The following is a 72089-nucleotide window of genomic DNA, read 5'->3' on the forward strand; positions in this document are numbered from 1 at the left end:
GCAAATTTTATATGTACAAAAAGCGTAAACATTTTTTTTTTGCAATTCTGAATGACAGCGCATGCGCATTAACGTTCCGGCTGGTTTGTCTCTGAGCATATACTTTCGCTGTGAGCGTCTTTCCTTTCTTCGTCTCCTTCTTCCGCAACGCTTCTGCGCTCCCCTTTGCAAAGATCGTCTCTAATGGACTTGAGCCGCAGTATATGATGAGACCTGCGTTGAATGTAGCTTCGCCTTCATTTACACACCTATGCGTCTCTTTAGCGAGAGAGAAAGTATGGTTCGCAGCTAAACTAGAGGGGCTGACGTGCTTTGCTGCTCGAGATGCACACGCTTGCGAGATCTCCTTTTCACCGTCTCGGCAGCCATTTCAACCTCCCGTCGCGCCACTTATAGTCGCTGGAATAGCACCGCAGCGTCGACACCCAAACGGAAAGGGCGCAACAACTGGTTTGCCACAGGGAACGACGCTCCATTGCCACACATGCAAAGAAGAGACGCCGCGAAGTTGCACAGCGAGCACCGCGGTGCCTAAGCAAAACAATGTGCACGAAGGCGAGATTTCTGGTCGAAATGCGCAGCCTCTTGCGTAGGCCGATCTTTTGTTATTGTTTCGCACTTTTAATATTTGAGCTTGAGAAAATTTGACATAAATGACATGCGCTGTCGATGTTTTGTTACGCGACATTAGTTCGCGGGCTGTCATTCTCACAATTCCGAAAAATAACTTTATAAAGGAAGCACGACAAAGCTTGAGCGATGGCGGTGCCGTATAGAATACTTCATAGCCTCAAACAAACGCTACGGATTCGAAGAACTGGCCATTAAAGGTTACGTAGCATGCTGTCATCAGCTGGGGTATAGAAACAAACACTAGTGTTACACATTTGCAACTTACCACTCAATGTTGTGAAGCGATTTGAAAAGCTATTACGTCCCCGAGCTGTCGCTGGGTTAGATAGATGTGGCAATATTGACAAACTCGTTTTACTGTTTTCTTACTGTCTTGTTAATGTTGTGAATGTGCTCTTCTCTCATTTTCTAGTGTCATAGGAACTTATGTAATTTCTAGAATGAGCAAAGCGCATAGAAAATTATTGTGCTATGATATTTAATTAATTAGAGTAATCAACACTTCATAAATATGCGCAGTCCGTCAGTTCACTGTGCAAGACGACGAGTGATAGGCTCGCTTCCAAACGCCCGTCTGTAATTTTAAGTCTTTTTTAGCAAGTGTACAGCTCATTTTTACTCTTTGTGCCTCTCTTTCACCGAACGCCGGTGTGGGGGTCACCGTCCTGCGAGAGAAGCACAGCAAGCGGCTCCCGAAGCGCACCGGACCGAAGCAGCGAGGCGAGCCTCCGCCGTCGGCCGCCCTTCGTGATGCTCTGATGGCTTCCGTCGCAAGCAATCAGCAATCAGGTCAGCACGTTGCTTCTGTAGACCACGGAGAAGATGAGCAAGCAAGGAAAAGGCTACGTGAAGATGACATCGACACAAGAGAATCTGCAGGAGACAACGAAGAGATGGATCAGACAGCCTTCACTGTTGTCTCTTACAAAAAGAAAAGAGCCGCAGGTGTTCCTGTTATATTCAAGCCAACTCAGCCTGACAGCAGCTTATGGAAAGTAAACCCGAATCTTCTGGCTTCTGCGGTGGTGACAACAGCCCAAGAAAAGATACTCAGCCACCGTCTCAACAAGGATGGAAGCCTCATGGTGACAGTGTCTACACTTCCCGCAGCCAAACGTCTCCTCACAGTGACAGATCTATCGGGCATTCCTGTAGAAGCTCGAGTTCCATACTCCTACTCTACCACGTACGGGAGGATACATGACGTTCCTGTTGAGTACTCAGATGACAACCTCAAGGAGTATTTGTGCGAACAAGGAGTCATATCTGCTAAAAGGCAAGTTTTCTACGTCCCTAACGAAGATGGCGTAGTAACGGAAACCCGAAGACGCTCGGTCATCCTGGAATTCTCTAAGGACGCCCCTTTACCAAACCGAGTGTCGCTTGGATTCTGCAGTTATCCCGTGACGGAATACATGGGGTCTGCTACTCAATGTTTCAGATGTCAAAGACATGGACATATAGCGAAATATTGTAAAGGCCCCATCCGCTGCAAGATATGCGCTGGTTCACATGCGCATAAGGAGTGTACGTCACGTTCCCAGCCTCGGTGTGCAAACTGTGGAGCTGAGCATGCTGCGTCATACGGAGGGTGTCCTAAAAAGAAATCAGCCACTCTTGCACGGACTATGGAGCAAATCCAAGGAAAAATACGGAAACGACGAGAACCACCACGGAATCCGGATGTGATGTATGCATCTACAAACCAAAAGCAACACGACAGGGTGCAGCGCAGCGACACGGCTTTGAAAAAGTCCTACGCCTCAGTCGTGAAAGAAAACCAGCAAAGGCCTTCAACTGCAACGAATCCATCAAAGCCCTCAAGTGATATAACTTCAACCCCACGACAGCAACAAGTGTCCTCAAGGTCGCAGCAGAAGAACAGGAATAACCAAGAAAGGTTGTTAGATGGTAGCACTGCAAATGAGATATCAAGTATGCTGATTCCCATGATGTTCGCCGCAATCAAGGCTATTCTCCGTGCCAGCCCATCGTTTAAGAGCATCCCTGAAATATAGGCCGTCCTGGCTTTGGAATCGCTAGTGTCGTCTTCTTTCACGGCGCAAAGCCGTGATTCTTCGCAGTAGCAATGATGGCTTCGCCAACAATTGTCTCACAAGCGGTGTCCACCAACGAACACTTCCGCACATGTACTATATTCCAGTGGAACGCTCGCGGATTGCGCTCGAAGTTAGCAGACTTTAAGCATCTTACGCGAGTGTACCGATTCCCTTTTTTAGTCATTTCCGAGTCTCGCGTCGACGAGCACTTTAGGATAAAGGGGTATTATTTTCATCATTCAAGGCGACAAAATGGAATTAGCCGACTGCTCGTTGGATTTCGCAACGACATACCTGCCTCTGCGATTGACGTAACACCACATGACAAGAACGAATATATTTGCGCAACCACAGTGATTGCATCCAAAGCGTTTACCCTGATCGGCGTCTACTTGGAACCAGGATCACCTTTCGACGTGACCAGATTAGAAAACGTCTTGGCAAACACTCAGTCGCCACATATTATTTCTGGCGATTTCAACGCACATAACGAGATCTGGGGCAGTTCACATACATGTGGTCGGGGTACCAAGCTGGCGAAGCTTTTCGCAAAATACAATATAGAGCCCTTAAACGATGGCAGCATAACATACCTGGAAAATCCGACGACTGTTAGCTGCATTGACATCACATTCGTATCAAGTCAAGTGGCCCCTATGTTCGGATGGTGTACAGATTTCGAGACTCGAGGTAGTGATCACTACCCGATCCTAATCTCTGCCCTTCATTTTCGGACGTCGCCCAGAAAAGTGAAACTGAAGTCGGTAGACTGGGAAGCTTACACAGCAGCCGTAGACAAAGGAATCACAGCCTCGACTACAAATACAGAAATTATACCGACAATAGCTCATTGCCTCAAACAAAGTACCCGCTCTGCCACTAAGTATTGTAATGTACCAACAAACGACGAGGAATTTGAAAGGTAATGTGCCATTCGAAGGCGTGCCGAAAGGAAGGCTCTACGTACTAAGAATATCGAAGACCTCAGAACTTGTCAACGGGCACAAAGACATATACGACGTTACCTCACCAAACTGGGCCGAAAAAGGTGGAGGGACTTTTGTGGGACACTGGACATACGACAACCGCTGAGCAAAATCTGGCGAGTCGTCAGAGGCATTCGCAAAGAGCCGCAACAGCTTTATCCTTTTATCGCCCTCTCATTACATGAGCGCGCATCCCTGAAAGAGGTGGCAGAGCAGTAGTGCAGGCTCCTTTCCAACGGGGCACAACCTTTGCGGCAAATTGCAAGTCGTCAGCCTAGTCCACCTCGAGCTACCCTTCCTGACTTAGAATTACCATTCACCATCGAAGAGCTCACGGCAGCAATCAGCGACGTAAACAAGCGATCATCACCTGGCCATGACGGCGTGAGTTATGAAGCGCTCGCAAATCTATGCCACACATCTCGCCTACGCCTTCTGGAGTACTACAACGCCTCATGGATAACTGGGGAGGTTCCTACGGAATGGAAGCTTGCGAAAGTCATTCCTATATTGAAACCATAAAAGCAGCCAACAAATTACGCCTCCTTCAGACCCATATTTCTGCTTAGCTGCGTAGGGAAGCTATTCGAAAAAATGATCTACAAACGACTAAATTGGTTCCTGGAAACTGCAAAAGTTTACCCGGAGGAAATTAATGGCTTCCGGCAAAATAGATCCGCAATTGATAATGTCATTGCCTTGGTTTCATCAATTGAAGAGGAATTGGTCTCTGGAAACATACCTACTGCATTATTTTAGACATTAAGGCAGCATATGATTTGGTCTATCATACAGCAATACTTGACGCTTTGGAAACCCTTGGTCTTGGAGGACGGCTCTACGCATGGATTGCAGACTATCTTCAAGGACGCCAACTTTTCATGTGTACCCCGGATTGCCCCACAGCGCTTTATGCCGACGAGAAGGGAGTGCCACAAGGAGCTGTGTTAAGCCCGGTATTATTTAATTTAGTCCTCATCCATCTGAAAAGAAACCTGCCCCCTGGCGTCAAATCACACTGTATGCGGACGACATCTGCATTTGGAGTGCGGCGCGTTCCCGCAGTACCACCCAACAACGCCTCCAGAGAGCGCTAGCAAATATATCGGCCTACCTAAATCCAAGGAGTCTGAAATTGTCCCCCGACAAAAGCGTTGCCATGGCTTTCACGCGGAGGTGTATGGAAAAATACCCACTAGTGTTGGGTGGTCGCGCCCTTCCATACGTCAAGACGCAAAGGTTTCTTGGAGTGACGATCGATAGGAACCTCACATGGTCGCCCCAAGTGAAAAAATTGAGTGAGAAGATTTCCTCGGCGTCGCACGTATTCCGATTTTTAGCCGGATCACAGTGGGGCAGCAACTGTCGATCAATGGTGCTCCTCCATAAGGCCTACGTCGACGGAACACTACGATATTACCTCCAGATCCTGCACAAAGCGTCTCCCACAAGCAAGAGAAAACTCGAGGCAGCACGAAACAACTGTCTTCGCGTATGTCTTGGCCTTCCGAAGGGGTCGTCCCGCTCAGGGACTGTAGCAGAAGCCGGATACCTGCCTCTGGAAGTGCTATGTTCGCAGGAGACACTTCAGATACACCTCCGCCACGTCATTCATACGAAGACTCACTTTTTAAAGGATATTTCCAGAACCTGTGCTACATCTAGCTTTGGGCAGGCCGTCGGAAGCATATCTATTTCGATTCCTGCTCAGGCGTCACAAATTATGCCGCGAAACACTTCACCATGGACACTGTCCCCACTGGAAATCGTGCCATACATACCTGGAATCAGTGCGAAAAAGAAAATGCCTCAAGCAGCGACTTATCAGATAGCTTTAGAATATATGCACAAAGAATACGCAGCCGCAACGCACATTTTCACAGATGGCTCTACAACCCCACATCGTTCATCATGCGGACTTTTTGTTCCCTCTACAGGGCAACAATTCTCGTTTCGTCTTGAGCGAGCGACATCATCTACTTCAGCGGAGCTATATGGCATTAAGGAGGCCCTTGTGTATGTACTTCGACAGCAGCCGCCAAAGACATGGGTGATTTTCACAGACTCAAAAGCAGCCATACAAAGTATGTGGAACAGGCACAAGCGTTGCAATAATCAACCAGCAGCATTTGACATTGCATATCTTCACCACAGGGCTAAGATTGCTGGGCATTGCATAAAGTTTCAGTGGATACCTGGCCATGCCGGCATTTCGGGAAATGAAAGAGCGGACGAAGCTGCCAGAAATGGACTCCAATACCGCAAATTCAGAAGAACATATTTTACAAAAGCCGACGCTTCAACCATGGCAAAAAATATGCCTATCAAGAAAAAGACCGCATCTTGAATCTGCCGCTTCACCAAGACAACTTCCTACGTTACATTGACCCAGAAATGAGACCGAAAATTCCACGACCACTTCCTCGACACTTAGAGACATTGTACCATCGTCTTCGATTGAACGTGGCATACACGAACAATTATCTGTACCGCATAGGACTTACCACTAACCCATACTGTGATAACTGTCGCAACTTAGAGACAATTGAGCACATATTACTAGAATGCCCCGCGTACCGCGACGAGAGACAATTTTTTGAGCACCAAATGGACATGATTTGTCCCGAACCGTTAACGTTACCGAGCATCTTAGGTCCAATGCCCGGCCCTTCAAAACAGCGACGGGTTTTGGATTTATTGTACAAATACCTGACAGAAATTGGTCAAACAGGAGAGCTTTAAAAATTGCATCCTTCCTATACAAAAGCCTAAATTTACCCGCCATGTCACCTGTAAAAATTAGTATCAGGTCCACTCGGACATTTAATATTTATTTTTATCCTTTTTTTTTCTCCCACTCTTTTCTGGAATCTTTTAATCCCAATCCCCATCCCTATACAGAGTAGCATGCCAGCGGTTATATACGCGCCGGCCAAATTCTCTGTTTTTCTAATCAAGAGCTCTCTCTCTCTCTCTCTCTCTCTGTATATTGACCAAGCAGACCACGTGGTCAATCAGAATATTGTGAATACTTTACACCGAAGCTGTATATGACTGACCGATTCGTCCATGCGTCCGTCTGTCGCCTGTGCGCCGAGAAATCTGGCGCAAACCCATGCGCATGCGCGAAAAAGAAATAGAGACAGAGGCACGCGATTCGCTGCGCCAGTAGTGACGTCATTGCTCTATGTCGCAGCAGAGGGCACGCGTAGCTAGCTGCTTTTCTTCGGCTCTGAAATGAACAGGCCACGTGTCATACGCATTCCCGAGGAGCAGGTAGCTTTCGATCAACAACGCCGCGAGCAGAACCGGGAACGAGCTCGTCTACGCTGTGCCGATGCTGCAGCCCGGGCACAAGAACAGGCTCTTGCAGCGTAAGCAGCAACTGCGTACCAAGAATCCGGCAGCCAACCAAGCCGTCGTTTATGGAACCGTCGGGATTAACTCATTGATAAACATCGGGGCTGCACGTTTCAGCTTCGCTGGTTAGTCCTAAGCCAATGCAATGTATCGTGTCATAATCCCGAGACAAATATGATCTCTTCAGAAAAATATCACAGCCGTCTATAGCATACGCAGCGGTGGGAATTTTTTAGGGCGAAAGCCTTATATGGCTTTTTACGCGGCGTCTAGTCCAGCGAGATAGAAGATATCAGGAATGGCTCATACCCCGGTGAGCAAGCAAAGATGCAAAGGCTGTATTTATTTATTTATTTATTTATTTATTTATTTATTTATTTATTTAAAATACTGCTGCTCTAGATCGAGAGCATAACAGGTGGGAATATTGAGCGTACATTGTACAAAACTAAATATAAATATGAGTGAGGAAACTAAACAAAGAAAGAACGAAGGAAAAAACTCAGTGCTCTTTCACTCTGTGAAGAAGGATGACCAGCGAAGCTGTGTATGTGGGCCCTTTAATGGCGAATTGCACCTCCACCGAGGGTCGGCCCCGTATTGCACTGTCTTCGGGATCGGCACACTTTTGGGGAGTGCTTACCACCTGCTTCGGGTCGGCCCGGCACGGGTCGGCCCACGGGTCGGCCCGGCATTGCACAATCTTCAGCATTGGCCCACGTCTGGGGAGTGCTTAACGTCTGCTTCATCACTGCCGCGGGTCGGCCTGATTTTGCACAATCTTCGGGATCGGCCCACGTATGAGAAGGTCTTGTTCTACGCGTGGAAGTGATCTGCCAGATCCTAACAATCCCCACCTTCGCCGTAAAATGGAAGAAAGCCTCGAGTGGCTCCTTGCAATGGCTCATGCCCCAAGAAAGCGGTGTCTAGTCCAGTGAGGAGGAGGAGGAATAAACTTTATTAGTAGAAATGAGCCGACGGTAAAATCGTCCGAGGTGGGCGGCTTCCCTAGTCCAGGATGCCGTGGGCCTGAGCTGATAACTTGGCCCTGCTCACCAGGAGATGCTGGTCTTCAGGGCTCGAGCTTGTCAGCTGGGCCTCCCACTGCTCGACGATTGGTCCGGTGATGGGCGGTGTTGATGGATTTTGTTGACATTCCCATACCATGTGGTAGAGGGTATTAGGCGTAGAGCAGAAAGCGCATTTGTGGGTATAGCTCGTAGGATACATGGCGTGTAGCAGGGTGCCGTGCGGGAATGTGCCGGTCTGTAGTTTTCGGAAGATGACCGCCTCTTCTCTCGTCAGCTGCGGATGCGGGGGTGGATAGATCCTCCTACCCAGCCTGTAGTGGCTCAGGATATCGGCGTATCTTTTCGGGACGCTATCTTGTTGGTCTACCGGTGCTCGCGAACCTGGTGGGATAGCCCGGAGAATGTGATCTCGGGCAGCGGCATTAGCCGCTACATTACCCGCCAGGGACTCGTGTCCCGTGGCCCAGACAATGTACAGTTCTGGAAAATTGTCTCGTTTTTTGAGGATGCTCAAGGCTTGTTTGGAAATGCGGCCCTTTTGGTAATTTCTACATACTGTTTGTGAGCCGGTGATGATTGTGATTAGATCTTCCTCTCGCTGGCCCGTAGTGGCCGCCAGGGCTATCGCCGTTTCTTCCGCGCAGTCGATGTCTGGAGTGTTTACCGAGGCCGCAGCTACCTCTTGTCCTTGGCCGTTGATCACGCTGATAGCGTTGGTCGCTCTGTTCTTGTACTTTGCCGCGTCGGTGTATTGGACTTCTCCTTGTTTTGGTCCTTCGTAGGCCTTACGTAGAGCTTTCACTCTCGCTCGCCTCCTTTCTCTGTGGTATTCAGGGTGCATGTTTCTCGGGATGCTGGCCACCGTGATCTTCTCCCTCAGGGGTAGAGGAACCCGCTGTTTTGTAGACTCATATTCGACTGGGTAGCCCAGTCTTATTAGCGTGTCCCTACCCGTGCTGGTGAGCTTGAGTCGCTCTATCTGGCTGGTCTTGTGGGCCTCTACCAGTTCCTCCCAAGTATTGTGGATGCCCAGGCTGAGTAGCTTCTCCGTCGACGTCGTCGGTGGAAGCCCCAGTGCCAGCTTGTAGGTTTTTCGTATTAGGGTGTTCAATTTGTCTCTCTTGCTGTTCTTGAGACCCAGGTACGGGGTGCCGTAAGTGACTCTGCTGATTATCAGGGCTTGTATTAATCTGATTGTATCCTGCTCTTTCGGGCCGTGCGTTTTGTTTGTCACTCTTCGCACCAAGTGCGCGACTTGGGTAACTGTCGCTTGTAGTTTTTTAATGGCCGTGAGACCGGCACCGTCCTTCTGGAAAGTAAGGTCCAGAATACGGAGTGTGTCCACCTTGGGTATGTTGACTCCATTTAGTGTCAACGTTGGGTCAGGTGTGTCCGGCGAAGGCCGCCCTCTTGTCCTCTTTTTGAGGATCAGGAGCTCCGACTTTTCCGGCGCGCATGAAAGACCGCAGCGGTGTAGATAATGCTCGGTCCTGTCGATGACTTCCTGCAGGGCGTCTTGTTGTTCACCCGCCGATCCCGTGCACGTCCACATGGTCAGGTCGTCTGCATACATTGCGTGACGAATACCACTGATGTTCTCCAAGAGGTTCGGCAATCCCCTCATCTCTATATTGAACAGCAACGGGGAGATCACCGACCCCTGCGGGGTTCCTTTCTGCGGTATTGGGAACTTCTCGGTCCTGAGATTCCCCAGGCCTATGGTCGCCGTTCTACCCGTCAGGAAGTCCCGTACGTAGTCCCATCCAGTGAGGCAAAAATATAATCTGACCCCGGCATCCAAAACCGACTCGTCCAGCTGACCGAGGACGCCACCAGGACCAACGGGCTCCTGGCTGATTCCTCGGGAGGAAGAAGGAGCGACTCTATCTCGCGCCGTAATTCTAAGCAGACACAATAAAAGTTTTCTCTTTCTTTCTCTCTCTATCTCTGTCAGGAATGGCTCATACCCCTTAAGCAAGGAAAAATGTTATGGCTGAATATGAATGAAGAAACGAAAGAAAGAATCCAAGAAGGAACGAAAGAAACAAAGAATGAAAGAGCGAATGGAAGAAAGAGCGAAAGAACGTTTAGTTAGTGCATTAGGTGCTCGCATGAGTCGTTAAGGACGTCGACATACCAGGTTATACGTTTACCTCACACTGCGGCTCGTTATGGCTTGCAATACATCTGACCCCTCCGATCGTATAACTTCATGAATTACCACGTGTGCAGCAGGCTTTCGCCTTCCGTTGTTACAGGAGTGTAACATGCTGCCGAATTTCTTTTATGTATTCGCTCACGGGGCCTACCATTTTCAGTCAACCTATGTAAAAAATACACCAAACCTATTTTACAGCAGAAGTTGATTTCTAGCGTGCTATGTGTATAGTAATTCTAATTGCAGGGAGGTTACGAAAAAGTGATTGGCGATAAATCATCTCATTGGATTTCCTGCTGGTGGCTAGCATACCATAAGTCCGCCAGCATTGGTGCATGTTAAAATAACAAAAAGAGGCACGAAAATACGACACATCACAAAACGCATAGCACTCTAACGACAATATTCTCGTAAATCAATCCTGTTTTCTTTTTTACCCCGTCTTTTACCATTTGCCCTGAAACCTGTTAAAACAACGAAAAGACATAAGAGGTTTATGTAAAACATAAACGAAATGCCATAAGAGGTCCTTTACTTCACTACGAAAACATGTATATTTGCAGTAATAATACGTCGTTTTACAGTGAAATCGGAAATTATCGTCAAGGCGCAGGACGACGTGCACAACGCTTAACAATACCCACAACACTCAAGAGCGGCTGAGCCAACGGAGCAGCTGTCAGCCGTTTCTCCGTCTCGGACGAAACCGCTAGGCTTTCCAACAGACGTAAGGGAAAGGGAAAATCTTTCCTTTCCTAAGCGCGATAAAGGTTGCTTTATTTGTGCGTTAGCCCTCTTGGGGTACCTCACGCCCTTTGCGCGGGCCAACTATCCATCTATGTTTGCATCTTTCCGTCTCGGTATGGTTGTATCTACCCGTTTGCCCGCTTTCCTGAATCGCTGAGTAGTCCGTGATAGAATGAGAAGTGCGTCTGGCTGCTGTGGGGAGAAAACAGGATCCGAAACCAACCATCACACCACTTTGGATCACTGAGTACGTGGCAACTTGTACATACGGGCTGCTTTTCAATGAACATCTTTCACGCCCGCGTGGGTTATTGCAAACACGGGACTGGGTATATACCACTTCCTTAGAATAACTTTGAGGCCGACATGGAGCACTGGGAATGTGACCCTTGCTCTGTGCTTCAATGAGCCTCTCTGAGCCAACGTGAGTCGCTGGGTGCGCACCGCTCTTAAATGAACATCTTTGATACCAACTTGGCTAAGAAGGTATGTACCACTTATGTGTTACTCTAGAATTACGAAAAGGAATTCCGCCAGAACCCACCTCACAATGACTGTCAACGGTAATGTGTTTAGCATTGAATCAATATAATGACGCAATTTACTGCCGCCGTCTAACTGAGTTATGTATGAGGGCTGTAAACCAGTGGAATTCCTCTTTCGCCTTTAATTCCCTAAGAGTACATGGCGCCATCTGGTGACGCCGCTGGAGAGCCTGCGCGTGGCCTAAGAAATACATGGCGCGCAGGTGCGTGCGAACGCTGGGAAACGCGTGAACCGACAACCGAGCGCCTCGATGGCGCTTCTTTATGGACACTCTGTGCCATCTAGTGGCACTGCCGAAACGCCCCCAGGTGGCCTCCGAGATAAAGAAACGTGGCGCGCCGGTGCTTGCCAATGCTGAGAATGGGTCCCTGGTTTGTCGTACACCCAGTGGCAGATACTCAGCGACCATAGTTGGCAAGATATTCATAGAATAGTGTCACATACCCAGTGCATTCATGGCGTAGCTAGCTAAGGCGTAGGCGTGAAAGGCGTTTATTCAAAAACGGAACATGTCCAGTGCAATTGTGGCTCGGCGTACTAATGCATCAGGTTGCTGACCTTCAGGAGCCGTTGTGAAATGGGTTCGTTTACGAACGAATAATGAAGAAATTATCTTCGCATTGGTTCACGCTTCTTTTTTATTCTTGCAGCATCCATGTCACGATGAATGTCCACATTATTGCCATTAGCATTGAAGCGATGCAGCGGCACACTGTATTACCGATGGCGAAACGTGCATGCAGCCGACCTCCTCTTTCGCACTGCACGCGTTACGCCATCTAGCGCTACCAGAATAAAGTCCGCGTGTGGCGCAAGTCCAATCACGCCGAGGATACGGACAGACAGACAAGGAACTTTATTGGGCATGCGCAGTGGCACATAACTAGAGTTACCCAAGTTAACGTCGCAGAGGTTTATTGAAGAGTGGCGCACACCTACGGCACATAGCCATTGATCCAATTTCGTGTCAAAGAGCTTCACTGGAGAGCGACGCGGACCGAGTACCACGTGTCCAGTGCTGGAATCCCCAGTTACGCACGCCCACGTCAAGGAGATCCGTTATAGAGCGGCACATGGGCACACAGTGCCACCTACTCAGTAACCCAAGTTAGCCCAACGGTTGCTTTCGAACCATGTTCCCTCAGTGCGGCAGCCCGATGCGCTGCAGAGTCGACCAAGGTTGGTGGGAAAGCTGTTGGAGACATAAATAGTCAGTCACCAGATAGGGCGGGAACGATCAAAAGAGTGCTAATCGCAATAAACTTTTGGCCTGCATAAAATTCCGTCAAAAGTTATTCTTTGAATTTATCCGATGCTGGGCAGAACTGAAGCCGCGCTAGGCTTGAACTTTACGGTAACGCCGCTAGATGGTGCAGCCTGTGCAATCGGAAGCGCGAGAGTACATGTCCTGATTGCATACATGTTTCGGCGTTGGCAATACTGCTTGTCGATGCATTGCTTCTGTGCTAATCGCAATAACGTGCACATTATTCCTGCGATGAGTCCTCTCTGTATATTCTCTTTTTAAAACACCAAAGCTTCCCCTATACAAGGCCTTATTTTTTTTCAGTCGCATTAACTACTGTCGTGTTGTTTGGTGCAGTGTGACTTCCTACTACTAATACGTTACATAGAATAAAAAAAGGGTAATGAGAGCATTCTGAAAGTTCCCCACAATACGCATACACGCCTCATTTTTGAAAGGGATGTTTACTTCCTAAACGTAATATTTATCACTCAATACTAATTCAAAGGTGTAAAACTTCTGTTCAAGAAATAGTAACACTTTAAACACTACCTTGAGCTTAAAACTCAGGAAGGGGAAACTAAGTACACGCATTGCGAAGCCTGCGAGGTACCACGGGCAAAGACTAAGTACACATACTAAATGTAGTGGTTTCGTTTGTGGTCTGCTCTGAACAAAATCTAAGTTGTCTAACATTTTTTATTGATCTCTCTTTTTCTCCTGCTTCGGCAAAAACGAAAAACATCATATTTTGTCACCATGCATTACCTGAATTGTGCATTGCAGAATGTATCGCGTGACACAGCTTTAACTTCATTTATGTAAGAATGCTCGAAGGGAGTGGATTCTTATTTATATTGTGTTGTGTTTTTAAACCTCGATTCACTTCTATCATTCTAAACGTTTACTCTATATTTTCTTTCTTTTTCGCCATATCATTCTATATATATGTGCATTACGTAACTGAACTTCTTGTTGAGAAAACGATGGATCAATTCAATATATAACACTTCACCCAATGTTTTCGCACTGCCTGTCTAAAAGGGCGGCGGACATCGCCAAGCCATACAAAAGTTTATTGCCCGTGGTCCTCAACATGTTTGAGTTGAAATAAGTTAAATTGAATTGAAAATTGAATCGAACTTAGGTCACTGGGTATGTTGCCCGAACATGCAACCTAATACTCTCTTGTTGCATCACTGTTATCTCTACCGATGAAGAATTTTCCATCACCAACTTACATATGTACCACTACTGGAATGCTAATTGAATTAACATAAACAATCGTCAAAGGATGAGTTCTGCCTTATTTTCTTGCTTCTGCCTATCACTCATTCCTAAACCACTTCGGCTGTTAGCAGTGTTATCCTACCAGTGTTGCTGGGAATAAAATGGAATGGGAGCTTGGGACAGAGGTAGCGTCCAGGCATTGCTCGGCATCGGCAAAGTAGGACAAGGGAGCGGCAAACGCGCCAACACAGATGTTGCCTTGTCCACTAACACGGATTCAGACTGTAAAACAGTACAAACATTATTTTGTGGTGTCCTTGTGAACATGAACTCTGCCCCACAGTCGCAGCTATAGATGAATCAGCTATAAAGACAAATGAAAACATTCATGAAGCTTAATTGTAAGAAATTCAATATTGTCATAAGTCTGAATAAAAGTGTGGCAGGTAGGCTTGAAAAGTGAAACTCTGAAAAACAGGTTGATGACTAGTTTTGCGCTATTCCGAAAATAGTTAGCGCTAGACCGGGCCTCATTACGACAACCATACAAACTCTAAAATAATTCACGCAGAAACTCCTCTGGTAGTTGTCTAAGTATGCGCAAGCATTGTGTCACTTGCTCGTCTCTACGCAGCCCGGTGTCATTATACATGTTATGAAACTTGGTTCGACCAGCATAAACCGCTATCAACCCTCGTCGGTCGTTATCAACCTTATCAAACATGATCCGACAATTGCCAACTCTTATCATTCCTTATCAACCTGGATGTACAGCGAATCTAATACAAAACCACCACTACAATTTCTCAGAAGAGTATGCAATTCTTTATTCGGGGTTCGGATGCTTCGTTTGAGCTTGTTCCTTATTGAAACGTATGTTCTGTGTGTTGTATGGGTGATTTCGATGAATGTAGGCACTGTTCATTCTACTTTGCCGAGCGCTTGTAGCCTCCCCTTATGCAGGTAGGAGCGGTTGCATTTTTTGGTTGCTTGCGGGGTATAAACCATTGTTCAGGGGGGTATGTTCACGGAGGTACTCTTTTCATTAAAGTTTCGATTTTGTGCTCGTAGTCGATTACACGCTGTTTTTGCTGTCTATTTTCCTCAATGACTCTCTGGTATTCTGGATTTTGTGCGATGGGTGTGGATGTGTTTCGTGGCTTGGGAGAGACGACTTCCGCCCAGCTTACCTCGCGTGAAGGCTTCTGCTTCCTTGCCAGAGGCGACGGGTTCCTTTTGGGTGTCGGTGGTGCCCGATGCTCGCGGCTCGCTGACCGGGAACGGGAGCGGGATTGGGAGCGGGAGCGTTCCTCAGTATTGACCGGCCGGCCGCGAGTGTCCGCCCTGTAGGTCTCTTCTTCGTCTTCCGAGGCGAACCATCGTGGGGCTTTCGACTTTAATTTCGACTTTCGACTTTAATGAAAAGAGTAGCCATGCTTGAATCGGCACACGCTGCGTCCTGTGAGCGATCGCCCCAATCTCAATTACCACAGCTAAGCACTCTCACCGGACATCCGCCACTACAAACACAACTGCTCCCCTCCCCCCAAACAACACAGCCAAAGCAGCCTCAGGCGCACTCACCGCCTGAGAGCAACCTGGTAACCCAGGACCAAATGCAACAAGCACTGCAACAATCACAACAACAAATAATACAACAAGTACAGCAACAATTTCAACAGTTCTTTAAGGAATTCCAAGAATTGAAGAAATACGTTAACGAATCCCTAACCAAGGAACCCAAGCGTAAACGAAAAAGTAGCAAAATACCTTCTCAGACAGATGACGGTAGCATGCTAACTTCCGACACAGACAGCACAATAGCCTCTAAGTCCCATCATGGCCCGTAAACCTCAAATGGAAACCGAAAGCATCACGATCTGGTCTTGGAACTGTAGGTACATTAAAAGCAAGCACGCATCCCTCTCGCTATACGTACAGGCGGCGCTAGTACCCCCGGATATTATCTGCTTGCAAGAGGCGGGAGAGCAACCGAAGCCAGTTATGGGGTATAAAATACAGTACGACCCCAGCTACCGTAGGGTGGCCACGCTCGTCCGCAAAGATTTGGCAACAACCCTCACAGTGCTCCCCGGTGAGGAAATCCCACATCTCATCACCACGATATGGCCTGTCAAGAAGGGAAGACCTAAACAAGTCGTATGCAACGTATACAGTCCCCCCCGCGACAGAAAGGCTGACTTCGCGTCATTGTTCAGGCACCTACAGCGAATGCTGGAGCACCGCGATTGCCTAATTATAACCGGAGATTTCAATGCAAAGCACAACACGTGGGGCTACTCGAAAGCAGACACCAAGGGTGCCAAGCTCTTAGAAGCCATAGAATGCCACAAATACACACTAATTACAGTACCAGGTACGCCTACACGAATAGGAAACAGTGCCAGCAGGGACACGACTCCTGATCTCACCATCACCAACGATACCGTGGGAACAAGCTGGAGCGTCCTAGACGACTCACTGGGTAGTGATCACTACATTATCGAAATCACCAGCGCATCGGCCAAACTACGCCGACCCCTAGGGAAGGCCAAAATTACAAATTGGCCTAAGTTTAGGGAGAGGCAACAGCTCGATTTAGATACAAGTCTGCCCTTCCCGGAACATCAAGGCCGCTTAACCACGATCAAGGAGTGGGCCAAACGCATCAAAGAACTATATGACGCCAACACTAAAGTGTACCAAACCGATACCGTCACGCCGGCAATTGACAACCATCTAATACACTTATGGGAAGCATGCAGAGGCCTCACAAGAAGATGGCGCAAACAGAAGCTAAATCGCAAACTTAGACTTAGGATTTCAAACATCACTAAACAGGCCAACGATTATGCCCTGAAGGTTCACAGGGACAATTGGCGCACGTTCTGCGATTCGGTTAAAGGCACGCTAAGCACCAAAAAGACATGGAACATACTCCGCAGCATCATCGATCCTTCAAATACCAAAACAGAAACAAACACAACCCTACAAAAACTCGTTGGCGATTATCCGGGAACCGAAGATGAACTCATACAGGAACTCCAGCAAACGTACACGGGAATCCGGACCGGGCATCCGAAACCATACCCTCAATATCCGGGAGCTCCGAACGAGATACTTTATGCACCCATCACGTATGCGGAGGTATACGCGGCAGCACAGAGCTTCAAGAAAAACACGGCATCGGGTCCCGACGGGATCATCAACGCCATCTTGAGAAACCTAAGCGATGAAACCCTGCGAGCCTTTACAAAGCAGCTGAACGAAGAAATATGGGCACCGGGCGGAACATTACCCGAGGAATGGACTACAGCTCACATAGTCCTTATACCCAAACCAGGAAAACCGCGCAGGCTCGATCAATTACGACCGATCTCGCTTACGTCTTGCCTAGGCAAGCTTCTTGAACGTATTGTACTCACTCGAATGGAACAACACATGGAAGAACACGGACTATACCCCAATTGCATGTACGGATTTCGGAAAGGCATGTCATCACAGGATGTCTTCCTCCTCCTCAAGGAAGAGGTCCTCAACCCACAACCGGGCAGCAACAACAACATACTCCTAGCCCTCGACGTAGAAAAAGCATTTGATAATATAGCACACGAAACCATCCTAGATGGCCTCGCCGCCATAGGATGCGGAGAGCGAGTATACCATTATGTCGTGGCTTTTCTCAGCCACCGTAAAGCTCGCATCGGCATAGCAGGCATACAATCGGACATATATGATCTACCGCAGAAGGGTACTCCACAAGGGTCAATATTATCTCCTTTCCTCTTCAACATCGGACTTAGAAAACTTGCTTTACAACTGGAAAACATACCAAAACTCGGATGTGCCTTCTATGCCGACGATATCACTCTATGGGCAACCAAGGGTTCATACGGCGACAGAGAAAACACGTTACTCACAGCTATCGGATGCATCGAGTCATACCTAACCACAGCAGGAATGAGGTGTGCCCCACACAAGTCGGAGTACCTTCAAGTCCGGCCTAAGCAAACTAAGGAACATCGAGCCCCGCCAATACATCTCGAGATTGCCGGGCAACCTATAAAGCGCGTCCCGTCCCGACCGCACGCATACTAGGTATGCACATCCAGGAGAACAACGGCATAAAGCTAGCCTCAGAGAAATTAAATCACGTAATAAGAAGCACCGCATCACTCATCGCCAGAGTAGCGCGCAGCAAAGATGGTTTCACAGAGGACGAAACCTTGAGACTGGTACAAGCCCTCGTCATCAGCCGTGTCACGTACACGCTACCGTATCAAGTCAAGCGCAAAAGCGAGACAGAACGCATAGACACTCTTATAAGAACGGCGTACAAAACGGCCTTACAGCTACCGTCAAGCACAAGCACAAATAAATTACTAGCGCTAGGCGTATACAACACCTTTGAGGAGCTAGCAAGTGCCACGCTCATAGCGCAGAGGGAGCGCCTCAACAAGACTCAACAGGGAAGACACCTTCTTCAACGGCTAGGGTACCCGCTGACACCTCAGTACTGCAAAGAAGAAACACAACTCTTGCCTAACCACATTAGAGAGAACATTGTAGTAGACCCTATCCCCAAGAACATGCACCCCACCCACAATCAGGAGAGAAGAGCAGCGCGTGCCCGCATGTTGCACAAACGTTGTTTCAGAGACCCGGATACGTACTACACGGACGCTAGCCCGTATCCCTCGTCGCCACGTTGCGGGCCCAAATACACACTCGCCGTTGTCAATCAGGGGAACCTGGTAGCCTCAGCCTCCATCCGCGCCACATGCAGCGCAGCAGCAGAAGCAGTAGCAATCGCTCTCGCACTTCGCGACGCTGAGAGCAAGGGATGGTCCGCCCGTGTCCTCACTGACTCACAAGCGGCTTGTCGTTTATACCTGAATGGAACACTCCCTATCCAAGCCATTCGAATCCTGGGTCGCACACTACAATGGACCCATGGTATCGTCTGGTGCCCCGGGCACGAAGGCCTGCGGGGCAACGAAGAGGCGGACTGCGCAGCTCGAGGTCTCACTAGCCGAGCGGCAGACCACACCGTTCTTCAGCCCCCGACAGACCGACGAGCGACCCACGAGTTATTAACGACAGGTCAACAAATACTGCAGGACCAACGGCTCGGAAGAACGCAATACGCTCCCCCACACAAAGCTCTCAATAAACTCCAGGCAAGGGACTGGCGCCGCCTGCAAACTAACACATACCCACACTTGTCTCGTCTACACGCAATCTACCCAGACAGTTATACTTCCCGAACATGTCCCTGGTGTAGCAACCACACAGCGACACTCGCGCACATAACACACGAATGCACCGACCGTCCGGGCGACGCAATTTCGCCACGAGTCACAACACACACACTCACTACGTGGTCTTGGGAGGCGAGACTCTCCGAACTGGACCTGGGAAGCCAACTGGCGACCCTCGACCAGGCCCGGCGAGCCGCGATCGCCAGTGGAGCCCTGTCAGAGGGAACCACCCAGGAATAAACCGCGCAACGGTTTCTGCAATAATAAAGTTTCTCCTCCTCCTCCTCCTCCTCCTCACGGAGGTATGTTCAGGGGAGTATTCGTCATACGTGATGGAAAGTCAAACTTTTTATTGGGTAGGAATAGAAATGTTTACGCATTTAAAATAGAGCATTTTACCATAACATCGTCAATATTGGCACGAATTTGCCGCCACGCTGAGGCTGGTGACGCTGGCGCTCTTGACGGTAGCGGGATCCCTTCATTTCCACAGCTGTGCTATGACACGCTAGTAGGCAAACTGCGCAGGAATCTGACCAAGGCAAATGGTGCAAAGGAGACACGCACAACATTGTATGTGACCCGCGTGGTTGTTCAGTGGCTATGGTGTTGGGCTGCTGAGCACGAGGTCGCGGGATCGAATTCCGGCCACGGCGGCCGCATTTCGACGGAGGCGAAATGCGACAGCACCCGTGTACCTAGATTTAGGTGTGCGTTAAAAAAACCCAGGTGGTCGAAATTTCTGGAGTCCTTCACTACGGCGTGCCTCATAATCAGAAAGTGGTTTTGGCACGTAAAACGCCATAATTAAAAAAAACATCGTATGTGTCCTCTTTGTTTTTCACTTCATACTCGTGAAATTCCGGCGTTTTTACCTTGAAATACAAGCCAAATGCGAAAGAAGTGACTCGACGCTTAGGCAAGAGACATTTGTTATTTTTCTTTTACCCACTAGGACCCTCTTACCGTCAAGGAAACCAGAGTGCACGTGTTTTTCTTGTTTTCCACCTCCATCGAAAAGAATAAATTGCCCCCCCCCCCCTTAAATATGTAATTTTAAATTTGTTCAAGTGTATGTGTAGACGCTGTTCTTGCAAATAAAACAACATTGCTGGATGCTCTCTGCACCGATTTGATGCCATTGTAGTGTTACAATATGTAGCCAGAGCTTTGCTTTACTGTGTGGTATGCAGACTTTATCGTGCAATAGTTGCCACCGCGCACGCGCTACAAGTCATTCGTTTCTTTTGTGGTTGCGCATACCTATAGCCGAAGCCCGCCACCTTGGCCCTTCAAGAAGTAAGCTCCTGAGCCCCGCGTACGGCGGCGATAAGTTCAGCCAGTTTCCCGGAACTGTCGGACGCGCATCGGGAGCGCACATATCCTCAGCGCGACGACGGATGCGTCTGTCTAGACGTCGATAGCGCGCATCCTGCGAGGTGACAGCTCTGCCGGAGTCTTCGCGCGAAGTGAGAACACACCGAAGGCCGCCGCTTCTACCACCGACGCCTCAGCTGCAACAATGTCCTCGGTTAACACGCTGGCGCTCCTTGCCCTGGCCTTGGTCCAACTCTGCGTGCTCCCTGCACCGGTGCATGCGTCTACAGAGAAAAACGATGTCAAGACGGAGGAAACCGACGCATTCGAGGTACGAAGGAGCATTTCGCGTAAGCCTGCGCTTTTTTCTTGAGTGTGTGCAGTTATTACAGTGTATAACGATACCGTGGTGCCTGCGAAAAAACGTCAAAGCCTTGAGTCACGTGTTGCCCTGTTCTTAACAAGTTTTAAGGAACGAACCAAATGACGAGTAAAGCCATGAAAAAAACGAAGGACACGAATGTCCGCGTACATTATTGTGCAACGTTTGTGATTTCTTACTGACACGAAATTTTTCGATTTTGATAGTAATTACTGGTTATACACCTAGGGGCTTAGTAAGTTTAGATGTACCTAGAAGTCCAGCAAATACTACGGCAGAACGGTTCGCCGGATGTGCCGATCCTGTAGCTGAAGTTCTTGAGCCAAATAAAGAGGCACGACATAAGTTTAGTACATCGTTCCTTTTTGGAAGTTTTTAAATATTTTGCGTCTGCAAACTGTAGTTCACCGGCTGCACCTGCCGGTCCTGAAATATATTGGTGTTGCAACTTTCCAGCAACGAATCGCATTTTTCTTAGAACCAGCAGGTCTTCAGGAGGCATTGTTTTTAACAATATGCAATCCCTTTTTCTTACAACCAGCAGGTCTTCAGGAGATATTGTTTTTAATACTATCCAAACTAGGTTAAAGTTGGTAGAGTAGTACACGCAGCGAGAAGGAAATTGATGATACCGAAATTGGCGATGTTTGCGTGTATATTGAACTCGACGAAGCTGGATTACTTCGTGTGTTTCTAGAATTGGCTATCTCTCCCATCATAATCAACATCACCTTCATCATTATTATAGCATTAAAAGGCCCCTTACGGGATATCATAAGAGGTAAAAAAACAAGGAAAAATTGATGTATTGAAACATGGTTAGATAACACGTAAAACAAGAAAATAATAACTCAACATATGGCGAGAAAAACTGAGTGTACGTTTCTGAGGTCATTAGGGGGTTTCTTTGTCGGCTTCATTACTTCTTCTAGGTTATTTCATTCAATTGCTTTTGGTAAAAATGATCATTTAAAACTATTCATCGAGCCATGTAGACGCTCTACACTGCGAATGTTGCAAAGGCGGCGTGATGAGCGATTAGGAAGAAACAGCGTACGTGTGCGCGCCCCTTTCATCGATTGTTCCCACGTTTCTAGCGCCGTTCAACAAGAATCAAACCAAATAACATGCCGATGAGACCCCACAACGTCGGTATTCCACGACATACGGAGAAGCAGGACACTTCGGGAAAAGGATTTTTCGGGGGCTGGACCACACGCACAGGTTGCCCAAGCAGCTCCGGCAGCTCCGGCTCGAAGTCTCCGGGGAGAGAGTTCCTGCACCCGAGCAATGCGGGTGTCACGTGGTGCATTTTCGATTGCGACTTAGCTCGATTGTATTCCGTGCGGGCGTGGCAGCAGGGAGCCCACCATGGTCGTGAAATTTGATCCCGATTGCGCTCGACAGCGATCAAAAGAGCTCAATATAAATGGGGTGAATATTACGAGGAAGGCAGCAGTTACACCTGGTATCAGATCACATGTGTTCCATCGGAGGACAGATCTTCGGGCCATGAAGACGCTCGCGTTCTGCTGTGGCTGTCTCGGGGACACAGACAACACGAGGGAGAATACGCAGAGATGCTGACGGGTGGTCAGAGCAGCCCCACAGACTACAAAGGGTTTATTACGGACGAACAGTTCCACAGCCGACTTACGCACCTCATTTATGCAGAAATACTGGGCGCATTTATTTAATCATAATATTCCGTAACGAAAACCACCTGGCAGAAAGAAAGGGAAAACTCCCGGCTTTCCTTGGTTTTTGTGCGTGCGTTTTCTAAATTTATGTGTCGACACTCGCAGATTTTGGCTGCCGTTCCCTACGCCGTGGCTATTAAAGACACAAATACCAACCCGTTGTTCAAGTGCCTGACGGCGACGCGCATCCAGTTCGACCCCAGAGGCCCATCGGCCACGTACGAGTGGTCACTGAACGCAGGTGATGGACAGCCGAGGTAAACAATTGCTTACGCTTCTACTGCCGCGTTATGTCGAGCCGGATCGTAGAGGAGCTGGAAATAAGATTGTTTCGTTCCCGCACAGTGCGTGTGGTTCCTCTTTCAAGTAAAAATATTGAACGTCATGCGACGCAGTAAGTGAAGGCAAACAAAGCACCTCTTCGTTATGACTCCTATTATTGGTACTTAAGACCAGCTTTTATTTGAGAGCATCATGTATCGCAGATATTAAAACAAGCTAACTGTTTAAAAGGTAGGGTTTCCGGAACGAGCCAACACTTCTTGTATAAAAGAACTTCTTAGTCGCAAAGAAATATGAATGTTCTTTATTTTTTCTTTATTTTTTCCTTCTGTTTCCATCTCTTTCTAAAACGTGGGCACGAAATCAGTGTCGTCTAAACTGTATTGTCGATCCCGACACTTATCTTTCTAAAAAAAACGACAGAAAATCAGGTTTCCCTTTTTCTTTATAAATTCAGGCCAAATTTAATCAATTTTTATCAATACACTAGACACAACTACTGCTTCATATATTCGTTCATGTCCTACGTTATTCGGCTGCTGTAATGTAGCATTGCTCGGCCTTGTATATTTTAGCGTGGTTATTCCTCTATCAAGCAGCTACTCATGGCAAAGATGTTTTGCCATGAGTAGCGAATTTAGCGATGAATTTTAGATATGACAATCAATAAACCGAATGGCCACGGCATTTTCACTTAGTTTCTTAAGTGCGAGAGATGTGTAACCAATTGATCGAGCAGTGCTCATTTCTCTGTTTCCAGGAAGAATGCCACGTTTCACTTCACACTGGGTGACTCCCCCGAGACTGCTACTGTCGTGGTGAACTCAGGTAAGTGAACGCATTGCTGCAGTGGACAGCACGTGCTGTGCTTGAAGACTTGTGTAGCTTAGGCACTACTTCATTGCAGCACTCGTTGGTGCATGTAGGATATTAAACGACGTTGTTTCTACCGACAAACTAGAATTAGCCGAACTCACCTCGTGTGCCAGTGAGAGGGAGGGATACAAGTAATAAAATCTTGCAAGTACCTCCACGCAATGTGTTTAGGAACGTTAGCATACATTGAAGAACATAAGCGCAAGCTGGTAAGTGAGAGCCGCCCTGATGGTCTGTTAATGTTTAACTTCAACACAATAACGAGAAACGCGCACTATGAGACCCAAAGCTGCTGTGTGGTGCTGAGCCGGCCTGTATAGATATCTCTAACTTTGAGCTCCTAAATTTAACAACATCGAAAGGCATAGCACTGCTGGGCTATGTAATTAAAATTTAATCCTCCCAACTCATTCACGCCAGTTAATAGCTATGTACTCCCGACTACTCGATCAGTGAGCCTCGCGTAATCTTGGGAATAACCTCTCCCTCACTCTCAATCCACAGATGCTCAACGAACAGGAAAGCAAATCACGTATGAACCCGACAGCACAATTGACTTGAATGCTGTAGAAAATTATTCAAAAGTAGGACCACGCGTGAAGAAAGGGTAGCCTGCCCTTTCATCTCTTTATCTGTAGGTTAGTTTGTTTCTTGAAAGCGTGTTGCAAAAGCTAGCTAGCTTGCTAAACCAGAAAGAATAACTTATTTGCAGTAATCCCTGCCTTAATGCAAGCATGCTGCAAATAGAGTTTGAGAATCGACCACTGTCTTCCTGCCACTGCTAGACAAATCAGCTAGTAGGCACCAATTAACGCTTACACTCCAACAGAAAACACCTATCATTATACGCCTTTTCCCTTTCTTCTATACTACGCAGACTTTGCGTGCAGCTGCTAGCTCTAAACAACTACTTCAGTCTCTGCCCATTGTTTTCACACTTCCTAGCAAATGGCGAAATAAAAAAGATACTCTAAGTTACAATGCACTGTACTGTGTTCGTACCGTTCCTTACCTTCTTCCGTACTCACCTCTCGATCAATACTGAAAGATCGATCCTCTATTCTAAAAATAAAGTCACAAACATAATTAAATGAAATATCACCCATCGACCGATCGCCAATGCGTAGTGGTCAGTAACTGTCATCCTACAATCATGCTCGAACATTTCTTTCTGGTGATTCTTTCTTGTTTTTGTTCTTTTGCAACGCATGATATTTGGCACAACCAAATGCTGCACTCTCCTACACAGGCATGACGGTACACGCATGACGTAACTAATTTTGCTTGTTGAAAAAAATGATAATTTTGTTCTTTTGCAGACAACAGCAGTCAGCAGACTATTCGGTATCCCTACACGGACTACACGACCTGCGGAATCATGGAAGTCAACTACGAAGGGCATCGTAAGCCGCACTTACCACGCCACGTTTTTAACATTGTGTTGCCCAAGTTCCTCAGGGCAAGACGTGCACATACTAAATTTGCCTCAACATAATGTCTGTGCAACGATAAAAAAAAAGAATACGAAGGGTAATCTTTTTGTCAGAGCAACGTACTCGTTATTCCTTGAAGGATCGTAGCTTGAGACGGTAAGACGCAAGAAGAAGAGCGCTCAGAATCAACAGTTTCAACACCAGATACACACAGAAAGAAACTGTAGTTAGGGAAGGGGAAAGTACATGCTCTACAAAAGACTGTGTTACAGTGCGAAAACACAGACGTCCGTGCAAAACTCCAATTTGACCCGCCTTACAGGAAGCTAACCTGGGCTCATTGCCGTTGTCCTCGTAAAAGTCCAAATGAGCATCGCGCCTGCATTGAAAAAAAAGAAACAATGAATATTTAACCCTTATTTCATTCGTTTGGATTGGTTTAATCAACTGATTGTTTGATTGATTGATTTGTTCTTTAGCACGTGGCCATCCTCTACAATTCACAACTTGAACCCACCCAAAATGTCTCCCTATTTTTATCTTCCAAGAATCACGTCATAGTGCAAAAAATTGCTGAGAATGCTGGGGTGCTCTCGTTGTTGTTGTTGGCTACGAAAACCTTTTCGCCTACGATAAATTTCTGATCTCCCACAATTGTCCTTCGTCAACCGCCCGGGAGTTCCCTGCAAAAACGATCACCAACTCATGTCTTTCGGTCGTTGACAAACGTATACGTATTCAGCTGCGTTTAGAAGATAGGTGGCGCAGCTTTGTCATCGCTTCACGCGTTCGGTAAACCTGCGGGGTGTAGAGTTCGCTATTATTTAAAATGTCGGTTTATAACATATTTACGCTGCACAGCGGGTTACGAAGTGCGCCCTAGTGGAGGGATACGCATTACATCTCCTTGTCTGGGGTGGATTGCAACGTGCGCGTCCAATGTACGGTACGCTAACGTTTTGCATTCCTCTGCCGTCACAATTGTGGACGCCGTAGTTTGCATCGAACCCACGACCTTGCTCCCAGCGACGCCATTACATGGCCGCTGACCTACTACGGCATTTCAATTGTTCAACGTCGCTGCGCAGCTCGAAAATGTTCGTGTAGCGTTCCATTGGTGCAGTTAAACTGCACAGTGCAGTAAACATTTATCAGGAGCAGGATTGGCCGCCCTGGTGCAGTACTTGGCCACCATCTCCTAGATTTATACAACAATCAAACCCCGGCCCTCAGTCCCCAGCAGATGCGAAGCAGCTGCTAAGAATCCCTGGCGCCGGACAGGCCGCCATTGGAATCTGAACCTGGCAACGTTTAACGTTAGAACGTTAGAACGTTATCTAGTGAGGCGAGTCTAGCAGTGTTATTGGAGTAAGTATAGGGTAGTAAATGGGATATAATAGGGCTCAGTGAGGTTAGGAGGACAAAAGGAACATATACAGTGCTAAAAAGCAGGCGCGTCCTGTGCTACCGGGGCTTAGCGGAGACGAGAACTAGGAGTCGGATTCCTGATTCATAAGGATATAGCTGGTAACATGCAGGAATTCTATAGAATTAACGAGAAGGTGGCAGGTCTTGTTGTGAAACTTAATAAGAGGTACAAATTGAAGGTCGTACAGGTCTACGCCCCTACATCCAGTCATGATGACCAGGAGGTCGAAAGCTTTTATCTAGACGTGGAATCGGCGATGGGTAAAGTCAAAACAAAATACACTATACTGATTGGGCGACTTCAATGCCCGGGTAGGCAAGAAGCAGGCTGGAGACAAGTCAGTGGGGGAATATGGCATAGGCTCTAGGAATGCAGGGGAGAGTTATTAGTAGAGTTTGCAGAACAGAATAATATGCCGATAATGAATGCCTTTCCGCAAGCGGGTTTGCCTAAAGTGGACGTCGAGGAGCCCAAATGGCGAGACTAGAAATGAAATAGACTTCATACTCTGCGCAAACCCTGGCATCATAAAAAATGTGGACGTGCTCGTCAAGGTGCGCTGCAGTGACCATAGGATGATAAGAACTCGAATTAGCCTAGACTTGAGGAGGGAAAGGAAGAAACTGGTACACAAGAAGCCAATCAATGACTTAGCGGTAAGAGGGAAAGTAGAGGAATTCCGGATCAAGCTACTGAACAGGTATTCGGCTTTAACTCAGGAAGAGGACCTTAGTGTTGAAGCAATGAATGACAATCTTATGGGCATCATTAAGGAGTGTGCAATAGAAGTCGGTGGTAACTCCGTTAGAAAGGATACCAGTAAGCTATCGCAGGAGACGAAAGATCTGATCAAGAAACGCCAACGTATGAAAGCCTCTAACCCTACAGCTAGAATAGAACTGACAGAACTTTCTAAGTTAATCAACAAGCGTAAGACAGCTGACATAAGGAACTATAATATGGATAGAATTGAACGTGCTCTCAGGAACGGAGGAAGCCTAAAAGCAGCGAAGAAGAAACTAGGAATAGGCAAGACTCAGATGTATGCGTTAAGAGACAAAGCCGGCAATAGCATTACTAATATGGAGGAGATAGTTCAAGTGGCTGAGGAGTTCTATAGAGATTTATACAGTACCAGCTATGGCGTTACTAAATACTGAATGCAGGATGTCCCAGCTCTCATGCCTCGCGTCTTTAAAAAATACGGGCTACTCTGTGCTAACCAAGTGCCTATTGTTCGCAGTTGAGCATAGCAGCTGGAGTAATTTTTTGCCGATACCAATGGATTTCTTAATCAATTACAAATAGCTGTTTTAATTACGGCTCTCAATGCCAAGCTGTCAATGGACAATTTGTAGAAAATTGAAAGAAACTTCAAGCTTGCAGATTTTGCAGCCAGGTGCGTCTTGTCCGTTTACTTTTCCCGTTTGATAACGAAAGCCGTGAAGAATGAAAAAATATACCATCACCAACCATCCAACCGCATCAAAAAAGCAGCGCACTCGAACACGCTTCACAGGAGTTGCAGAGCGCAGAATCTACACGACGCATCAAGCACAAGTTATCGGCCCTCTTACCTGATCAACAGCAAAGCGTCACTCTGTCGGTGTGGGGTGCATCAGATAATGCACCAGCTTGGCCACTAATTGCTATGCAGCTTGTTTGTGGGCGCTGCTCTTTGTTGCGGGCGGATGGTTGGTCACGTAATATTCTTTTTTCTTCCTTCTTCTCTGGATTCCTTTATCAGCCGGAAAAAAATAAACAGACAAGGTGCACCTGGCTGAAAACATGCCACTTTAAGCTTCTTTCAATTTCCAACAAATTCTTAAATTTCAGTATGGCGTTCGGAGCAGTTATGTAAAAAAATGCAACTTATACCTAAAATTAAAATTAAGAATCTTTTAAATATAGCAAATTTCAATTAATTCTGTAATTAAGTGGCATGGGACAACAATTACTGATTGCTGCTTTACTGCGAACTTCACTTGAGCTTGACTGCACTGGGTTATCTCGACGTAAAATGGCCCATCGTTTCAAGAACCACGACGCCTGATACCTGGAACACCATGCACAGGGTGTTTCAGGCAACACTTTCAAACAAGTCTTGGGATTGCCTGTGTCAGACAGCACAATTCTTCTCCATGAGCTCATCTACTCGAAAACGCGGACATTATTTGTACAATCAATTCGAATCGACTAATTAACTAAAGTCCACTAGTTACGTTTACCTAATCACCTTATGGCACATATTACAATTTACAAATTCGAGCCGGCGAGGTCGCAAGGCGGATTCACTTGAAAGGAATTGTGAGGATGACACGTTTCAGGAGATACGCGCCGTCAGATTTGCGGTAAAAATTCACTGTCGGTGCACTTACTTTCTTAGAAAAACGTCGTTTTACGCATTGAAGCACAAAAGTAACTGGAACGCCGATGCATTTCTCCGTAAAGTTCTTGAATTTATATCTCGGAACTGATGCCATCCTGAGAATTTGTTACACGTGGATCCGGCTTGCGAACTCCCTGGCTAGAATTTGTATATTGCAGTATGTGCCATCAGGAAACTGGTTAAAGACTTGATTAGTTCGTTTGTGTTAATTAGCCGACTGTGCATTTGAATTTTCTGTGCATGTCCGCCTCTTTGAGTTGACGAGCTCGTGCACTAGAATTGCGCTGCCTGCCACAGGCAATGTTTAATAGTTTTTTAAATTGTTCGCTGAAACAACCGGCATATTTGTGCTTGCAAAGCAACGACTTAACTATCGCCTAGAAATGGCGTCTTAGGGCGTCCACAAGAGATTATACGTTCCACATGACGTACACGCATACCAATTGAAATGGTACAATGTTTAAACAGGCCAGGCAAGCCGATGTTTAAGTAAACGATGAAAGAGTACGAGTAATCATTATCGACCGCAGTGGGCCACCCCCTGCGTAACCACTGCAAACTACCTACATGTTTAGCAGCTCCCCAACAAGCTAATATGTCAGCTCTTATGGCTCAGATTGTGGCAGTTCTACACTTACTGCCCTCCATAATAGAAAACTTTGTTTGGAATCATTTCACTATCCTTTCTTCCTTGCTCATTGCGTTGTCATAGTAGTAGCTGCGCGCATATTTTTCATGTATATGCAAGCATGCAAGTATGAAGTGCTATATAATAACACATATCAGTTGAAAGTAACGCTTCGCATCTTGGTGTTGTCTTCTTTGCACTATATGTATCACGTTCTAAATGCGTGTAACCATGCGCAAGCTTTGGCAACATGGCAGAACTCGTTTTTGCTTGTTCCATAGAGCAACTTTCATCCACACTAAAACATAATTAAATGGATGCTTACAAGAATCTTGCGCGGTGATTATTAAGTGAAACATTAAGTTTGCAGGGACAACATCGCCACAATTAGCACATGACCTGGGTAGTTGGAGAAGCATGGGAGAGGCCTTTGCCCTGCTGTGGGCGTAGCCAAGCTGATGACGATTATTATTATTGTTATTATACTCTTTTTTCCTTCCTTTCAGATTGCACACTGTGGGTAAAAAACGCGACGGCTACGATTCCGGAAGAATGTCACCGACAGCATACCAAGATCTGCGGAGAGGGTGTTTCCCTCTACGACAAAGATACTTGCAGCAAAGTCACCGCATAGATATGTTGCAAAGAAAATGTTCGAAACAGAGAAAATATGATAATCATGATTCAAATTTGAGGGCTACAAAAGTAGTATAGATGAACAAAATAAATAGAAGTCCCCAAATAATTCGCGCGCGTTGTTTTGTTCGTGTGCACAAAAAGGCTGCTTCAGCGTACGAAAGTGTGGGTCACCGTTTAGCGTAAGTTTTTATACGCGTTCTTTTTGTTATGTTTAGTGTTGCGGGAAGCCTGAGGCACCTCGGAAATAGCACTTACAAATCTTTCATTTACATGGGCTATAAAACTTCCTTCAGTCAAAACGTCTAAGCAACAGGTGGGAAATGGGCCGCGTTTCTGTCGTTTGATGCTATAAATAAGGTAATATTATCGGAAAGTCTTAACACCAGTGTTTGCTGCCTATCGTGACGCTGCCTCTGAAAGAAGGTAGGGAGTACACGATGGATGTCTACTGCTCTAACTTATTTTAACTCCAGGCAATACGAGGCGGCACTGCGGCATCCTCGTTATTATCAGATGTTGCACAAGCGCACGTACATACCGATTCCTCGAATGCCACAAAACAGCTGAAGTGTGTCAGCGAAACTACATCACTTTGCCAGAAGATACATATGCTTCACACGAACACAACTTTCCATTCTCACCTAAACTGTCTACATGAGCTCTGACATTTTCAATGCAATGTGTTGAGACGCCGGATAGTCGTGCCTTGTGGCTTGCTGTACGGCTTTATTAAGTGGCAGGTGTCCAAGCTTGACGTGCCATGGGCCTCAGGAGACTAGTCATCCGGAGAGGAACGAACGATGCCACTGGATTGCAAAAACTTTAGCGATTTATTTACGACATGTATTACGATGAGAAGAGAGAAAATTATGTACATGACGGGCTGCTCAAATAGCCTCCGATGTGACTCCAATGAAAGTAGTCATTGAACCGGGTGGGCGAGGGATATTGCGACAAGATGCGCTATCTTCATTCTGATTGTGTCACAAAGGAGGGAGCTTACAATACTTTTATTTTTCTTTTGATGATGTCGTTTCCTTGCCCCAAGTGTGTAGAGCCATTCTTTTTCCGCAGTGCTCATTTCTTCCGGACAGGCTTTCAAAGCTCCCCTAAAGGACCTACAAATGACGTCATCGGCACTCCACAATGGCCTCTGCATTCCTCTCGTGGCGAAGCCTCCGCCTTCCACAGATCGCAATGTCTTGTGCATTCTTTGTTTGCCGAAAGTGCTCCGTCGCCCCGTAGCAACTATCACGCCCAAAAGTAAGCTTGTCGACCGACAGTGCTTCCTTCACGGATGACGCGACATTCAATAGATCTGCCCCACAAGGGTTGGGGACTGACATGAGTGTCCAACCCCGCACCCCAGCATGGCTCCGTTTACTGGCTTCTCATCGGCGACAGGAGATTTGTTCTCTCGTACTACTCGAACTACAATAGAAACACGCTTTTGAGTTATCTATATCGCAGTTCAAGGTAGGTAGGCCAGCACCAGGCGACTCCCAAATATGCAGGAGTGAAAACCACACAAGGTTTAATGGGTGTTTGCATAAGGCAAGTCGTAATAAATGCTAGAGAGCAAAGCACACACAAGAATGACGAACAACGTAGCCACCCACACCTCTTGTGCCATACTTATTTACTATTTTCCTAGCCCAAAAAATTCCTGCACGCGAAAAACGTGCTCTTACTCGATCCTCCGTGTGCATGCTTCCTCCCTCGCATCTTCACAAGAGAAGAACTTCCCATGAAGGAGAACATGAACAAAGATGCATTTCAAGAAGTGAACATTTTCCTGTTGGTCAACCTTACAGTTCCATTCAGTTTATTCAACCTCACTACATGATGTCAGGAGCACAGACAAAAGGTCATTATCATGAATGGCTTGAGGAAGGGCGTACCCCTGGTGGCATACAGCAGAGTAAAACAATGCAACAACAATGTCCGTGCCAGTTGATAACCTATGCGAACTGTTTATGCACTCGCAAGGCGATACCGGTGTGACTTTTTACAGATACTGGTTCAGTAATTTAATGGGAAAAGAAAGAGTGTGTTAAGAGTGAAACACTTATAGGCACAGGAAAGGAAGGACAGTCACGGTGCATACAACCGACTGTGCAAGATACCTTCTGCGCCAAGTATTCTGTGTGATCATCCGAGTAAAATATTTCTGAGACTTAATCTTCCAAAGACCAGAAAGAACTGTGCAAATTCTACATCTTCTTCGTTAATCGCAAGAACCATATATTTCAATTTTCTACAGCTACAAACAAAAGTAGCGGCAATTGTGCTGGCATTACTACACATTGCAAGACTGGTAGTTAAATCTTAGTCGTCCATATCAATCTTATGAAATAGCAGGGGTCTAAATGTTGGTCTTAAGAGTGTGAGGGTGCTCGTATCGTGATTTGGTGGCAAGAAATGTGTCACAAGTGCTCAACAAAATGCATGGCAATATTAACCAACTGACGAGGCCTTCAAATGCAGTGCTTTTTCTATGCTGGTAGATGTGACAATCTTCTCTGCAGGCACATCAATATACTTCAGTCACAATAAACAGGTAACTCCTTGTTGATCAGCCCCAGCTTCATATAGCAGGGATGGATGGAAGCAGCGGCACCCTACCTGTCCGAGTGCACATGGCAGAGCTCATTTTTTGTTACCGTTCGATTCACCGGCAACACCTGAACCAGTTCAAGAAATACTTCAGCTTGTCGTTTATTTCATCGGTGCAGCAATGGCATCCTCTGAGCCACGATGTTCATTTCGAAAGGTACAGGACTGGTTCATGACTTTGCTTTATGCCAGCCTACTGAGGGTGCCAGCATGATGCATACATGCAGGTGGGAAGCAGTGTCGCACCCATTGGAACCTCTCTTACGAATGTCTACTGTGTCTATGCAACGCGAAGTGTGCTCACACCACATAAGCTGACTATAACTGAGATTACGGACCTCTCAAAGTGAGACGGAAGTGAGACAGACAAAACGAAACGCCTGCGTCATGCCTGCAACGCTGAAATTAAGCCCCACAATTCTGAATTCCTCGTACCCCACCGTGAACTGGTTCACAATGGTGAAGGCGAATGAAACATACCTTTTAGGAGCTGAACGGAACACAAATAGTCGTGTATGAGCAATTCCTTGCACAATTTCCTAGCAAGGTGATCTTGTTAAAGACCCCTCACCAGATGCCATTGCAAATTATGTTTATACCCATGAGGTGCAGGGCACCTCCTCGAAGTGCCTAACTGCAAACTCTTCTGGAACTAGTTGATTATTAGAGGTGATAAGAGAAATTGAAATGTCCCATTGCTATGTTACCAGGAGGCGTGCTTCACTGCCAATGTAGATCTTTTCTCCTAGTACCTCGACTTGCCTTCGCAAGGCCATTTTCTTTCCTGTATTCTCCCAAAAAAGATTCAAGGGACCGCGCCACTTTTACATTGCAAGTCCCGCTTCCCTTCCTTTATTTTCTTCCTCATTTTGGTGCGTGGCGCACTCCTAGTGGCGGTCCTGAACATTCTCCATTGGATGATTTACCTAGGTCACATTCCATAATCAGTGACGTTACAGGCAACCTATCTGATCAGGCATTTGTGCATGTGACATTCACCACCTCGTTGTTACTCCCTCGAAAGGAAGGGCACGTGGGCTACCGTTTGAAATTTCAAGTGTTCTCGTTCCGCGCTGTCGCTTGAGACTTTACTGACACGATTGCCGCAACATGACCTATGCTCTGCACGTCTCTTTTTTCAGTAGCCAAAACTGGCGAGTTGCCTCTTAGATTTTGAAGTGGTTAATAAAGTTTTGTTCGAAGTTTTGTTTCTAGCCCTAAACATCTTTTGGCTTCGTGAGCAATCCTTTTTACTGGCAGGCCTTAACTATAACAGTTGCAAACACATTTTACTAAACAGATGCCGGCAGGGTAGATGTAACTCTGAACTTCCAAGAATCCAGCGTATTGGGCCACTAAAGACACAGAAAAGTAATGATTGTGCTTCTTGTGTCTTATGTAGCTCATCAGCAAAGGATTTCTGCCAATCGTCAAGCGCAAGAGAAAATGGAAATCCGCCACTTCACAAACATTACTGCTCTCCTGTTCAAGATATCTACGTTCTCTGATAAAACAATATTTTATAAGTATACCGTTCTGTAAACTCGGTTACAAAATACAGCAGAGAATGCGTATGAACTTTTGTTGAAACAAGTAATGTCAGCAAGCACTTACCCTTCTCATCTAAACTGGGAGGAGGTGTCGGAAGCCACTACGCACCTGCAGGATCAGTCTTAAAGCTGTGTATATGTGACAAAGTGTGACTGGTAGCACTTGTCATACATGTTAAAGAAGTCAGGAAAGATGTCACACGAAATGTGGTCTCATGCGATACCGCAGGCATAAAAACCGATATATATAACGCTCACACATTCTCTAAGTATCATTCATTATTCGCTAAAAAGTGCATAATTATTGGAATTGCCTTCACGGGAGTTTATATTAACTTCACTTTCAACGCTGCAGAAGGATGACTGTTACTTTGCCCACATTGCAAATATATAACCGTCTTAGTGTCTAAGGAACCTTGCGCACAATATCGTCCCAGTTACCAGCGCAGCGGGCCCATACAGAGAATGTTGGCAGAAAATTCAAATGGTGCGAGCAAACTGCCCGAAACCAGTGAACTGATGTATAAATTAGGAGAAAAAGAAGCTGAACAGCTAACATAACATGTTAGCATTACTTTTTGTGGGAAGAGAGCCCTGCTTAGAGCAACAAACTACGATGAAGACTAGGGAAGCGAAATGCGCATCGGTTGCATTTCGCAAACGGAAACAAGCGAGGGATCCAGTTACCTACAGTGGCCTCGTTATCACGCCTTGTGCACAGCGCCTGACAGGGATCTCTCTCTCACTCTTATTTTTACTCATCAGCAGTCGCTTCGTTGTACTAGCGTTGGAGTATATTCCGTAGCTTAGATTCTTTGCGCTGTCGGTTCATCCAACAGTTATTCCTACGCTCTACGACTGTCGCTGTCACCTCGAAAGTAGCTTGTTTGTTGACCCGTCAATAGTCTGCACCATGCTCCATCATCGTCTGGGCGGGCTCTGGTCAAGCGGTCGCTTCACGGGAAGCACCCAAAGGATTCACATTGCCGTATTGAGACTTAACAATACATAAATCAAATCGAGCCAAAAAGCTCACCGGAATAGAATCACCTCCCCGCAGTGGCGTAGTCGGAAATGCTTTTCGGGAGCGAGGGGGTGGGGGATGCGAGGGCAGCACGCATTTGACCTGGAACGGGGAGAGGGGGACTGGGCAGAGTGCACACTAACAGAGAAATTGCGAAAGGGGAGAGGGGGTTGCCACGTGCCCGGCGTGCCACCCCGCCGCTAAGCCATTGCCTCCCCGCCTGTGTCACCCGTAATCCGTATCAATCAGCGTTCAAGACTTATACCTGTGTCACACGTACACTTCTCATCGCGATCGGGGCCGATCCGGATCGGATTTCTTGATCGCGATCAACAATAGTCGCTGACGCACGGTCCAACGATACGAATCAAGTTTTTATCCTCTGCTGGTCGTCGGCAATGCTCAAAACTGCATAATGAGTTGGCTACAAATCCAGATTCGCAGAATGTTCTTAAATTTCCACAATACTACAGTTTTACAACTTGCTATTGCTGATACAAATGCCTTTAAACATCTTTTTTTATTGAGTTGTCTTCACTTTTTGCTTTGAGCGTTCTCGGGATACTGCCCTAAAGGGCGCAGACGTCAACCTGCGATCGCGATCAAGAGGCCTGATCGCGATTCACGGATCGCGATTGTCGGGATCCGGCACTCGCAAGTTCGCGAACGCAAATGGCCGTGCGAAAACACTCGATCCGGATCAAGGTGATTCCGGATCAGCCCCGATCGCGATCACAGCTGTACGTTTGACAGCGCTAGTAGGTATGCAACAATCTACCACTATTGTACCGCTCACCTCTGTGATGCCACAACGGCATTCAGAGAATTTTAAGCAAGTATATAAATAAGATAAATACATTTCCGTGGCGTTAGGCTGTAAACTCTGAAAAGAAACGTTTCTACAGCAGGTAAAACCAATATGGTCACGAATTTTATTGCGCCTAAGTCCAAGAGTTGGCCTGAGATCCTCAGGAGCCAGCGACTCTCTCGGTCATTCAGGATATAGTCCTGTTGGCGTACCACGCGCCACTGGCGCAGGGCGCAAAACCGCCGATGGCCACGAGACTCAGGTTCGCACGCCTGGCGAGGGAGGGCACCACGATTCCCGCCGCGTCGTTCTGTCTGAACTGGCGAGGCACGTCCTCGTAGACGCTGCTCATTCGCACCAGTGCGGCCATCTTCAGGAAGTAGGCGCACTGCTCTAGCCGTTTCCAGGGCAAGTAACTACGCATGGACATCATGTATGACGTAAAGATTAGAGTCACAGAGTTTTGAACGCGCTAAGTAGTTAGGGTACGGTAACCCTAGCGGCAAGAACATGCCCGACGTGCTGCACGTGTAAAAATGTTAGCGCTGGTGAGCATCCTCGTGGCCCGGCACTGTCGTGACAGTGCGAAGGTATCGTGCTTTGTCGTATGGCACGAGCAACGCCAGTATACTGTAGGCTGCGTGCTACGAAGGCTAGAGAGGGTTTTCTCAATGTTTGTATTGAAACGAAACAAAAATAATGCACCACATTTTCCGTCTATATTCTGATGTAGCATTGCATCTCACATCAGAGCCTATTTAGTTCCGAACAAACGGAGTGACATATTTCTGCGGCCACCCCCTGAGTTCTTGGCAACGAAGAAATGCAAAGGAATAATTATTCAGGTAAACCTCCTTTAATGCATGTTCTTGCCGCTAGGGTCCCTGTACCCTAACTGCTTAGCGCCTTAAAACGACAAAGCTAACTCAATGATATACACACAGATTCACACTTAGCAACGTTTCGGTGGATGTCTCATTTACCCTTTGTCAAATATTCATACAAATCGGATTTCTACGTCATTCAGCCGACAACTGAATTCGAGACCAACTTCAACTGCCGAAGCTTTACAGATGTGGTGGACATCATGATTGGCGCTATAATCGCCAATGACATTCTTAAGCAACGCAATCTCTGGAAATCACTTTTTAAAATTATTGCCTACAAAAGGAGCCTGTCATATAACAACCAAATTGAAGTCAGCCAGTGCGATAAGTGTGTGCTTTTGGTAGAAGCTTCCTGCCCCTCACCCACTTTGATAATTAAGCGATAAATATGAGCCATCCAGCTTTTTTCCTCCCTCATTTTTTTCGCACACTGCACAAACGCATTACCTGAAAGATGAGTGCAATTCGCTGCAGATTTTGTGAATGTATTTCTGCGAGCTTGTACAAACCTGAGATGTTCGCGCAAAATCGTTATGCCTTGAACAACGGCTGGCATCCATTCATCCATTCAGCGATTCTGAAGCCGCCGCGCAACACGTTCACTCACGTGATCCGGCTGCCCTGCCATCTAGCGCCACGGTCGGGGACTCCGGCGACGCGACCAAACACGTCACCTGGCGTGGCGGAGAGTCGACGCATCCACGCCAGCAGAAGCGCGGCGTTCACCACTGCGTCGTCGCGGGCCCAGAACACGAGACGCACATTGTGCGCGTACTCGGGCGCCCACTCCAGCATCATGGCTCGGGTCGAGGAGAGATCGAATGCTTCGACCGCCATGTCCAGGTAGAGGTCCGACTCGTTCTGCAGAACCCAACGTAGGGTGCCGCGTTGTTATCCAATTTATTTTCTTTTTTTTTTTTAGTTGGCGCAACTATGGGCTGTCCAGAAGGCCCACGATGCGGCGGTCGGGCAAGGCCTGACTGTCCCAACGTGGGGGCGGCCCGCAGCGCGCTGAGTCGCGTACCTCAAGACCTTATTAAAGTTTTGCATCCATCCATCCATCCATCCATGGCGACGAGCGCGACTGCGAACTGCTGAATAGTTGAGTGACCAATTGCTGCAGTCGTGGACGGCGTGAGCTTGCTGCTAACTGTATTATAAATCCACCCGACAAAATCGCCTGGCGACTGCCAGGTAATCCTTCCGACCCTCGTCGGCTTCGTGTTCTGCGTAGAGCTGGCGGAGTGCGTGTAAAATTCAGCATCCCCATGTAGCGACCACAGTGTAAGAAAAATAAACTTTCACCTCAAGACACGATCCCACACTGTTCGCTGGTGCTCGCACATTCCTTCCCACTGCGGTAGGTGGCGCTTCGAGAAACAGTCCCATCCATAGCAGTGGCCTTACTGCAGGTGCGGCGGGATCGTTTGGGTCCATGACTTGAACGTCGACGATTTCATGCGCTCCAAGGTAAGAAAATATTCCAGCTGCGCTCAACGCCAGGTCGTCCCACTTCTTGTGATAAGTACTGGGACTTGTTCATTGAATGGAAGATAGAGTAACGAGAAAGCGGCTTTGCCGTCCATTAGAGCTCGTTATCGAAGTGCGACCTGCTGCAAACTTTCTTGACGCATGCGAACGACTACTCGTCGCATGGTCAGCTACACCACTTCCTAAAGGCAAATTACTATTCTTTTAATCCACACTAGTGTGTTTACCCGCATTACTGTTCGGAACAAAATCACTTCTCGCTCATAGTAGCGGCGAGTTGGCATTTGTGTCTTGCTGACCTGCGCACTTTTCGTGAAACAAGGATAAATTCACAATAGCAACCAGCCGCTTAGGCGGCCACAACCGCATACGGGCTCGGCCAACGGCGTCACTGAAGGTTGCACGGCGAAAACTGCGGTACCGAACAGCGACACAGAAGCCAAGGAAAGAAAATAAGAAAGAAAAACAATGTTCATAGCGTACCCCAGAAAACAGAAGGCTACAAGCTCGTGCTCAAGCTCTAAGATGTACTTTTGCAGCACTAAACAAACAAATACACAAGCTCCAAACTTCACCGAAAGCTGAAGCCGCCGCTTTGACGCTAACACGACTTGGCCTCTGAGATCGCACTCGCCTACGTTATCGAAAGGCTCGCCAGACCAGTACCGTAAGCCATTAGAATAGGTCCGGCCAGTCGAAGACAAATCTCTGGCGTTGCGCCGCATGGGTATTGTAGTGGCGTCTTGCCGTTTCGTGCAAAAAGCACTCGCAAATTGTATTCAAACGGGCTGCGCAATATTCGGGAGTCTATCCACACGTCGGTCGCACCCTAAGTGGTCAGATTCTTTTTTGGATGTGTCATTGCGGTATGAACATCTGTTTTGCCGATCGTTGGCGACGGAATCATCTAAGAATGCCTACACCCAGCTGCCATTGCTCGTCACCTGGGGCTCGCTCACAATGCGACACGGGTTAAACAGAGGTTAGAGCTGCTGGCGCACAGTGCGCGTTTAGAGGAGTGCTTTTATAGATTTGCGATCGCGGAGCACCGCTGGTCCGTCCAGCAGCAATTTAACGCCATTATTTTTCTTACGGTGTTTGACGCACTTTTAGCGGACTGTCGGGCTGGATCTATATAGCCGTTTTCCCGCAAACTTTGATCACTGTGTCTTTCAAAGTCCATGGTCAAAAATGGGTAGAGGATCGGGCTTCTGTTGTGAGGGAAGTGGGCGCAACGTCGGACACGCTTGGGTAACCAGGCATGGGCCATTGGGTGTTCACTGTTCAATGAACCTCTCTGACGCCAAGTTGGATTGCTAGCTGGTAAAACACCCGCATTACATGTATTCAGACAATCTCTTCTGAATATATATATTAGCACACCCGGCACCCGCGGTCTTCATAGCGGTGGCACTAGATAGCAAAGTTTGTCCAAATGTGAAGCGCGAGAGAGGATCCAGAGTGCATTGATGCCTTATATATGACGCGTTACCGCAGAAAAAATAGGGTGTATCGCTACATTGATGCAATGCTAGTCACATCAACCTCTACATTCATCGTTATATGCCTTCTGCCAGAATGCTTTTTTGGCATTACAACTGACCAACCCAAACTCCGTATTGGGCAGCAGATTCTTCAAGCTGTATTCTGCATCTTTTTTTTTTCTCGATGCTACTTTGTCTCTTGTATATAATGAATAGCTTATTTTGCTTGACTGACAAATTGGTAGAATAATATATTGTGATTGTCGCTTTTTCCAATTTGCTGTTCCAACTTTATTGTCCTTGAGGCAAAAAAGTTGCCATAGACAGCTGGAGGGGACCTGAGCCGCACAGACAGCAGACAATAGTGATACTTACACAGAGCAAAAGTTTCGAAGGGTTTACATCCCTGGGTACTTTGAAGTATTGAAAATATTGTACAATGGGGGGGGGGGGGGGGGTGAGATAAAAACAAAAACAGTCACGGTAATTGTCAACCTCTTTTCAGGTGCATTCAAAAGATAGCAAGGTGATAAATAATTAAAATATCATAAAAATGGGGGCGCATGCGTTAAAATGGTTCCCCACTCATTAGACAAAAACAAATCTTATTTGGCACTTCAATTTATAAAATGGTGTGTTCGAAGTTGTGAAGCCACACGATTTATTAGTGCAGATATATTATAAGCGAGCGCAGGCCTTTCGAAATTTACACGTGTCCGTGTTGGGATCCATTCATTATGCAGCGTGTAACGAGCTGACGTTGTGTGTGCTGTATATAGCAGGCTATGTTATGTGTGCAAGATGAGTTCGCAGTCATATAATTTGCTCCTTTTGAGCAATGTATGTTTGATAAACACAGGATTAGTTTGAAGGTCTTGTAGTTCACCATAATAATTCTCGAAAATTGCCAGCACTTTCTTTTGCAATACCTCAAATTTGTTATGATTCGTAGTCGGACTTTACCAAACTAGTGCGCAATAGGATAAGCGTGAGTAGAAGTGGGCATAATATATCTCCTTCTTAAGCTGCAAAGGGATTAGATCTGATAATTCGAATGAGAAACAAACTGTTCTACATAGGTCCGAGGTTAGTTTGTTTATGCGTGTATTGGTGAACATACTTCCTAAAACTTTTTAACATTTTACGCTTTCTAGGATGGTGTCTTGGAGCGTCAACGCAAGATGAATTTCACGAGATTTTTTAGTGGGTTTAAATAGGCCGTAATTAGATTATTCTAGGTTTAACGCTAATTTATTTGCATGAAGCAAACTATCAAACTGCATTGGGTAGTTGCTTATCGTGTTCTGAAAGTCAATAAGTGTACGCGCAGAAAAAAAATTATATGGCATCACCGGCGTACATTAGTCCTAACTTTGGCTACTTAGGGGTATTAAATACATCCTTTACGCAGAATACGAATAACAAAGGCCCTAAAATCGACCCTGGAGGCACTCCTTGTTTTACCATAGTAGGGGGCATATAACGTCACGAATTTTATAAATTGCTTTCTGTAAGGAAAACATCTTTTTTAAGGATGTAAGGCTTTTTTCAATAACAATTTCAATAACAACAACAACAAGTTTCAATAACAAAATTTCAAGGTTACCGCAGTCAAACGATTTCCTAAAATCATTGAAGACTAAAATGTAAATTATATTCTCATTATTAGTCAGTATTTTATGTTTAACGTGTAATAAAGATAGTTCAGTGATTTCTTTTTTGAGAATCGCACTGTGCGTCGCTTTTACGTGGTGTTATCAAATTCACGAGTCGCGTGTTAATAACATCTTCGGACTTTAGATAGCACGAGCAGCACCTAAATTGGCCTTTAATGACCTATTTCGCTGGTAACTTCACCCTTTTCGTATTGGGCAAATGAGGGCAAGCTTAATATCGGATAGGGAAGACTCCAGTTTCAAGCATTCGATTAATTATGTGCGTTAGCAGTAGAGATCGATACAAGAGCTGCTACATATTCGGTGCGTGCGGCGCACTAGTAATCATTTCCTGCCAAGAGGCTGTTTCTTATTTTACCCAATAAGCTTTTCACCTATTTTGCACTTCTCGGAACCAACAAGTTGGGTGTATAAAGCTTACGCCATTCAGAACTGAATCATGACAAGTTCCGGCCCACGGTTCACTCTTGAAGGAAATCTGAAAATCGCCGACGTTAGTAAAGTATTCATTGATTTCTGCGAGTGCTTCCAACTCCGTTTTACCATGAGAAAAAGTTACAATTTCGTGTTGTGAAACGTTTCACTTACGAGTTGTGAGAAACATATTTAATTACTTTCCTAATCTTCCTAGGATGATGAAATATTCTAGCAAAAAGTGGCTTGATAATAGAGGTCCTAGCTTTTTTCAAATTGGCATTTATTTTTATTTCGGTTTTTTTTGTATTCTCGAAGCACAGCAGCGTCACGTGTCTGCAGAAATGTGATACATTTTATTTTCAGTTCTTATGATCCCGAGTTTGCGAGTTCGTTTTTTTCCTCGAGAGCATTGAGCAAGTGGGAAGTATCTATCACAGATAGCCCTAACTGTGTAAAAGAGAAGGCAGTGCGATTGGTCAGCAGCACTTTCTGCGAAAACGAGGTTCCATTTTGCAGTTTCGAGCGCGTAATTAAATTTACTGAACAGATCTGAAATTAACTTGTGATAGTACGACTTTTCATGGCAGTCGCGCCTATCACTGGCAAGTGGCAAAATTCTAAAACTAGGAGGGTAATCACTCATGTCGAGTGATAATATACCACTAGCGCATATATATGTGGGATTGTTCCTGATACTAATATCCGGTAAGACGAGCAGGTCGTGCGATAATATTTGAACAAGCAAGCGAGTCGAAGATAGTTTCCAGCTGTTTCCAAGATGCATCCCCACTGAGCATGTCAATGTTTACATCACCTACGATATGGAATGGACTAGGCATCAATAATTTTTTTTCATGTAGCGTTTCCATAAAATAAATAAATTCGGACTTATACTCTGTGGAAGGTCGATAAAGAGCTGCAATTCCAGCAGTTTTCACATGCACAATGGCACATTCGGTACTAGGCATGCATAGAAGTAATTTCGTCAATAGTATAAGGAGTTAGGGAGTCTTTAACATATAGACCAATTCCACCGCCTCGATTAGAAGGGCGGACAACGCCATTATAAACATATCCAATAAAGTGTGGGATATGTTTACTTAACTGAGCCGCCATATAAATAAATACACAGTAACTCGGCAATCATATGAACATACATCCATGACACAATGTTCCATGACATAATGACATCCATGACATAATTTACGTGGGCATCTGTCTTTAATTCCGCGAAGCATGGTCCTACTATAGCACGACGGATTCCCTCGTTCTTCCATTCAATTCCTAACAAATGAAATGAATGTGCCAGAAAGACGATCTCACTACGGAATACGCCTCCTGATTAAAGTTCATCGCCCGGGTTTTTAAAGGTACACCTAAGTCTAAGAAGAACGGAACGTGTGTTAAGTTGGTCCGTATACGTTTATTAAGTGTTTAACCTACTCACCAAGGTTTTACATCCTATAACTTGAAGAGGCTTTGAGGGCGGCCGCATGTAATATTCCGGCCCGGGCGTGGTTGGGAGGGGGAAAGTATATGGTGATATGTTCCCCAATTCAAATTATTTTTGTGGTACATGTACGTCTGTGCTGGCGCGCATGGGTGCGCATGCGAACCACCGGGCTTGTATTAAGGAGTACAGATATACTCAGTAATTGTTTTGTGCTGCTGAGCAAGAAGAGGGGGCTCTCCGACTCGTCGCCGCAGCGCGGTAGCATAACGGTGGCGGCAGAAGGCAAAAGAAATTATCGTGTGCTTACGTTGAAAAAAAATTTCACTTCAAAGAACGGCAACAGGTCAAAACTTACTCCGGAGCACCGCAGCACTACTGTGTCTTGCGGTGGGCGCGTCGCTTTGGCACGTTAACACTCTACAATCCGGTCTCGATTTGACAGACAGGTACCCAGCCATACGTGTGTGTATACATCGATATACAATGCGGCGTTCGTACCAGAAGCCTCTGGACCTGCGCGCTCTTCTTCGTCGCGTTGGCGGGCGCTGCGAGGAAGAAGATGAGCCGGAAGGCGCCGGCCGGGTAGCGCGTCGCGTTTCCCCAACCGGCGCGGATGGCGGCCCTGCGTGCGACGTTCTCGGCTCGCGTCGACACCAGCACCAGGAAGGGTCCCCTGAAGGGCTCCACCGCCTTGTGGGGCCACCAGTGCAGCTCGAGCGGGTGCGACAGCACGGCGGGCAGCCGGTACAGGGCCTCGAGCAGGTCCCGCTGCGGTCCGGACCACTTCGGGGCGCGCCACACCAGCCGCCCGTGCGGCGGCGTGGCGACGGCGGCGGCCTCCTTGCAGGACGCTGCCCCGCAGTGCACCAGCTCCCGCGCCACGAGGCGCGAAGAACGCGCAGAGCCTGCGCCTCGGCGAGAGAACGAGACGCTGCTTGGCGCATGCTGCGTGCCGCGAAAGCTATGGGAACAGAAGCTGACACTTTTCATGCCGAAGCGCTTTCAAATTTCAATATTTGACAATAGTTACGGGCTTCCTTCTGTTTCTCATTTTCTTTTGCATTTGAAATGCAATCACGGGTCCATTAACGAACATACAGCAAACCGGCCTGTGTCGGAGCACAGTTCTTACTTTGAAAGGTAATAGTCCAGTTACAGAATAAATGTGATTTTAGGTATGCCTCCACTCAAACTGAAAAAAAAAGAATTTGTTTGTATGTTTACGTTAGCCAACAATCCGTCATTTTTATATGTGACGTCGTGTTTTACTAGCACCATGTTGGAGGTGATCTGGGAAAGACCAATACTGACAAACATTTCTTGTGTAACTCGTCTGGGTGTTTCGGCTAAGGCTAATGTTCTCACGAGTAAGTTCATGCTTATCATATATTTTTCCTTTTATGGCTTCAAAGGAAAAAAACGCAGGTATTTGTGCAAAGTTCGCCCATATTGAAGCATAACGTTGCTACATATTATGCCACATCGTACGCGGTCCCGCTGCGGCGCAGACATCGCGGACTGCATTCTTCACGACATACTTCTGCTTCACGGCGCCCCTCGTGAGCATATCACAGATCGCGGCCGGTGCTTTTTCTTCTTGAACAGGCGCAAACAAAATCAAAAGAAGTGCTGGTCAACTCGTCTGAACTTCATAACAACCTATCATCGCCAATCCAATAGACTTACAGAACTTCTGAATGCGAAATTCCTGAAATTTAATGTGCTTACAGACGTTATTTTAGTATATGCCTCCAATAATCACCCTAACATTCGTTACAGTGCTGCGGGCGCCACTCATTTGACGTCAAGGTGAGTACTGAAAGCTGTCTTATACAAGTCTGGGTGGTCTCTGGAAGGTCCGGAAGTGTCTCCGCTTGTTGGCATTGGGCTTTCTTGCTATTACTCCTACGAAGCTCTTTTCGAATATATTCTTTCGTTATTTTCCTTCGTCAAAATTCACTGAAATGACTGCTTCTTAGACAAACTGTATTTCTCGAAGGCAGCGTTACAATTCCGGTCGACGGAGCGCAGTGTGGCGCGTTGCACGCTTTTCATGCGCAGTTCTACGCTTTTCAATGGTGGATCACGTAGATAACAAACGCACAAACAAGAAAGCATAGGATTGAACACCCCAAGTAAGAGATAATGATAATACTGGATGGGGTGCAGCAAACACTTAACAAACGCTTGCTACCTATAACTTCTACGGCATTTGCCTTGTTCTAAACCGCTTAAAAATATTTGCTCACGTCTCGCACTTTATGGTAAAATATCGATTTTGTGCATTTGTTCAGAGAAATGTCTGGCAACAGCACAAGGACAAAGCTACCACTGAAATGGCAGCTCTGCTGGCGCCGTAAGCTGTTGGATCTGCTTATCAGTATTAGGTCTTACGTCGCGAGTTATAAACGACAGTCACTTGAAACTTATTGAGGCTTCGCTTTCAGCTCTTTGCAGTACGCGAAAAGGCACAGACCAGCATTTAGTTCCTTGCCAGCAGTACATGTTTAGCGGTTATTTAGATATGTGCTAATTACAGGTTTAACGGTGCAAGAATGCATATGAGGGACAGAAAATACTCTCAAAAGGCTGCGGAAACACAGCGTCAGCGTCAACGGCGAAATAACGTCAGTTTCGGCAGAGGAGAGTGCGTTTTCTAAAACACGAGATCGATGAACCAGGCATCCAACCCGCGATAAGAAAAGCGTTCAGGTGAGGGCCAGCTAAGGCTCTGGCGCCCACCTCAGTCATCGAGCTTAAGCTCACCTCGAGTAAATTTTTAAACGATATATTTGCCGAGAACTGCCGCTAAGTTTCATTCGCAGCTGCACAATTTTCTATGGAAGGCAGTAAGGAACTGCGGACTCCTTCTTAGCGATGAGTTACGGTTATCGTGGTTTGACAGAAGCAAGTCATTGCGCCTTATAAGTGACGAGCCTATGACTTCTTACACATGCAGAATGACAATGAAAAATCTATAGGCTTCGCATTGCGCACCCTCAGAGTGCATGCGCAGGTAGGGAGGGAACACAAGCAAATGTTTGCAGTTTTAAACAGTTTATTGCGTATTTTTCTGGCAACAGATTGACTGAGTTGTTCGAACCCAAAAGGCAATTTAACCACACGGCAGCAGCACGACTGGAACGCCGGATGAACCTGCTGGCTTCTTGTCGGTGTACGACAAAATAAAAGAAAGTGCAAAGTGTCGGCCACATTGATTGCATATCGTGCCTTGCATTAGAATCGATGACAGGGGAAGAAAAGAAAAACAAACTGTCTCTCACCATTGATGGAACTCTATCTTACTGTAAATATCTGTCGCACAGGAAACAGAAAAAAGACAGCATACTTGAGGCTCCGATAGACATGAGATGGCGATGTTGGCTCAAGGGAACGGACGAGAGGTACAGCCCATATTTCTCACTTCTGCGCGAACTGTCTTTTTAGCAGAAGGGTCTACCATTGAAGAACAGCGTTGTGATACATCAATCATTGAAGTCAGCTTAGTGGTTATGGTGTTGGGCTGCTAAGCAAAAGGTCGCGGTATCGAATCCGGGCCACAGCGGCCGCATTTCGATGGGGGCGAAATGCGAAAACACTCGTGTACTTAGATTTAGGTGCACGTTAAAGAACCCCAGGTGGTCGAAATTTCCGGAGTCCCCCATTACGGCGTGCCTCATAATCAGAAAGTGGTTTTGGCACGTAAAACCCCATAATTTAATTTTAAGAAGAGCTACAAACGCACACGTATACAGTCCAAAGAACTACTAGAACAAACATCTCAGTAGAGCTGAAAATTCGTTTAAAAGTCATTCACTGTACAAACATTACGAAAGAACGACCTTCATTTCTTAAAAATATAGTACTCGCGTTAATCGCAGCATTATTTCTACAGTCGTGGCAACAATTCTTCCCGCTGTGTGAATCATATAGCAGAGTTCAGAGAACGCACTCTATTCAGTAATAAATCTTGCAATGCACTTATACTTACTCAAAGTATTAATTGTGGATTTGAGCCGACTTAATACCCTATATACAAGCTATAGCGGTGCCTAAAGAAGTTTTTGCTCCAAGTAGTTCGACATATTAGTAATTGTAAGGAAGGCCCATTGATAATTAAGGATACATATTTGAGTGGCTCTCATCTACTAGTCACATCTAACGGATGTAGTTTCAGCACTTCATGTAATTTTGTGAATTACGTTATGTGTGTGGCCATGGGCCTATAGGTTGATCTGCAGTCGTTGAAATGCGGCCACGGTATCTTCATTTGCTTCCTTAGTCGCTACAGCGTTGTCGGTCATGTGTGGTATGGGCATGTTCTCTGTGTCCTATATAAATGCCCCTTTCAAGCAACGCATTTTTTGGGGGTGCGCTCCACATTCCATATGGTGGGCGGCTACGCCTCTTCAACTTCTAACGCCAGCCGTGTGAAGATCATCAGTCACATTGCGCAATGTGACTGAGGCCACGTTCAGCATGTGCTTCCTACACTCGTATGTACTCACCAAAGTTTACTGCGTGTGTTCTAATGTTTACCAAATAAACCCTACATACGTGCGTTGCGCATTCAGACAGCGAATACCATGAAGTACATGGGCGAATGGAAAGCGCGCTGAAAAAGCGCAAGTCATCCTCGTGCCGCTTCGTCCGATCGTTGTTCTCTTCCACGTACTGTTGCATAAGGCCAGCTTGAAATGATCCACCTCGATTTCACACTTTCATGGCCGCCACAGACCCTATATTCTAGAGCTGTTGCAAAGTTATCATCCGACCATAATCTGATTGTCGAGGAACATGAGCGCGACCTCTCGGTTTTAGGACTTTCTTGCAGCGCTGTGAATCAAAACGTTTTAGAGAACCAAATGTGTTCGTGCCAAAAGCTGTAACGTCAAGCGGTGGAGCAGACATGTACTACTATATTTTGTTTTCCATAGCACGTTTCCTGAACAGAAGCTCGGGCCTTCCATTGTGACGTCACCACACAGTCACAGCGCGCAGTACTCCTTTTAAGAGCTATGTAGCTGGGAGGGTCTGTGCTTTGATGCCGCAGTAGATCGCAAGGGAACTTATATACGCTCTCAATAAGCACACAAGCATGAAGAAACGCTACAACTAAGTGAATTTTATTCTAAGCTACAGTTTATTCAGATGCTTAAGGCTTTCCTTTATATGGCGTCTGCATATATTTTGCCATTATTGGCAAATTGAAAATCAGTCGACAAACCTAAGAGGAATTCTAACAGAAACTTCCTTCTCCTGTCCAATTGCGGACAGAGCAGAGAATGTTTGTGGTTCTTCCTGTTTGTGTGAGTATTTCGTCCCTAAAATATCGGGCCCTATCAATAGATATGAGGCAATGAATGCACACTATATTGAGACGTGTGCTTGTTATCGCCAAAAAAGTAACAAAAGGCAAATGCAAGCAAGTGAACGACAACAGTTTGCGACGTTTCCGAGATCAGACGTTCCCCACGTTCTCGTACAACTGAAAGACGGGGGATTTGGGCGAGTTGGTCACAGGTCATGGCGTGATTTCTGCAGTGCGAAGCACTGAAATGGCGAAAAGAAAAGAAAAATAACGAAGGGTTTAGCGAAAGAAGAACAAACATAGTGCTCGTGTTCGTCCTCCTTTCGCTAACCCTTCCTGCATATTCTTTTCGCCACTTCAGCGCTTCACGCGGCCCAAATCAAGCCATGACCTGTGACCAACTCGCCCAAATCACCAGTCTTTCGGTTAAGTCAGCATAGGGGATCACTCGCTAAAACTACATATGACGCAAACATGTGACAATAATCATCGTAACTTACATATCTTAGCAAACGGACTACTCACGCGCCTTACGTTGCTGTCCTTGCGTAAATGAAAGAAACCCTTACTGAATCCTGGATCGGTAACGTCCGTACATGGCGCCACTGTCGCGCCATGCATGACGGAGTCGGAGCAAAATTTGCCCTCTTCCTCGGCGCTAAAAAAGACGTAGCTCGGCCGTACGTTTGTCGATCAGGGCAGGAGTGGTAACGTTTCAGAGACCTTACTCTGCTGTAGTAGGCATATCCCATCAAACTCAGGCATGTGCTCACCAGGAGTTACAAGGCTTACGAGAGAGCAATACTTCTTGCCAAAATTTGGCGGTTACTCGGCTACAGCGCCCCCGCGTCTGACACATAGGGTCCATAAATTGTGGGAAGCGGCCTGGGCAACATGACAGAGAGCTGACCATGCTCGCCCACCACCTTTGACCACGGCGGAACGTGTCCGTCTCCGCAGGAAGCGCAAGCGCGAAAGACTGTTAAATACGTTAGGTACACGGCACTATCTGTACCATAAGTTAACCGTCAGCTTTGTGATCAGTAAGATTTTTACATGGTTACATCCTTTTCTGTATCCTAATGACCATAGACCCTCTTGAGAACGCGCATGACGTCTCACGTACTCCACTGCGACTGCGACCTCGATACAGCGTTCCCGATGCCTCCCCTCCCCTCCAGTACTGTAAAGGCCTCTTGCTTATGTCGACCGCTGACCAGCTAATAGAGAGTTCATCGTGAGATCAATGCACCTGGTGCCCACGGCACCGCTTCCGGCATTCCAGCTGGCCTCCAAGACACGCCCAGGTCATCCGTGAATGCGGAGGGCGCCGCGCTGGACATGACCATTGCCATCAGCACCACCGTGCACAGCCAGATGAAGCGGGTTCTCTGGCCGCACTGCGCGGTTCGTCAGTTTTTCACTAATAGCAAAGCGATAGAAGCAACAGCGCTGAAAGTTAGCCTAGCCAGATATGGTCAGCACTGAGTATTCATATTTGAAACAGCGCAAACGGAACAGGCACGGGGATGACAAGCTTGTCTTTTAACCCGCGTGCGTTGTTTCAAATATGAACGTTACAAGTTTAGTGGCATAATATTTTCGACTTATCATATCTCGCTTTAATTGAAGACTCTGGACTACCTACACAAAACAAAAAATATTGGCAAGACATAGAGCAGTAAAAAGAGTTTGATATAGCAAGATAATTGCAGCAGCCAATTTTAGTTTCCTGTACAAGGAGGTGGTTATCTCAAGATGTGATGACGCAGCAATAATGAGCTAAAATTGGCTGGTTCGTACATGCCTGAAGAAGGTGAGTAACAGCGCTGGACAACGGGTTGAAAGTCAGCGCTTCCGCTGTCTCAGTCGCGCCCCGTTGTACAGCGCTGTTACTCGTTTTCTTCAGTCATGACACAGAACATGGTCACGCGAGAGCAGACAGAGCTTTGCTACGCTTTGACCTCCGCTCTGGCTCGCTCGGACGTCTGCTATGCTGCAACATCAGCCCTCACAGCGAGTAGAAACAAATGAGATGACTGAGTGAGCCGCAGCGAGTGTCAAAACGTCGTGATGCCCTCCTCTCAAGTGTACATTTTCTGTGTCATGACGTTTCGAAAGAGCAACGTCCTGCGGAACGAAACCACGACTGCCTCTAAAAAGCACATCCTGTCAAATTACTTACTGTGTTCGTCTGTAGGCTTGCCCGTCATTTTTCGGGGTTTTAGAAGTGTATGCATTTCGTAAAACGCAAAACAAATTTGTTAAGAGCATCATGTCCGTAATCCTTTAACCTACTTTCCCAACTGTACACTTTGCAGCGGCATTACTTCGTTAAATCGGGGTTTCTCTAAACTTAATGCATTCATATAACTAAAAACTAAATATAACTAAAAGAAAAGTGTTGGCACTTTAAACAACACCATCTTCACCAGCAGTTTTTCATGCGCCGTTTACAATGCAGTGTGCCTGTAAAGTCATCGTGCACTTCTGACCGGTGACAGTAGATCAACGCAACGAGATAGAAATGTGAAATCTTCACCAAAATAAAGTAAAACTCTCCAATTAGTCATGCTTAGGTGTAATTGTGAAGCACACGTACGCATAGATTTTTGGGGGGCTCCTTATGTAGCTCTCCCGTATTACCTCTACGGACTCATCACTTACCCATGGCCTACCAAAACGGGGTTCGTCTAACAAACTGCTGGTATTCTTCAACTGCTCATCCTATATGCTATTCCTATGTGGTGGCACTTCGTTACGCCAAGTTACGCCATGTTACGCCACTATCACTTATCTCTGTTTCATTTCGTTTTGTTAATTCATGCAATGTGTGCACAAATACATGGATGTACACATGAGTATACACGATAAGGTTCCATAGAACACGGCTATAAGGCGACCTCTTGTTACAGAGTAAAATAACTTAGTTAAACAATATTGCCACGTTGTTGTAGCTCTGAACAACTGCAGTGACACGACGCAAGTCACGAAACTAACTGTTTATTGGGTAAACTTTTGACCAGCAAAACAAGTAACACTCAGCACAATGATAGCGGCGAGCACGGTCGTCGCAAGGCGTGACCTGATATGCGGACCAGGCGCGTCAGCTATGTGTGTATACATGGCTATGTGTGCATACATGGAACCGTTCAGTGTAATCGCTGGTGGTCGTGCAATTTGACAGTGTACACCAACCACTATTCGCGTCGCGCACGCAAGCTCATTACAATAGGCTTGGCGACAAGACAGGCAACGGACCGAAGCAGAGATAACACGCCATAACCTTCAGATATAGAAAGGCGTGTCTTGCGCCGAACGAAAACATTTGACATTTGTCATGTAGTGACAGACGGTCGCCAGAATATATAAATAAGTACGCGTGGCAATATGCAACAACAGTACAGTAGAGCAAAGCATGAAATATAAAGTTATAACGAAATGAACAACTAGAAAATATGAGTAAAAGAAATATTACGCAAGTAATTAGTTAACGAAGGGTACAATGATAACTGTTACAACAGCAAGAATTGCAGTTACCATTTTCATTAAAAAACATCCAATCTTGTGTAGATGGAAAAAAGCTTTTGTTTAAACCGTGAAACATTATATTTGCTTGATACCTAATTGGATGTTCGAGAACTCAATCACTTCAAAAAACGTACTATGCTTGCCATAGTTAGTACATAGTGGTGTTAAATAGTTTTTATTAGATACCAACCTGGTTGGGATGAAATTGGATTAGCTGATTTGAGCGCATCAAAGGAAAATTTGTGGTTCGGTGCTTTCTAAAGGAGCCTTCCGAGTTTTTACATAAACAAACAGCGTAAAAGTGGTATTTGAAGTTTGTGGGGTAATGAAGTGCGGTTTTTAGGGGTGGGTCTGATGTTAGAATCCGGATATTCTGGTTCTGCAGCTGTTGTAGTGGTAAAATACCAGTAGCCTTAGTATTAGCCCATGACTATATGTAGTATGACATGTAACGAAGGAGGAAAGCGTAGTACATGAGAAGTAAAGAATATGTGCTAAAACATGGATATAACCGAGGGGTCCGATTTTTATTAGTCATATCATAAGAAGCGAACAAATACTGACACCAAGGGCAACATAGGGGAAATAACTTGTGCTTAATAAATGAAATAAAGAAATGATAAATGAACGGAAACTAAAGTGGATAAAAAAACAACTAGCCGCAGCTGGGAACCGAAACTACAACCTTCGCATTTCGCGTGCGATGCTCTACCAATTCAGCTACCGCGGCTACGTTTTCCCATCCACTTTCTTGGGTATTTATGTGTCCTAGTAGAACCCTGGGGGTGTTAGCCAGCACCACCACTCACAGACCTTGGCGGCGGACGTGGAACGTCTTTTTTGCCGCAGGCGTCACGAGAACGTGATCTTTTAGGGTGAAGGCAACTGATTAATAAACCCACATATGCTACCTGAAGGCATCAATGTTGCCGGATTTGAGACCCTCGTTATATAATAAAAAAAATCAAAAGATCGAAGACAAAGATAAAGATAATAAGATGTTCGCTTCTTATCGAAAGATAAGAAGCGAACAAATACTATGATAAAACATGGAAATGTATTTTATAGTCCTAATCCACTAGGCAATCTTTGGTTTGGCAGTGACGATCGGAAAATCTGAAGTTTGTAACAAGCGTAACTCCAAGCTATGTGCAATGTGATAGGCTGCATTTAATCAAGCAGAAGAGATGTATTGTTTATTCCTTCTTCGTGTTTCATTCCGGCACGTGAGTAGGTTATGTTCATTGATGATGATAATAATAGTGCAGGGAAAACCTGCATTATAAGTCATGGACTTTCTCAAGGCGACGTTCAAATCTTCCTTTTTTTCCATGGTATTTACCATGCACGGTGCTACATCCAGACGCTAACGAAAGGTAATTTCAAAAAATACGAAAGCCAACGTGAACTCATTGTCACAGACACCACAGCATGAGTCGGCATAAAGAAAGAACACCCAGGAGCATTTTTCCAAAGGCCGTAACAGACAAGTTCCTATTCGCAAAACGTAAAAACGTTATTTGGGACGAAGTTTATGTTCCGTTCGGCTCCAAAAAAGCAAGCTTTCGCACATGTCGAAGTGTATTCCCTAACCAGCTGAGCTAGACAGACACCAAGTACGTTTGTGCAACTTGCCAAACAAAATGCTTTCCCAGTCTATGGATGCGCTGCGCGATGCGCCACTCGAGCTCCGTGTTGCATTTCGAATTTTTCTTACAAGAATTAGGAAACTCTTTGACACTAATGTCTACGGAAGCTGAAACTATGGTAATACAGCGTGCTCTAAATTATCAGCAGTACATTGACTTGCTTATGCGTACTTCGTCCTTGTGGCCTCAAACGGCCTTGTGACTTTGCAAAGTGATCATTTTCATCGAAATATCGTGCTATACATGTATCGTTTCGCAACGATTGCGCATATGCGCAGAACATAAGGTCCCTTACCACGTTCAGAAATATATAAGTGCCTGGAAATATTGAAAGACAGACAGAGAGAGAGGGCGTAAAAAAAACTCCACAATATTGTTTGGATCGACAACCTCAAAGTTTAGGCGAATCAATTTACTAACCAATCATTCCCATTGTGTAGCTACGCGATCGAAGTGCTGGAGTTTCGTCAAGTCATTTTTGTATTTTCTTTTAGCCAAGCATATTCACGTAGAAGCGGCGGAATGTAGGCACGGCTACTGACACTCTTAAAACACTTGAACCATTTAGGGTGCATATTTGCCCCACAACGATTATCTTTACCGGTCTCGCTTGCGTTTCCTTCCTTGAAAACGCTGCGCTCGCTACTTTCCTGTCGAGAATGCCATATCACGCTGATAATGCGCATCCCATTCGTGACTTGCAAGTACCACGCTCGCAGCATTAAAGAAGGGCAATGTGGGCAAGACACGACGATACTTGCTGTGGGACAACGTACGCCCCAAAGGGTGCAAACTTTTTTAAGAGTATATATTGCCATTCGTACACTGAAAGTTCACACACCATGAAATAAGGGCACACTAGTCGAAGACGTACCTTGTTGAGGGCGGCTTCCGCTCGAGCCATGGTCGAAGCGTCGCTCCCCAAGAACCCTACGCGCTTTTTCGCGCAACGCCCACCGACCTTGCGCCACCACGCGTATTCGGCGGCCATGCCCATGGCGCACTGCACGAGCCAGAATTAGCCGCTGTAGCTGTGTGAAGCTCTGGTGCTACGACAAAATCAACGAAGAAAACGAACTGTGAATCATAATGCGGGGCAAAACTGCGCTGCCAACGTTTCGAGAAGCTCATAGTCATTGTCGTGGGAGAGCCCTGTTGACAAAGTCGTCTTGGAACACGAAGTGGCTTTAAGATTCTGCTACAGTGTATAAGGTGGATTGCGTTCCGACCCTCGGCTAGCACACTTCGATGGGGTGGAATGCAAACCACTCGGGTAGCGATTGTTGGATCAACGTAGAAGCACCACAGCTAGTCGAAACGAATCCCGAGTGTTTCATTACGACGTCTATTGTAGCTCCTAACTTGGTTTGGGACGTGAAATTCAATCTATCAATTAATCCATTTATGAATCAGCCAGGCAAATGTTGCCAGGGAGCAACATACTCAGTTCTGTTCTTCTCTCCCATAAAGCCCCTTAACATAAACCGCCATTTTCCAAAGATTTATCCGTCTCGGTCCATAGCCAGATAATTAAAACTGTAAGGCCGACGATAAAAGCGCTACAAGCGAAAGAGAGGAACCCCTATTAAAGTAAACAGAAACCGCAGGGTGCTGCAAGTGACAATAAAAACTATAAAAGCAAATTAGACGAGCGGCTCAAATAGGGCCGCTGTCATGACCGTCGTCATAATGACAGCATTCACTCCTTTTCTGCTCAGCATCGTCATTCATCCCTATACCTTCGCTCCCATTCCTTCTTCCCAAGTGCCGAGTAGAGTACTAATGCCCATCAACTCAGGATGACTGACCTCACTGCCTATCCCGTAAATAAAATGTCGGTCTGTATATCTATGAGCGCAGGATGAGGAAGAAACGTGATGAAGGGCCATAGATAGATACGCACAGAGTCGACTGCCACTGAAACTTGTCATTTGCGTGTCAACATCATGTGAAACATCTTAAGACGCATTTTCTAGGTCTACAATAACATTGCCCTTCATGGCAGTGTATCTTTCAAGTCGCACCTAGGAACCCGCTGCTCCAGTGATTGAAATACGTAGCAAAGGCTTTACGCTACATCCGATCACCACGCGGACCCCAGTTTGGCCGCAATTACGGCGCGGTCACTCGGCGACCTAAAGTGTGCGCTTCCACGCTGAACAGCGCCAGGCTGAACTCGTAAATGTGTTTGTTGTTGGTGTCACTTCATACACTGTTCGCTGCATGCTCTATCACTGAACTTGTAGAATGAGTTGTTTCGCAGAAAACACCAGTGTTCTGTTTCCACTGTTTCAGTCTTTGGAAAACTGCAGACAACGCCCACCAACCACGTACAGCAGTGCCACACGAGAATGTGTCGTTTAGTTAGACCAATTACAGTCGCCAAAGGTAAGAGACGTGTGGACGTATGCTGGTCTGATTTGGTGTAGATATACGCATCTGGGCGTTTTTCAAATAAAATTTATTGAAAGTCAGCGCTGTGTGTGTGTATGTGTGTGTCTACCGCTGTCCATGTTGTCTTCCTCGCGCTGTACCTATAATCTTGAATCAAACAACCCCACCTCCCCCGCCCCCCTCCCCCCCCCCTCCCCCGCCAATACACGGCGCATTAGGGCAGTTTACGCAGTCAGAAGAACAGACGCCACGCCTTCGTAAAATTAAGACACCACGGGTTCACTTTTCACACTGCCTACCTCTGTCCGCATTCGCAACCGCTGCTAGGATTCCCTATGGCCTGCGTGCCGCCTGTTTCAAGGAATGTGAGGCAAGATGCAGTTGAAGAAAGGGAGCAATATGGGGGGGGGGGGGGGGGTATCAACACGCCGATGCACTATCAGCACAAACGGAAACGCGAGCAGAAAGTAGCTAACCATAATGCTTGTTCCGTGTAACTGCACAATACTGCGAGGTGCAATTGCTCTGTAGGCAGTTTTAAAGCATCACTTATTCTCAAATGTTTTTTCTAGTTTAAATAAAGGCACTTCTACAAATGCGGGTGAACCTGGAAGAGCAACAATTGATTTGTGTTTTTTTTTCGAGCTGTTTGTGTTTGAATATATGCTGACAGCGCGTAACGCGCATATTAATCAAAACTAATTACTCAATTAAATAGCTACAACAACGCTGACCCCAATACCTGTCGGTTTTAAGATGTCGTAAACGAAACCACTGATCGTCCACGAGCTCGATATAGATGAGCAATCAAGTGCGCACCAACAGGCATAGGTTTCTATTAATGCCTATACGCTCAACGATAACAATGAAGGTACTCAGTCACGAAAAATCTTAAGGTACTGTCATTTCGCTGGTTTATAGTGCAGTTTCGTTGCGTCACTGCTGCTAAAACATAAATCTGCAACAATATTGCTGATGAACAAAGTTCACGTACCGTTCGAGCGAATGACTTGAGGGCCGGACGCGAGGACTACGGTATCAGCCTCCCTCTCAGCTGGGCGCGAAACATTCTTCTTCTTCGTAATATTAATGATGATGGTTCCAGAGATTGTCAAATGCTCACAACGAGCGACAGGCGAGGAAGCGCTCGGTGGAAACAAAAGAGGAAGAAAATACGAGTAGTTTGGGTAGAAATATATTTACATGACTATTTACTTGAGAATGCAGGGATGAGAATCACTTTTCGCGGATGTGTCACTCCCCTAAAGGAAAACTTGAATAATTTCAATACTGGAAAACGAAAATATATAGGAAAAAAACACGAGGAAAGAAAAAGGCCAGTATTACTTAATTATAAATAAAATGCAAGTCGGAATCTGCACGGGAATTCAAAACAGAGACAGAAGGTTGCTGTTGAATTAGCACTACAATCTTTTTGCGTTGCGAAGGAAATTGCTTATGGCAAGGCAAACACAGGTGTCATTGAACTCGTGCAGAATTGACGTAACGAAAAAATTCCCGCAGAACCCGTCTTACGATGAATGGCGGCGTTAATGCGATTCGCACTGAAACAAAGTAGTGGCACGCTGTAATGCATGCAACGCTACAACGCGTCATGTTTTTGGGGTACGTGCTAGTGGCTCTGGTGTCGCGTTTCGATGGTTGTATGGATGGATGGATGTTATAAGTATCCCCTTTGGAACGGGTTTGTGGCTTGCGGCCCTAAACTTTTGTTGCTTTATTTCCTAATGTCTTACCTATGGTAAAAAAGGAAAAAAACGAAGGGAAAAAGTCACGATGAATTCCCATAACCAAAGTTTCTGAACCCCTATTGTGAACTTTGTTTTTGTACGCCTCTGTTGTTTGTAGTTTCTCTACTTTTACTCCACCAATCTTCCAAGTGTTCTCTTACTAAAATCTATTGCGGGCATGTTTACTGTCCTTCTGCTCTCGCTGAACCCAATGGCTTCAAGGAGGCCAGTGATTCTTAAATCTACCACTGGGCAGATATCTTCACATTATAATGAAACATGCTCCATCATTTCCCTAGCTTTACCGCAGCAATCACATGCGTCTTCTTCCTCGCTTTATAAATGTGTGTTCTAGGGCATCCTGATCAATCAATAGAATAGAATTTATTGACAGAAAAGACAGAAAGGACGACCTGAGCTAATGCGCTCTAGTCTGCTACTCTGCACTGTGGAAGAGGGAAGGGGAGTGAAAGTACTGGGATGGATTATGATGATAAGAGAAGTGGTGAGTGCTTGTGTCTACTAGATAGTTGCCTTGTTAGAACCACTCCTCAAGCTTAGTGTCCTGCAGAAACTTCAACACTTTAGTTGCACGCACTGAAGTTGCAGTGTCAGGCCATGGACCGAGGATAGCTTCCTCCGACAGTGGTTGCATGCCAACGCTGGCTAGGAAACTTTCTAACGTCCTTCGCTCCAGCATGTATGCTGGGCAATCGTACAGTATGTGTTCCAGTGTTTCAGGCACCTGGCAGTGTTCACAATCAAGGCTGTTCGATTGGCCGACGAGGTGCGCGTAGCGACGGGCGAAAGCAGCGCCCAGCCGAATCCTGTTTAGCAATGACGTTTTGCTCCGCGTAAACTTCGTGGGCAAACAGAATTTACTGTCTAGGTCGATCATATGTAGGCGTCTGTGAATGTTGTTATACTGGGCTTTGTATGTTTTATAAGCTCCTGCATGAGTGCCTGGATCATGCAGTTGGTGTCAGGTCGCGAGTAGGCAATCCGTACTTCATAAGAGGAATAGAAGGCCGATCTTGCCTCACTGTGAGCAAGTTCACTGCCAATGACACCACAATGACTAGGCACCCATTGAAAAGTGAACACGTGGACACTTAACTCGGCACTGTGATGAAGTTCCGCGATTTCCAGCACGAGCAGGTAGTATGGTCCTTTTTTTAAAAAAGCATTTTAGCGCCTGCAATGCTGATTTGGCATCGAAAGATACCGTATATTTATGAGGTGTCTGCGTTCTCATAAAGCAGACCGCCTCCCGTATCCCAGCAAGTTCCGCAGCCGTAGATGTGGATTTGTGGTCTAATTGAAATCGCCAGTAATTCCAAGTTGTGGGATGACAAATTCGGCCGTTGTGGCAGATGGTGTGACCGAACCATCGGTATATACTTCTACAGTCCCACTATATAATGTAAATATATGGGATAGAGTGAGCTGAGCGGTTCCAATTCAATGGAGGAACCATGGTGTTTCTTCATAATTCCTGGTATCTGAAGCCTCACTAGCGGTCGTGGCAATGTCCATGGAGGTGTCTCGGGGATGTCGGTGGCCTGGAACCTGGTAGATATAATGCTTGTGTGACATGCAATTGTTCATAAAAACCACAGTCAAGGTTGGTTCTTGGAATTGTTCACAGAGGATGGTGTGAGTGTCTGTTCAGCAGGCGAAGATTGGTTGACACAGGTTCACAAGACCTGTATATATCGATTGGACAAGCCCGTGCTTCCGCTATTGGGCCCTTAGTTGACGTGCAGCGCGGCAAATATCCGCAATCCGCACTGATTGTGCCTGAAGGCTCTCCAGCATGCGTGTACAAGATGATCCCATGTTAGACAGCGCATGCTTGCTGTAGCGTATGTAGCCCACAAAAGATGTCTGGTACACTTGGAGCGAACTTGGCTCAGAGGGGCCCCATCTCAGTCCAGATATTACACGAAGAACGTGCGTGAAGTTGGTAAGTTTAGCCGTAAGCGCAGTAATATGTTTAGTCCAAGAAAAATTGCGGTCTATTATCACGCCAAGAAATCTGTGGTGAGTGACTAGAGGGAGCGCCGTTCCATCGACAACGATTAGATATTGCGACATTGATTTGCGCGTGAATGTCAACACTGCACACTTAGTTGCTGAGAGTTGCAGGCCTCTACGGCGCAAGTACTTCGCCCTGACGGTAGCCACACGTTGAAGCCTTGTACGCACTTGCGGACGCCTTGAAGGCATCCTGATGTGGCTTCGAAAGGTAGTGAGCTTCCCTCCCTTGAGTTATCATAAATTGTCTCTTTCCTGATTTCGCTTTTTTCCTCTTAAGTATTTACTCATGGCAGCTTTCTTTTCCATTGCCGTCAGCCATGAAATTATCTCATCCTCCCTGACTTTCCACTTGACATTCTTTATTGCTGTGTTGCTCATCATACAAGCTGCATACTTGCTGGTAAGCTTCCTAGTTCTTTTCCTGCTCTGTGAATCAATGTTATTCCTGTACAAATATCTGGGACACTCTCCCATCCCATTTACGTTCTTCCATATTCCTCAGTCGTTCTTCATAATCCATTTTACTGTGAGCTGCCCTCCCTTCCAAACTTGTCCAGCCCATATCACCCTGCACAGCTTCATTTGTAGTCTTCCCTTAAGCGGGCAATGCGAGGCGCCCGACTGACCTTTGGTTGCCATCAAGTCCTGATTGTACCCTTGATTTCAAGCGAAAACCGCATTTCCAAATGTAAGTCTTGGAACCACTACATATTTCCACATACCCCGGAGCACCTCGTACCTATTGCATCCCTTCAGCGCTGTGTGTTTCATTATGAACGTATTTCTCTTCTGCTTTACTGTCTCTCTTTCTCTCTTTTGTTTGCGGCAGAGCTGTGCATGGCTAGCGTTCCATGTATTTTTCATGCCCATGCGTCAACGATTAAAAGGGCGAGTGTGGGCCGATCCCTGAGATTATGCAATATCGGGCCGACTCGAGCTGGAGGTGAAGCAGGCTTCAAGCACTCTGACTTTAGTGATAACAATGAATACGAATCATGGATGAAATAAATAAATCAAGATGCATTGTTTCAAGGCGATGGGTGTACTGGAATCGTTTGTGAACAACACATCGACTCATGAGCAGGAGGTGTTGCCATATACGCGAAGGACAAAATGCAGTACAACCATGCACCCTTGACTCGCAAGATCACAATGTCATCGACTGTGGGTATGTCTGTGCCGTACAAACTAAAGACGGAATTGTCACAATCACTGTGCATATCTCTCCAGGCACACCGCAGTGTGTTATTGAGAAGTTAATGACGGAGCGATTTGCATATGTTAGCCGTGAGGACACTACCTGTGATCATCGTTGGAGACTTCAATTAATGTGACATTTCAAAACCAAACAACAAAGACTTTGGTTTGAAGTGCCACACCAATGCAAGTCACTCAACTTCGCAACAACGGTCGCACATGCATTTAACTTTGGCCAAGAATCTATCTATGGTTGTAACCGAACCAATCAGTGTATATCACAGCAATCACAAAGCTATCCTCCCTATATTACCAAATGATGAAAATAAACACATGTGCCCTTGTTTAACACTGTGCAGTGTGCTACAGCTTCGCTGGTCATCCACCTTCGGATAGTGGAGTGACTCCTTAATTTTTTGCCTATTAATATTTGTGAAACCGATTTTAATGGCTCTTAACGCTCCGGGTTCTGCACTCTCACTCAACCCATTTAATAAGTGGACATTCACCAATTTATTGTGAAATTTAGAATGCAGCAGGTTAATGACAAGACTGACTGTAGAGAAACGTAGGAGCGACTGGGTTTCTGAACACGAACCTGAATAACACTGCTATCTTATTGCATGGGTTCTGGGCAGATCACCACCGTGAAGAGGCTTCAGGTAGACACAGGGGCAAAGCGTGGTATTTTACCTGCAAAATGGTCACGCAATTGACATCGCGGTGTTAACATGAGACTTTGTGCATAATATTTTTTAGGGTCTTCTATTTCCGTTACTTAAGTGATCCTTTCTTGCGCATGGTGTGCCTATTGCGGCCGAGGACCGCGATACCTGACTATGTTTTTGGTACAGATAGGATGTGTCGTACTGGCCGTGTTTTTCTTGAGTGGATTAAGTGTACGTTTCTAGTTCGTTAGATTCTCGATTGAATGTCTTTATTCAGGGAAACTTGATAATAAAGTGCACAAAGATGTATGTGATGCGGTTCTCTCTGTTTGTGAGTATAGGGTCATAAGAGTGGAGGGCCAGGGCAGCACGTACTGAAACGGGTGAAAAAAAGCGGCGGATACCACGTGCTGTGGGAATCGATGTAAGCGAAGGTTTGCATGCTTTCTGCTTTCAGTGACGCTAAATAGCGGTGATGTTGCAGGCGAATGTGTAATCGCTTCATCGTTTAGTCTAATGCGAGAATGGTGAGTTGATGTGAAAGGTTACTTTTCATGCAACACTGCTGTTTGTCTGCGTAGTCCGCAGAACACACGGGCACACGTGTTTGCTTGAGGCGTTGCTGGGAGCCATTGTTCATAATGTCTCACATCCTACTGTGGCAGAAGTGTTAAACTTTATTTATATTATGGGGCTGCACGTAATTCAATTTCACGTTTTAATTGTGTATGTGCGTTGCACAACTATATTCACGGTCTGCAGCGCATTCCGCTGCGTAGCAAAGAGGCTCCTGCTCCGCGCGACGTTTCTTTCTGGCCTGGGTGTTCTCGACGCTGAGTGCACACTCTGGAGCCGTTTTGATGGCATGTGTTTACGTGCTCCTTCTGCATAAATGGCCACCATGCTGTCGAGACTCCAGCTCCAACCACTCTCTTCAGGCTATGGATGATTGTAATGTTGACGCTATCACCGTCCCGCACGCGACCTACGCGCCAAGCACCTGAATTTTCGTCGTATAGGAAAGCAAGCACTGCACATGCCACATGCGCAAACCGTGCGGCGATGCCACAGCGGTGGAGGCCGGGATGCGTGGAGGCGAGCGCCATCTGGTGGTGTTGCAAGATACGCAGCGGCGCGCGCCGCAAGACCATCAAAGCAGCAGCGCCCGGAAAGTCGGAAGAAGAGGCAAAGAAAGCTTCGCTCTAATAATTCAAGTAACATCAAGGACCCAGTATTTTATTTATTTATTTATTTATTTATTTATTTATTTATTTATTTATTTATTTATTTATTTATTTATTTATTTATTTACAGATACTGCTGTCTCAATACATGAGACATAGCAGGAGTGGATACATCAGAGATTCGATCAACACAACATACAATGAACTTGAAACGTAATTACAAAATATGGTTAGACAATCCTTCACAAACTCACAAACTCTTGACAAACTCTTCATTAGGTTTTTCCCGCAAGGAACCAGCTAGGTTGTTCCAAATTTCAACAGTGCTTGGAAAAAACGAATACTTAAAACAATTTACAAAAGACTGGAAAGGAACAATATTAAGTGGGTGTGAACGGCGCGTGGCACGCCCAGTGGGATGACTGAAGGAAATCGGGGCATCAATGCAACTTTGGCCGTGTACAATCTTGTGTAGCAAAGTGATACGTTCAAGTGTGCGTCGATGAGCCAAGGGTTCTATTGATAATGCGCTTGCGTGAGATGAGGGAGAAAAGTGGCGGTCATATCGGCTAAAAATGAACCGTATTGCTTTCTTTTGTATAGCTTCAAGCTTACTAATGTCAAGTGCAGTGTATGGTGCGCAAACCACTGAGGCGTACTCTAGTAATGGTCTGACGAGGCATTTATAAGCTGTTAATTTGCAGTCCTTAGTTGAGAATTTGAGGGTTCGCTTTAAATATCCCAGTTTCCTAAGTGCCCTAGCGCAAATTGTTTCAATATGAAGATGCCATTTTAAGTTTTGAGTGAAGGTAACTCCAAGATATTTGAAGGTATTCACAGAATTTAGGTAGTGCCCATTACAGCTATAACTGAAATTGAACGGCTGCTTTTTATTAGTGAAAGTCATTTGTACAGTTTTTTGGTAATTAATACTCATTTGCCACGCATTGCTCCAACCACAAAAGGACGAAAATACATTGTTGAGAACCTCTTGATCTCGTCTGTTAGTTACTGTGGTATAGAGCACGCAGTCGTCGGCGTACAATCGCAGTTTCACTGGTGTGTCCCTAATGACCTGTGTGACATCGTTAATATAAATAATGAACAGCAGGGGCCCAAGGACTGAGCCCTGTGGTACCCCGGAAGTGACTGTGGCCGACGATGACTGCGCGTGATTAAAAGTAACATACTGAGATCTTAAATATAGCCAATCAGCTATCCAGCCAAGTATTTTATCATCGTTAATAATTTTACTGAGCCTAAGAAGAAGTTGTCTATGGCACACCATATCAAACGCTTTGCTATAATCTATGAATATGGCATCAACCTGACCTCGATTATTTAGAGCCGAAGCGATGTCATGAGTGAATTCAATTAGTTGAGTAGTTGTAGAAAAACCAGAGCGGAAACCGTGTTGATTCTGCGACAATATATTATTAGTAGTTAAATACTGAAGGACATGTTTGTGAATTATGTGCTCTAAGAGTTTGCAACAAGTGCTTGTTAACGAGATAGGCCTGTAGTTGGAAATTAGTTGCTTATTACCCGATTTGAACACAGGAATTACGTTGGCGATTTTCCAAATGGCCGGTACAGTACATGTCTCTAATGACTTACAAAAAATTATGGTTAAGTAATGAGCATTCCATTCTGCATAGCGCTTCAAAAACATGTTTGGTATACCATCCGGTCCGGCACCCTTAGTAATGTCGATGTTCAAGAGAAGGTTATAAATACCGGTATAGCTCATTTCAATTACTGGAAACGGAGGCATTTCCTGGATAATACCAATGTCGGGGGTGGTACCATTGTCATCTCCAAACACAGATTTGAAATAGCCATTAAACGCCTCCGAGATTGTCGAAGGGTCCGAACAGGACACATCATTTATTACGAAGGATGACGGGCAGGAGGTAGCAGGGTTGATGGTTTTCCAAAACTTAAGTGGATTATTTTTCATAAAAGAGGATAATGTGGTATTGAAATAGAACCTTCTAGCCTCACTCATTTTGGATTTTAGTTCAGATTTAAGTAATTTATTTAGGGACTCCCCGTCATTATTTTGTGCATTACGTCGTTTTCGCAGTCGCTTAATGCGACGTTTGAGTTGTATAATTGGTCTGGTATACCACGGGTGTGTAGCATGCCGTTTTATACTCTTTTGAGGAACAAATTGCGCTATACACTCATTAGCTATACCATAAAATTGGTTAGTCAACATATCAACACTGTAGTGTTCACTACAAGACACAAAATCATCAAAACATGATGCAAGTTTAGCAATAATAGAAGTGTCGTCAGCACGCTCAAAATTCAGGACAGTTTTAAACGTTGGTCGTACTGGTACACAAGCAACATTTAGGCGAACAATAACAGCCTTATGGTCGGAAATTCCGTCAACAACATGGCACTGATATCCATTCTTTACCAGGTCATCATTGACAAAAACAAGATCTAAGACAGCATCTTCGCGCGTTGTGTCAACAACCAGCTGCGATAGATCGAAAGCTACTGACATGTCAATTAACGAATCACAAATTATCCTATCACGGCCAGTTGATGATAACGAATGCCAATCTATAGCGGGTGCGTTAAAGTCACCGGTTAGTACCAGTTTAGAACAGTTAAGCTTATGTCGGACAATATAATCACTGATAGCCGAAAAAATGTCAGGGGCGGAATTTGGCGGACGGTAGATAGCACCGATAACAATAGCGAGACCATCAATTTTTAATTTACACCATATTGATTCTACATCTGGAAGATGAGGTAGTAAAGAGAATTCAATACCACTCTTAATAAAAAGTGCTACTCCGCCACCACGGCCAGAAGGCCTGTCTTTTCTCAGAACCGTGTAACTAGGAGGCAAGAACTCATGGTCAAGAATGGATTCGTTTAGCCAAGTCTCAGTCACACATATAATTGATGGAGTATGACATTCTATTAGCCAGTTAAAGTTTTCAATTTTGTTAATGAGGCTACGTGCATTTAAATTCAAAAGCGTGAAGCATTGCTCTCGAAACTGTCAATCGTTGTCTATAGCGGTCAAGCGACGGCTTTCTCTAACGATAACTTTTTTGCTATCATCCCAAGAGTACCGAACGTTGTCCACCAACAGATGATCATAGTGCAACCGGGCTTTTTGCGCATTTTTCCTTATGTCAGCGGAATTCTGCCAGAGCTCCCTCCGCACCTGCCTCACGTGAACAGAGAAGTCTTCATTTATAAATATGTTTGTGCCCTTCAACTTTTTCGCGTTTCTTAATATAGCAACCTTAGTTCTAAAATCCAGCAACTTAATAATTACAGGTCTTGGGTTATTGCTCTTTCGCATTCCCACCCTATGACAGCGTTCGATATCGCTGCAGTTAATTTCTAGTTTCGATGTAATCAGTTCAGTTACCGCTTTCAGCAACTCCTCTGAAGATTCGCGGAAGCTTTCAGCAAGACCGAATATAAGCAAGTTATTTCTGCGGGACCTGTTTTCTAAATCGTCGTTTTTGCGATTTAATTTATTAACGATCACTCGAAGGTCAGTTACAGCCTTTTCAAGCTCAGATACCCGCGATGCAACTTCAGCAATTGGTGCAATAGACTGCTCTATACCAGTTAACCGCTCTTCGAAGGAAACAACCCTAGAGGAAAGAGCCGCTAGCTCTTGGCTAATTTTTGTTTGTCCCGAGAGTAATTCGAGCAACATTTTTTCAATATCGGGGCCAGGGTTAGTTTCCACATCACCGCACAATAGTAACAGCATTTTTAAGGAATTTATGGGCGAAAGAAACACATTTATGAGGACTGCAGGGGGGTCCGGCAGCAGCAATAGAAAACGATTGTCACTTCTATAGCTCTTGAAATTGTACTTCAAGCTTACCTGCAAAGCAGAACATAAGATTTTGAAGCGAGTGCATTCCATGCTGCCGCCGGACCCACTGAAGAGTAGCACACGATGCGCCGCTTTTATAGGCTCCAGTGTGTTCGTAGTTGCCCTGGTACCGCGCCACGCGCAGTTCGACCACGCATTGACAGTCCAGCAGATATGGTGGAAATCAGGCTTCTTTGCAGTATCCCTGCAAGCAACTTCACCGCACGAGGCATTGACAAAGCATCTGCTGACCGGCAAAGAAGGTAGGCTATCGAGATGGCTTGAACAGTACGGGCCGTCCTGAACGTAGAAGATTCTGGTGCATGCAGCAATCTGCAAAGCAGAACATAAGATTTTGAAGCGAGTGCATTCCATGCTGCCGCCGGACCCACTGAAGAGTAGCACACGATGCGACGCTTTTATAGGCTCCAGTGTGTTCGTAGTTGCCCTGGTACCGCGCCACGCGAAATTCGACCACGCATTGACAGTCCAGCAGATATGGTGGAAATCAGGCTTCTTCGCAGTATCCCTGCAAGCAACTTCACCGCACGAGGCATTGACAAAGCATCTGCTGACCGGCAAAGAAGGTAGGCTATCGGGATGGCTTGAACAGTACGGGCCGTCCTGAACGTAGAAGATTCCGGTGCATGCAGCAATCTGCAAAGCAGAACATAAGATTTTGAAGCGAGTTCATTCCATGCTGCCGCCGGACCCACAAGCTTCACGCTGTTGCATTGCCTATTAAACCTTTCAAGAAGATCGTGCTTCCTTTCTTACCTAGGCAGTCACATTGCTTGATCTTTAAGGAATCAAGAAGTATGATCACGTTTTGTTACAGTGTTGGGATGGGGCCTACTTTTGCGGGGCCACAAAATAGGAACTCAGACTGAGGCTATATTGGAACACTTATCCACTGTCATATACTGCAGCTCGGCTAGGGACAAAGCCAGCAAAAAACATTTTTCTCTGCAGTACCAATAGGGAAAGGTAGATTTCTTGAAGCACAAGTCCGCAGATGTATCTCTAACATACGCATGCCCATGACCGTCGGTCGCCACTGTCAGATTGGAAGAGGACCTGGTGTCCGTAGGCACCTCGTTCCAGAGCTTACATGTACTAATCTACCCCGCACCATTTGTTACACAGACCTCGGCGCCCCCCTCCCCTACCCGAGTAGACGACGTGGGCGGCTTTGGTACGGGTCAACGGTCCTTCCTGGGCAGCAGTGGAGCAGCACAAACTCACCACACAAACAGCTTTGTCGATCTTACGGGACACGAGCCCTGCCCGCTTGTCCAATGTATACAGCTACTAATATAACGCGCCGAAGCTGCCCTATGCTGCTTTGCCCGGCCCTCATTCTTGTTCAAATTGCGCTTTCAGTATTTGCTTAAATATTTCCCCGAGAACATAGAGAAAGAATAGCCACGATGCCGTGACAAACGCTTTCATCTTTTGCGTACGGCTTTAACCTTACCATCTCTGTGAGTATCTACCAGAAGCTACTCCAAAAATTTCAATAAATCCAAATTTTTACTGTCTGAGCCGATTTTCCTTGGCTTCTACGGCTAAGCGGTTAGGGCGGTGGAAGCGATCTAAAGCTTGCGTCTTTACGGGGTCCTCAATGAACTAAATCTTTCACCCAATTTACATTTATAGGAACGGGACGAGATGCTACGGGTGATTTTGTAGTTTATGCCTCTAGGCTGTAGCCCTTGCCTCTAGGCTATCTAAAACCATTAAGTGAAACGATTACAAGCTTTCTCGGCCCTTCTCGAGAACTACAGGTGGAAGCAGCTCTATATCTACGGACAACAGGGGCAATGATATGGGTGATGTATGTGGACAGTTGAAAGTGTAGAATAAATTTATTTATTTTATTTTATTTATTTATTTACATTACCCCTAAGGGCCCTCACACGAGGGTATTACATAGGGTGGGGGGCCCAAACATGAAATATACACAAGAAATAAAACAACATCAAATAATCATACACACAAGGAACATAAAATAAATAGATTTGAACAAGGGGTATACGCACTTAGTAATGAAAACACAAGAACATTTTACATAATATGTTAATGTGTGCATATAACAATAAGTAATAAATAATCTGCTACCACTAACCGTTTTCTTTCAACAAAGCTTGGAAAGATGTTAAGTTAACTTCAGTAGCTATGCGTGACGGTAGGTATTGGTATGACGGTATTCTATTATTGTACGAGGAATAAATGATTTTGTGTTGAGCGATGAGCGGCACATTATGCGTTTTACTTTGTTAGCGTGGTCAAGGCGCGGGAAAACTGCAGGGGGTGGTGAAAAGAAGTCATCGTGAAGCGTGGAATGGTGATCAAGTTTATGAAATAAGGTTAGGCGAGCAAACTGGCGTCGACGTGATAGTGATTGCAACTCGGCTCGTTGTTTTAACGATGTGACGCTGGTGAAGCGTGAATAATCGGAAAACATGAAGCGAACAGCACGGTTTTGCAGAGACTCAATGTTGTTGGTTATGTATGCTTCATCGGGATCCCATATGGCAGAAGCATATTCAATTTTTGAGCAGATCAGCGTGATATAAGCAAGTTTATTTAAGTGTGAAGGTGCAAAAAGTGAAGGTGCAAATGTGTGCATTTCAAATAGTTCAAGGCAGGTGTTCTCACTATTTTTGTGCCTTATGCGAGACGTGTAAATGGTTTTCAAAGTCATTTCGGTGAACTAAATGAGGCACGTTTATAATTCAGTGAAACAATAAGGATGTCATCGGTAATCTAGGCAAACAGTTTAAACTGTGTAAGTGAATTACTGCCTTTGTAACATATTGACGCGATATAGGCTGGTAGCTGCGGCCGCGGGGCGCTGCAACGAAAACGACGAAGTGTATAATGGGACGTGCGCTGTCCGAGTGACAGCCTATGTTAAAGCAACACCGTTGTGCGAAGGCCTCACTTGTTATCACATCCGCCGTCGGAAACGTTACCCGCAACTCTTGCAAATTTATGATCGCTCTATTAGCCTCCAGGAAGTCCATTCCAAGAACCAGGTCTCTCGAACAACTCAGCAGGATAATAATATCTCCGACGTACATGAATCCGCGATTATTCTGTTGTCCTGTGCGCCTGCCCAGGAGCTTTAAGAGGTGACCTCCGGCAGTACGGACCTGTGACCCAGTCCACTGCGTTTAAACTTTTTCAGCTTAGCGGCAAGTTCTCTGCTTATAACTGAAGTGTCCGTGCCAGTGTCGACCAAAGCTGCGACTTCTTCGTCGTCCATGCTTACTGGCATGTCTGACGTTACTACGTGCTTTGGATCACCTGAGTCTGCTTGAACGTATGTCTGTTGTCGTCACTGTCGTCGCTTTCGTCGCAATGAAGGATATTTGCAACCCTCGGCGTCAGCGGCCTCACCTCCGGAGGTCGCTTCACTCAGTTTTCCCGGTGTGCAGGGCTGTGCCACTGTTGCCTAGGGGCGTCTCGAGGGAAGGCAGGACTTGGCGACCGGTATCGTGACGGCGCAGGTGATTACGAACGAGGCTCATGCCTTTGCTCTCAGAAGAAACTGAGATGACTGGTGAGGAAGCTGTCGATCTCCAGCGGGCGCTCACCAGGTCATGGACGAGGCGCATACTGGGAGAACTCTCGGAGACCCACGTGGCGGTAGGGACACGTCCTGTAGGTATGACCGGCATCGCCGCAATGAAAACAGAGAGGGCTGTGGTCAGAAGCACGCCAGACATCACTTTTTTTGGCCTAGACGCGGTGGTGAACAGTGGATTACGGCACCTGAACCCCAATTCCGACTGCCGCAGTGCGCGGCCGTTGTGTGCCGCAGTGCACACAACGTTTGGGGTGGTGTTGCATAGCACTGGACGTCGTAGGGCTTCCGCATAGGTCACCTTCACGTTCTCCTGCCGCTGTAGTGCCCCGTAGCATTCTGGAACTTGGGTGGCTTGCCGGACCTCGCCCCGCACAATCTCCACCGCGGAAAGTCGCACGACCAGGGGCTCGACCGCCTGCGTTTTTCTTCTCTCATCACAGCTCTTGTCGATTCTCTCAGGTTGCAGAAAAAATAGAGTAAATAGAACTAGCTCACCTGGCTCTTTGTTGCGTCCTCTGTAGCCATTCATACGTTGTTTCTCTTCATTAAGGATTACTTTCCCAAAATTTTAACCGTTAATCTTCTCTCGTTTTCTTTTGAAAACTTCTGCAGCTTCACAGAAAACTTGCTTAATACGCGCGCTGCAGAAAAACGCTGTGTAGTAAATAACGAATAACTTGCTCAAAATATTGTGGTTGCTCAACGCCACGATCGATGTTCGAGCATAGGTTCTCTATGAATGACAGCGCTTCATTTCTGCTATGGCTAGGGGAACGCACTCCCGATAGGGCCAGTAAAAACCCTAAAACTCGAACTGGTGATTGCCTGGCACTGATGTCTGAAGTGGCCATTGCTATCGAGCGATAGAACGATCGTTGTAATTTTGAAAACAGCATCTGGTGGAGTTCCTCTCGGCGCCCTTAACTCGTCAGTTATTAGGTTAGACTAATTTTAACAGACACCAGCAAACGTTCACGTTTCTTCAAAAAGTTACAAAATCTCTAATGTAATTTAATATGTTCTTGTATTTTATTAAGTCGTAGAAGTACTGTTCCGGCGTCACAATCACAAAAACGCGGTATATGAGTCCCATTATATCAAAGAAACAGCAACATATGATCTTCACTGCCAAAGGCTTCACTGACTGCACTGTACTAAGTGAAGA

General features: G+C 46.0%; 2 protein-coding genes across 2 annotated transcripts; one reads left to right on the forward strand and one right to left on the reverse strand.

The window, feature by feature from the left end:
* The first annotated feature begins 20652 nt into the window (after positions 1-20652).
* LOC135913246 (uncharacterized) lies at positions 20653-30439 on the forward strand. Its single transcript, XM_065445850.1, has 5 exons — positions 20653-20906; positions 22763-22914; positions 23700-23767; positions 25135-25218; positions 30201-30439. The coding sequence occupies exons 1-5, from the start codon at positions 20781-20783 to the stop codon at positions 30326-30328; spliced, it is 558 nt and encodes a 185-aa protein (XP_065301922.1). The 5' UTR covers positions 20653-20780; the 3' UTR covers positions 30329-30439.
* A 5993-nt stretch (positions 30440-36432) lies between these two features.
* On the reverse strand, positions 36433-57698 carry LOC135913247 (uncharacterized). The gene is made up of 6 exons (XM_065445851.1): positions 57619-57698; positions 55105-55233; positions 50303-50450; positions 44238-44644; positions 37826-38079; positions 36433-36747 (listed from the first exon to the last, which is right to left on the reverse strand). The coding sequence occupies exons 2-6, from the start codon at positions 55225-55227 to the stop codon at positions 36519-36521; spliced, it is 1161 nt and encodes a 386-aa protein (XP_065301923.1). The 5' UTR covers positions 55228-55233; positions 57619-57698; the 3' UTR covers positions 36433-36518.
* Positions 57699-72089: the final 14391 nt, after the last annotated feature.

The sequence above is a fragment of the Dermacentor albipictus genome, chromosome 5, assembly GCF_038994185.2.
Source record: "Dermacentor albipictus isolate Rhodes 1998 colony chromosome 5, USDA_Dalb.pri_finalv2, whole genome shotgun sequence".
Lineage (NCBI taxonomy): Eukaryota > Metazoa > Arthropoda > Arachnida > Ixodida > Ixodidae > Dermacentor > Dermacentor albipictus.

Excerpts from the sequence above, each read along its gene's own strand:
- LOC135913247 (XM_065445851.1), bottom strand. The coding sequence starts at position 55,227 with ATGGGCATGGCCGCCGAATACGCGTGGTGGCGCAAGGTCGGTGGGCGT. Across the intron at positions 50,451-55,104 it reads CGGAAGCCGCCCTCAACAAG|TGCGGCCAGAGAACCCGCTT; the intron begins GTACGTCTTCGA and ends CGAACCGCGCAG. Across the intron at positions 36,748-37,825 it reads TGGCAGGGCAGCCGGATCAC|TTACTTGCCCTGGAAACGGC; the intron begins GTGAGTGAACGT and ends GTCCATGCGTAG.
- LOC135913246 (XM_065445850.1), top strand. The coding sequence starts at position 20,781 with ATGTCCTCGGTTAACACGCTGGCGCTCCTTGCCCTGGCCTTGGTCCAA. Across the intron at positions 20,907-22,762 it reads AGGAAACCGACGCATTCGAG|ATTTTGGCTGCCGTTCCCTA; the intron begins GTACGAAGGAGC and ends CGACACTCGCAG. Across the intron at positions 22,915-23,699 it reads GCAGGTGATGGACAGCCGAG|GAAGAATGCCACGTTTCACT; the intron begins GTAAACAATTGC and ends CTCTGTTTCCAG.